This window comes from Oryx dammah, unplaced genomic scaffold (assembly GCF_014754425.2).
Source record: "Oryx dammah isolate SB20612 unplaced genomic scaffold, SCBI_Odam_1.1 HiC_scaffold_3, whole genome shotgun sequence".
Classification (NCBI taxonomy): Eukaryota; Metazoa; Chordata; class Mammalia; order Artiodactyla; family Bovidae; genus Oryx; species Oryx dammah.
The window spans coordinates 44,588,078-44,645,550 of NW_024070187.1; the positions used below are offsets into that span (position 1 = coordinate 44,588,078).

Consider the following 57,473-nt stretch of genomic DNA (forward strand, 5'->3'; position numbering starts at 1 on the left):
AAGTTTTGCCCAAGGCGGGACAGGCAAGTGGGAGGTTCTGGTGGTGAGCAGCGAAGCGTTTTTCTCAGCCTGTCGCAGATCCAGGGCTCCAGCTGGCCAAGTGTCTGACTGTCCAAGTTACCAGGACAGAAGGCATCTCCGAGCCTGATAAGACCAAACAATCCTGGCTTTGTTTTAGAAGGATTTGTCCCTGAGTTTCCAGTTGGCTTCTACTTAAGTCTCAACGTCACTGACCTTTTCGGTCTCAGAGGAGCTAAACTAGACGATTCAGGTTCTTGGGGAGGAGAAAGCTGGGAAGACGAGGAGCCCCGCTAGGCCGCCCTGGCTGGGATCTTGGGGCCGGTGATAAGGCGGGGCGGGCGCGCGGCAGCACGGCCGGGGCTCAGGGCGCAAGGGCCGCCTGCCTACCGGGCGCGGGGGCATTCGCCGCGGATCCGGCGCTGGGGGCGCCGTCTGAGATCTCGCCCCCAAGCCCGGCCGCTTCTTTCCTCGGTGTAGCCGGCTAGGTCACGATGGGCTCATTAAGCCGGCAGGTAGGCAGTGCCCCGGCGGCGGCAGCAGGCGGTCCTGGAATGTGCGAGGGGCGTGATGACTGCCGCCGGCCTTTTTGCGCAACACCTTCCCTATATATACCAGAGCGCCGGGCTCCACCTGGGTGCCTGCTCCGGTTCATTACCTGCGTAGAGAGCGCCAGTGAGTACCGCCGCTGGGGTCTGGGCGCTTCTTCCTCTCTCCTGCCTCTTGAAAGAAACTTAATTCACTTTTAATTTACTTAATTCTTTTAGATCTCCCTCGATCCTGATCTCAAGGAACTTGGCTGTCTTTGGGCTGCAGAAGAGGGGAAAAAGTCACTTTCTCCACACTTTCAGATTTTTCTTTTTCTTCTTAATGTCATTACTGTTGCTGTTATTTCAACTCCAGTGACTACGCTACTAGTGGTGGCATACTTGGGGATCCTGAAATTAAAGATGTGGGGGGATTCCTGCCACATAGGAATCAGGACAGCTAGGCTGTCTCTTTTTGGTCACTAACTAGGAATCAGGACAACTAGGCTGTCTCTTTTTGGTCACTAACTAGCTGTGTGATCTGAGGCAGGTCCCTGTGAGCCCCAAGGCCTCAGTTTCCCCCGCCCTCTTTCCAAGAAGGGAAACAAAAAAGTCTGTCTTTTCTGCGAAAATTCCAGGTTTGGGTGGCTGTCCAGTGATGCAGTGCCTCCCGCAGTGTGACTTCTACACGCTGCTGTTCTAGTTTGCAGAGTTATTTATCCAAAGTGGCTGCAAGACACAGTCCTGGGTCTGCTAGTCCCATCAGCGCAGGCAGCATCAGCAAAGGGCCCAGCCTTACACTTGTCTTGGGAGAACGGAGCCCCCAGTTTTCCAGTGTTTTTGGAGATAGAGGTACCAGGGTAGGGGGCTAGGGAGATGTGGGCAACGTGCAGTTGTGTTAGGGAGATCAAACATCTCCAGATCAGGAAGAGGGAGGCATGTGGAGTGGAGTTAATTCAGTCTTCAGCTTCTCTGGTAGCTGGCACTGAGGTTGAGTGTCTCTCCTATTCCCTTAAGAAGAGGCAGCTTTCTCAAACTTGACCTCATGGAGGCAGCTTGTGGATTTCATCATTTAGAATCCTTTCTTCCTCTCTATTTGGGTTCATCATGAGATCTGGGTTAACTCTGCTTGCTCCAGCCCTGTTGGACTTTTTCTTCTCCACACCACTCTCCTCCTGGGCTGGAACCCTCTAATCTGTTCTGCATTGGCTATTCTTAAAAAAAGGTGTGCCTCATGGCAGTGACCGTTGTTTCAGATTGTTGAGCATGTTTGAATCTCTAGCCCCTGCCAGCCAGTTAGCTGATAATGATCTCTATTTTTGTAACTTTGGGAACTGGCGGCTAGAAGTGCATGCTTTGTTTAGACTCAGTGTTAAACTGCCCCCACCAAAATCCACCCTAAGTCAACTCAACAATTTCATTGAAACAAGTTCCCGGTTTTGGGAGGATGGACGGTTTTGGGAGGATAGACGGTTTTGGGAGGATGGACGTCTGGTTTATTGCTGTTAGACACTAAGTGGGCATATGTACTGCTTGAATTCACTTTAATGAAGACAATAGCTTCTCAGGATCAGTGATTTGGAATAAACTTAATTCTTAGCCACCTTCCACCCTGCCTTTGTCCTGCCCTCCCCCCAGCTCCACCCTGGGAACAGAAAGGCAGTGTCAGCAGGGAGTAATCAGGACATCCCAGTGGAATTAATTCTAGTGAATTTAAAGATGCAAAAGTGTGTGGAAAGAAGGTGGCAAAAAAATGACAATGCATTTTAAGATGTTTATCTTTTATAAATTAGCTCTTTTAACGCCCCCCATACAATGCAAAAATAATATGGTTATAAGTTAATTATAGGATTTATTTTAAAATAAATTGGAAGTGCAGATGAAGGCAAGTGTGGTTTGGTTAAAAGGGTCTTAGTTTAAAGTGATAATGTAAATGTCTTTTAAAAATCCTGTTAGTTCATGCCTTCAAAAGTCTAAAAGCCATTCATCGAGATAAAACCGAGCTGCTTTGTCTCTCACACCTTCCTCCCCCATTCTGTCCTCCAGGGATTATCTTTGTGATGTTTAGAGGAAGTTGAAGGAAAGTAACCACCATCCTCGGGAATTTTTGAATTCTTGGTCATTCTTTCAAAGTATAGGAAAATGTATCTCAAGCATATTGAGACCACTGGAGTCAAAATACTCAAGTTTGAATTGTCTCTACAGGCTTGGTGTGACTTAAAGTGATTTAATTCTTTGTGTCTCAGTTTCCTTTCCTGTAGAATGGGGGATAGCATTAATACTAAGGTAAAAAGTGTTAGTCGCTCAGTTGTGTCCGACTTTTTGTGATCCCATGGACTATAGCCCACCAGGCTCCTCTGTCCATGAAATTCTCCAGGCAAGAATACTGGAGTGGGTTGCCATTTCCTTTCCAGGGGATCTTCCCGACCCAGGGATCGAGCCTAGGTCTCCTACATTGCAGGCAGATTCTTTACTGTCTGAGCCACCTCAAGCAAGTTGACAGGAATGCATCAAGTGCTTGTGAGACTAAATAGATTAATTTGTTAACAGGGTTTACTGCAGGGCCTGGCACAAAACCCTCTGGAAATATTTGGCTGGCAGACCCTGTCCGGCATGCTGGGGAATGGGGTCATCCCCCCTGTGCTTGCGGAGGTCACAACCCGGTGGGAAAACACCCGTGTGTCTCGGTCTCTGAGCAGGACGATGTCCCTTGCCCCCTTCCTCCTCTCCCCACTTCTTCAGATGGCCTTAAGCTACTGCTGTTCTGAGCGGAGGTGGCCCCAGAGCAGGTCCTGGTTGGAGAGGCTCAAACAATGCAAAGCGTAGGGGCTGGGTGACTGCCAGGTGCCTTACATTTCCACACTGCCCAGGTCTGAGAAGGGCTGAGCAATTTATGTTGTTGTTTTTTTTCCCCTTGGCCCTCAAGAGTTCCTCTTGGCATCGTATACACATGTGGATGCAGGAAGTTGAGCCAAAAGAGTTATCAATACAGCCGGCTCAATTGTAGAGAGGAGCCCAGGGTCGGGGAAAGGGAGCAGATGTGTAGTCAGGGTCACTAATCTTGTGCCTGGGCAATAAAAAACATTTTTCTGAGTATTAGCACCAAATTGCCAAAAGGGATGACTTAATCCTTCTCTGCTTCTGGCAGGTAGTAGGAGAGCACAGCCTTGGGCGAAGGCGGGAGAGGGAACAGCTGAATCAGAGGGAGGGGGATGGGAGAAAGCCTTTGGAGGGGACCACAAGCTCTAAGGGGCCCTCTGACTGCCTAAGCGCCTCCCAGGGGAATCGGGCACTAGTGTCTGCCACACCCCTGGGAGCAGTGGCCTCAGATTCAGTCTGCATCTTCCGTCAGGATCATTCAGTGCCTACTGTCCTGTTCAGCTGAGCCTCCTAAAGTTTGGACATAAACACCAGATCCAGGCCCTTAGTATGCCTGAGCCTTGTGGGGAGTCAGCAGCCTACCCTTAGAGTATGTTGACTGGCATTTCCAGCTGTCTGAATGACTAGGTAAGCCTGACCCCTGCAGGGGTGTCAGTCAGCTAGCTATCCCAGATGCCTTCAGAGCCCCACTGAGCCTGGACCCGAGGTAGGTGCCTTACTGCTCTGATGGGGCCTGGAGGATATCTAACTCCTTCCTCCATCTCAACACTTGGTGGGGTTCTGTGGAAATGCCATCTAGCTTTGGAACCAGCAGTCCTGGCTTCAAATTAGATTCTGTCCTTGGGCTTCCCAGGTGGCGTTAGTGGTAAAGTACCTGCCTGCCAATGCAGGAGACGCAGGTTTGATCCCTGGGTGAGGAAGATCCTCTGGAGGAGGGCACGGCAACCCACTCCAGTATTCGTGCCTGGAGGATCCCAAGGACAGAAGAGCCTGGCGTGCTACAGTCCACGGGGTCGCAAAGAGCTGGACACGACTGAAGCAACTTAGCATGATCCTTGGGTAGCCGTGAGACTTTCTCAATTTCTCTGTGCCTCAGTTTCTTTGTAAACTGGAAAGAAGACCTCCTTATCCTAAGATTTAATGAGGTCACAAATCATATAGAACACTCCTGCATCACAAAACAAGCATTAGATCCTTTTTTCTTACGTACTTCGAATTCAATGGCCACACAAATATTTACCGGGATTCACTCAGCTGTGCACCGAGATGAACTTATGGGCTGGGGCAAAGTGGAGTTGAGTCTATTTGTTGTTTGTGACGCAGTTCATTTCACAAAGTGCTGAGTGTTTACTCTGCCAGGCACTCTGTTCGGGGCCTCAACTACACTCATTAATCAGTTAGTCTAATAACAGCTATTTAGGGAGGGAGACACATTGTCCCTAATTTTTGAAAAGATGAAACTGAGGCTCAGAGTCTCACACAGTAAGTGGCAGGGCTCTGCAGAGCCAGCCCTCCCCTGCCGCATGAGTTCTCTTTCCGGGTGGTGTGCCAGGCACTGTGATAGCAGCAGGCTGAACAGCTCTCTAGTCTCAGGGCTAATCATGGTGTGTTTGCTCCAAGTCCCCCTTTACTCGGAATCTGCAGGGTCAGCCTGCTCAGGGCGCTGAGGCTTTGGTGACTGGGAAGGCCATGGGAGTAGGGACTCTGCAGCCACACTGCCAAATGCAATGGGTGGGTACCTGGTGGCCTGCATTTCCCCACTTTCTAGGTGCTGAGAAGAATATCTTGAGCTGTGGGGTGGGGAGGACAGGGAGGGGCTGTCCAGCTGCTTCAGCATGCTCTGGGCTGGGTCAGATGGCTCCTGGCTGCCTGCCCCTCCGGGGGCAGTGCTTCGATATGTGGACCTGCGCATTCTCTTCTTTCCTGCAAGTGACTAGCACCGTGAACACCCAGTGAGTGATGGTGGAGTAGATGAATGTACTGGACAGTGAAGTACAGTGGTCCCCAGGTGTCTGCTGGGTTAGGTTCCAGGACTTACCACAGATCCTGAGATCTGCAGAGTCCCGTGTATAAAATAGTGTAATTACATATAGCCAATGCGGTCCTCCCATATACTTTAAATCATCTCTAGATAGATTATTTATAATACCTAACAGTGTAAATGCTATGTAAATAATTGTAAATACAATGTAAATGCTATGGAAATAGTTGCCTGTGTGCTGCATATTCAGCTTTTGCTTTTGGGAACTAACTGGAATAATTTTTTCCTCTGAATGTTTGCCATCCATGGTTGGTTGAAACTGAAGATGCAGTAGCCAAGGACAAGGAGGACTACTGAACTGGATGTAGGAAAATGATTGTTTCATCAGGAATGTGTCTGGAAAGGGGATTTGGGCGTGGGACAGATGGCTGAACTTAGAGTAAGGGAAGCAAGATTTCTAGGAAAGAAGAGTAGAGACTTCCACTAGAATGTTGCCTTTGCTTCTGGGTGATGCTGATTAATAGGAAATGAGGGCCCAGAGAGGAATGAAGCCATTCCAGAAGAGGAATGAAGGCCTCACACAGAGGAGGTATTCAAGGCACTCTAGTTTGTTGAATCCCTTGCGGCCATATGCTAATCTCCCTTCTGTCCAGTTCAGTGGAAATGAGTGTCTGCCCATTCCATTGCTTTTATTATTGTGAATTACTTGTATTTCAGACCATGGAAGTGTCTGGTTCTGAATTTGCTACTTTGTATGCCCCTTAAAAGAAAATGATTCTGATTAGTCAGAAATCCAGTTACTGGGAATAGTTTAAATAATACCTACTGCTGATGAGAATTTCCCAAGCTGGGCTGCTATGACAATCCAGATTGTAGCTTCTTGAGACAGCTGCTCCATCCAGCAGATCTTGGCCAAACAGGCTTGCATATGGTGATGAGGAGCAAGCACTTATCATAAGATTCAGGCATGATTTGTTTCCTAGTCATGATCAGTGTGGATCTAAGGTGTTCCTTCAGTAAACCCTGGATGTTGACTTCTCCATTCACAGATGTACAGTACCTACTATGTGTGGTCTGCTGAGCTCTGGGAGAAAAACGTGTAACAAGGTTCCAGCTCTCCAAAGCTTTAATTCTAGTTGAGAAGGCAGTGTAAATGTGCACAAGAGAAGAACAGCTCTAGAGTGAATTCAGATTATAAGAGAAAGAGAGGCGATAGAATTACCAAATTTCCCTTCAAAATGCCTCTATATACATTGTGCATTCTATACTATAATATGGCCATGCTTGTTTTAGTATGATCATTGATAATCACACAAGTTTACAATATGTTGGCACCGTTCTGAGGGCTTGGTCACACACTTGATCATCACAATAATCCTTCATAGGGTTAATCAAATATACATCATTTAGCAGTAATAGTGTAAGTCACTTAGCATTCCCTTGCCCCTTTATGTGTGTAAAAGTAGTGCTCTGTGAAGATATGTCTATGTCCCAACCAAGGATATGTTTGATCAGAGCCCCAACCTCCCTGACAGGGAGAGCTGTGTTTAAAAACTGGCTCCATCACTCACCTATTGGGTGACTTTGAACAAGTTGCTTGGATGCCTTGGACTCACAGATTTTTCCCGTTTGCAAATGTCAATGTTCATGATGAAATGTGTACCTTGGCTCAGTGGTAAAGAATCCGCCTGCAAAGCAGGTGACCCAGACGATCCCTGGATCGGGAAGATCCCCTGGAGGAGGGCATGGCAACCCGTTCTGGTATTCTTGCCTGGAGAATCCCATGGACAGAGGAGACTGGTGGGTACAATCCATAGGATCGCAGAGTCGGACACGACTGAAGCAGCTGAGCACAGCACGTTCATGACTCCTTTTTTGCCTAAAGATTTTAGTGACATATGTGTCAAGCACCAGCATAGCACCTGGCACCTCTTTGTCACTCTTTGAAATGGGAGTTGTTATTATCAGAAATCAAGTAAAGATATCACAGCGGTGTGTGATAGTGGTGAGTGCCAGATGAGTCACATGGGTAGGACACACCCTTAGAGAAGGACAAGACTGGAGAGGCCTGGGGAACTCAGGCACAGGAGGGAGAGAGAGGGCTTGGGTTGAGCCTAAACAGGTGGAGAGAAAGATGGGGGGAAGGTCTTCCATTTGCCGGCGGGGGATGCCTGAGCAGAAGCAGAGAAGAGGGTTCAGGGTCCCAGTTTTAGGCTAGTGTGACCAAGGCCAGGGATCATTTGGGGAGCTGCTGCTGCTGCTAAGTCGCTTCAGTCGTGTCCAAGTCAGTGCGACCCCCATAGACAACAGCCCACCAGGCTCCCCCGTCCCTGGGATTCTCCAGGCAAGAACACTGGAGTGGGTTGCCAGTTCCTTCTCCAATGCATGAAAGTGAAAAGTGAAAGTGAAATTGCTCAGTTGTGTCCTACTCTTAGTGACCCCATGGACTGCAGCCCACCAGGTTCCTCCATCCATGGGATTTTCAAGGCAAGAGTACTGGAGTGGGGTGCCATTGCCTTCTCCAATTTGGGGAGCAGTAAGCCATAAAGAGATGAGTGCCCAGGATCACAGCTGTATGTTGGGAAAGTTAAGCTGTAGAGAGAGGCTGGGGCCCAAATCAGTTCAACAGGCTGCTGTGTCCCTCTAGGCAGGAGATACAGAGGCTCAGCATGGGGAGGTGGCCCCAAGGAACCAGACACCAGGAACCAAGTTGCTCCCAGGTAAAATGCACAGTCCTGGTGCTGGCTGGGTTTGGGAGCTGTCAGAGCTGACTTGGAGATTCTCGGCTGATGATGGCAGGAGTCATATAAACAGCAAAGTTCCACCAAGGGGAACTTTGAGAATAATGGGGAAATGAGTTGGACTTAAGTTAAGGTGATGTCTAAGTGCTGCTGCTAAGTCACTTCAGTCGTGTCTGACTCTGTGCAACCCCATGGAGTCAGCCCACCAGGCTCTGCCATCCCTGGGATTCTCCTGGCAAGAACACTGGAGTGGGTTGCCATTTCCTTCTCCAATGCATGAAAGTGAAAAGTGAAAGTGAAGTCACTCAGTCGTGTCCGACTCTTTGCGACCCCATGGAGCTCCTCCGTCCATGGTATTTTCCAGGCAAGAGTACTGGAGTGGAGTGCCATCGCCTTCTCCGGATGTCTAAGTGCTGACACACGTAAATGGCCCATGAACAGTGTAGATAGATGGTTTGGATGCAGGCTAAGTGCTTTTGTACAAATATCTGGGGTGGGAGATGCTTGGAGACTGTGGGAGACTCACTTCCTCCCTGGAATCTTTTTTAATTTATTTATTTTTGGCCGTGTTGGGTCTCTGTTGCTGCTTGGGCTTTTTTCCAGTTGTGGCGAGCTGGCGTTACTCTCTAGTTGTGGTGTGCAGGCTTCCCATTGCAGGGGCTTCTCTTGCTGTGGAGCATGGGTTCTAGGTGCCCAGACTTCAGCAGCTGTGGCTCCCAGGCTCTAGAGCACAGGCTCAGTAGTTGTGGCACACAGGCTTCGTTGCTCTGAGGCATGTGGGATCTTCCTGGACCAGGGATTGAACTCAGTCTCTCGCACTGGCAGGTGGATTCTTTACCCCTGAGCCACCAGAGAAGGCCCCCTCCCTGGATTCTACGTGCAGTAAGTGGGATGCCGACTTCCACTAGAGCATGGAAGCATCTTTTTTTTCCATTTGTCTAGATTTGGGCTTTTAATCAGATAGATATCACTTTTGATGCTATTAATGCATAACTCACTCCTTCCAGGAGAGTTCCAGGTCATACAGTCATTGAGATGCAAGCATGTGGACTCTGGAGTCAGAGAAACTCTCAATCATGCCTGTGACCTTGGGCCAAGTGACTTCATCTGTCTGGTGCTTTGGTTTTCTCATCTATAAAATGGGAAAAACATGAACCCCTTGCAGAGTTGATAAGAGGAGTTAAGAGGATCAATTTATTGGACAGATTACTGTACAGAAATTAACTCATTGAAGCTGCCTAGTAACCCAGTGGTTTATAAACATAAACCACATTCCAATGTATGGGAAACAGAGGCACAGAGCAGTCGAGTGACTTGCCCAAAGTCGCAGTGTATCTGGGGCAGAGCTGGGGTTTGGTTCTAAACCTCTGTGCTGTATAATACCTAGCCTAGAGCCAGCCCTGTATTTTCTTTTTAACCTCAGAGTCATTTCAAACCCACATTTCAGATGTAGCAGCCTTGAGCTGACGTTGAAGTTCTCCCAGATCAGCCTTGGTCTCTCCTCCCCAGCCACCCAGCTTCACTCACTTCCCCTGCCCAGGCCCAGCCTTGTAGCTGCCTCTCAGAACACCCCGGATGGTGCCCCATCAGCAGGCCTGGAGAGCAGTGGGCTTTGCCCCACCTAGCGTGGTCAGCTGTACTGCAGGAGACTGGATGGAAACTCACCTGGGTTCAAGGCTCTGCCATGTGGGACCTTAGGCAAGTCACAAGTCTCCGTGTACCTGAGTTTTTCTTTTTCTTTTTTTTAATTGGATATAATTGCTTTTGGGGCTTCCCTGATGGCTTAGTAGTAGAATCTGCCTGCCAGTGCAAGAGATTCAGGAGATATGAGTTCGATCCCTGGGTTGAGAAGATCCCTGGAGGAGGAAATGGCAACTGACTCCTGGAAAATTCCATCGACAGAGGAGCCTGGCAGGCTACAGTCCATGGGGCCACAAAGCAGCGGCCACGACTGAGCAGAAATGCACGTGCAATTCTTCTACCGTGTTGCGCTAGTTTCCGCTGTACAACAAGTGAATCAGCTATTTGTACACATATGTCCCCTCCGTCTTGGACCTCCTTCCCCACCCCATCCCAACCCTCTAGGTCACCACAGAGCACTGAGCTGAGCTCCCTGTGCTATAAAGCCGGTTCTTCATCTTGGGATGCCATATAATGGCAGAATAATAACAACACTTCTCCAAATGGGCGGTGATGAGGTTGAGCACAGCTATGGCTCTTGCTGGCTAGGCAGGTCCCAGCATCCTGTTCAGAAAGCACGTGAAGCCTAGGTGCCAGGCCCAGTGCTGGGTGCTTATGAAGCTGAAATGAAAGACCTGGTCTGTGCTTTCCTGGAAGCCAGTGACTGCAGGATGTTGGCTTTGATCACAGGAGTATGTGCCATGATCTACAGTCACACAGGGAAAGTTCCTTGGCCCAAACAAATGCATGAAATCCTCTCATGATGGGCATTCACAGAATCAGCTTCTTTTAACTCCTGGCTTTATTGGTATGAGTGACAGTAACCATACAAGTGCTCCTGAATCACCTAACTTCTGTGAGTTTGGGGATGGGATCTAAAACATTTTCCTGAGGTTGTATTTAGTTTGCTTTGCTGGTTCTTTATAATGGCCTGCTCTTTGCTGCATGGATGTACCATAGTTAATACAGTAGTTTTCCGGTTTTTATTTTTGGCCCTGTAAATAAGAGTGCATTTTGGTTTGCATCACGTTCATCCATCAGTCAATGTTTACTGGGCCTCGTCAGCATCCCAGGCAGAGCTCTAGACCTTGAGATGCAGTTCTGAGCAAGACAAAGGCCCCTTTTTTGGTAGAGCTTACCTTCTGACAAGCAGAAATGATTTCTGTTGAAGAAAAACGGTAAAGAAAACAGACCCAGGTTCTGGGAAACCCTCTCCAAAGAGGTAATCAGAGCAAGGCAGTACTTTTGATTTTCTGAGAAAAAAAAAAAAAAAACTGTCCCTAGATTTTTTATTTCTACAGGTGAAATTATTGGGTCAGAAATGTATGAAATATGTATAGGGTTTAGACATTTGCCAGCTTCTTTCCAGAACTTTGGCAGTGCTCATTTCACTGGGTTGTCTCCAGAATGGTACATTATACTTAAATTTTTATTTTTTGCTAATTTGATAGTTGAAACTTACCTCACTGGTTTGCATATCTTGGGTCATTAATGAGGCCAAACTCTTACTTTGTAATAAGTGTTTGAGCCACTTGTACTTCCTCTTCTGTGAACTGTTTATTCCAGTCCTTTGGGTTGCGTTGTCTGAAGTGTGTCACAGCGTGTAGGGAGCCAGGTTTCCTCTCCATGGAGCTGAGAAAGGCTTTATTAAGAAAATGGGTTGTGAGGAAGTCTCTATCAGAGGCTGCGAAGAATGTGATTCTGACAAAGGGTTGTTAATCCAGGCAGCATTGCCTAGTAATCATTGCTACTATTTACCAGGCACTTTCTGGACATAACCATTCATCTCATAACCCTACAAAGCAGGAAGCATTGTCCCCATTTTATAGATGGCTCAGAGGCCTAAAGGGACTCTCCTAGACATAAGCCCACTGATAAGGGGCACCTGTGGGCTTTGAACCAGGTCTAATATATCATGCTTCTCAGAGGACCCAGCGGCAGGTAAAGCAGGTAGAGTGTGTACAAGCATTGACACAGACCATAAGTCCACGAGGTGAGGTCTGTTACAGGTGAGCTTGTCCTTTCATGGGAAGCAGACGGGGAGCCCATTGGATGATCGTGAGGGCTTAGTGGTACCACGAGTTGATGAAGATCAATAGGTTCGTGTTCCCTTTCTGACTAAAGGAGAGAGTCGTGACAGACCAAGGCAGAGCAACCGAAGGAGGCTCGGCTGGTGTACAGAGTTGAGGCTAGGATGGAGACATAGAAAACAGTGGTTTGGTTTAGTGACAGCCTGGGTGAGCGAGGGAGGGAGGCCTCCAGAGGCATGAAATACGGTGCTTAAGGGTCCACACTTAGGACGTACAAGCATGAATCTTTGCAACCACTGTCTCTTCTTGTGGAAACTGAGTGGGCTTCCTTTCAGTGGCTACTTCTTTAAGCTGTTTTCCTATCACAGACCATGGCTCCTTGGCCTGAGTTGGAAAATGCCCAGCCTACCTCGGAGAAACACACTGTAAAGGCCGATGGTGAGCAGTCTGCCAAGCCTGAGAAAGGCAAGGAGACTGAAAAAGGTAAGTGCCCCTCTCCAGCCCTGGGCTGGCCCCCTTGGGAAGGCCCCAGGAGACCCAGGCTTGGTTCCTCGTTCCTCATGGCCTTCTCTGCTTGTTTGGGCAGATGACACGGGCACCCCTATCACCAAGATAGAACTTGTGCCGTCTCACTCCACTGCGGCACTGATCGAGGAGCCCACCGAGGTGGAAGACCCCTGGGACCTGCCCGAGCTTAAGGACACGGGGATCAAGTGGTCAGGTAAATGAGGGCAGATGAGGCAGGTGGGAGGGGACTGCCCGCTGGCAAGAGACTGAGATCACTATCTTTACAGTGTCACCTTGGTGTCATCGTTTCCCTTCCATTGTTCAAGCAAAGGTCCTGGCTTTAAGAGCCGAGCCTCCTGTGATGACTGGGAGATCTTTTATCCTTTCATTCATTCATTCAACAAATGAACCGAGGTTACAACCAGACCAGACCCTGTGCAGCTCCCTGTGTGCTGACCCAGGTCCCAGGCACTGCCCAGTGCCGTGGATGCAGCAGGAAATAGATGAGGCCCCGTCTCTGAGACCCCTGGGGGTTGGGGAAGAGGGGTCCCCAGACCTCAGTGTGGGCATCAGAGAGAGATTACAGAAAGTAGTCTACATAGACAAAACAGCGGGGATGCAAGCAGATGGCGCACTTCTGTTCCAGACAGTAAGGTCAGTCTGCAGGTCAGGTAGAAGGAGAGGAGAGCTGGGAGGGAGGATGTGAGAACCACTTTAAAAGTGAGTGGAGAAAGCGACAGCCCAGGATGTAGCCTTCCAGGACATACGAGGGCTCAGACCCTCCCTAGATGGAGGCTGTGATTGCTACCTTGCAGCCACTTTGTTGAAAATATTCTGTGTGGTTCTGAAGGTGCTTAGAAAAACCTTTATCTCTGATCTCTCACTTAGCAGGGAGCCAAGTCTCTTAAGTGGCTCATCAGTGACACTTGCTCTTGCCCGTGTGTGCCCCAGACCTCACCAACCCCCTCCTCCCAAGAGCCCAATCCTTTAGACATTTCACCACAGGTTTCAACTGAACAGACTCCAGTGGTAATTAATTTGAAAACTAGAGCCAGCCATGAATGCATCCCATTGCTAGGTCTTGCTAGATTTAAGACTATAGCTGCCTGGCTAGGAGGAGAGTTGGGGGAGTTCTGAGCTCATCGTCAAACTTCTCAGTGTTTCAGCCATGCCTTTTCCTCTCCTCCAGAGAGAGACACCAAAGGGAAGATTCTCTGCGTCTTCCAAGGGATTGGGAAATTTATTTTACTTCTGGTGTTTCTCTACTTCTTCGTGTGCTCCTTGGATGTCCTGAGCAGTGCCTTCCAGTTGGTTGGAGGTATGGATGGAAGAAATCAAAGTCCGGGGTGGTGGTGGTGATTTTGGTGAATTTATTTCAGAAAGCCATAGCTCAGCAAGCCCTATGCAGTTGCAGTCTACCCGAGTGTTCTAGAAATGGAAGTCGCCTGAGATGATCTGAAGTCATGCCCCCATTTTACAGAAGAGAAAACCAATGGCCACGAGAGGGTTATGAGAGGCTGGCTGAAGTGGCTTAGGCCAGGCCAGAGCCAATGCCAAGGGCAAGCCGTCAGCTCCTTGTGTTTGTCTGTGATCCCCGGACAGGAAGCTGTTTGACCTAAAGGCTTATGTGAGGGTTTCTGGCTGTCTTGGGGCCTCCCCACTGGAGGGGACTATTGACTAAGAGTGTTCTTAGGCTAAAGCAACTACTAAAAATCAAAGTTGGTCCTTTGCTGGAGAAGGACAGGGGTCCCTCAGGGGATCTGGTTTCACTGCTGTTGCCTAAACACCTCCCAGGACTGAGCATGGAAATGAGGGGTGAGGGGATCCAGAAGTGAAATCACTGTGTGCTTGGTCACCTGCCTATCCCTGATGAGCAACAGTAGTATGAGCCAGCCCTTTATGTGCCTACTGACATAGGGGCATCGTCTTAAACATTCCTTCCCAAAGTCCTTCCTACCTACGGAGGAATGGGCCAAGGCTCTAGAAGGTTTTCACCCAGCACTGAGTTTCACCGCCTGTAATTGGCATAGTGGGATTCAAACTGAGATCTGGTGACATGGAAGACCATAGGTTTCTGTGTCCCTTGATTCTGTTCTTGAGAACTCATCTTTGTGGTCTAGGAGAACTGCGGAAGTGTGAGGGACAGACTGACTTGTGAATGCCACTCTGGTCTGCCCCTATCCCACGCAGCATCAGCAAGGGGCCTTGCTGTCTCTCAGACAAGGCATCCCACTCCCCACCCTCAGTCTTTTAAGCATTAATTGGGGGGATGGATTGATGGTCTCAGAGCACACTCAAGTGGTGCTCTTAGTGTTCAGTTATGGACTGGGGCTAGGGGCTTGAATCGAAGGGGTTGGATAGAGAAGAATGAGAAGATCTACGTGGATAAATCTTGTGAGTTGGGAATACATCCCTGACCAGAACAAGGCCATCAGGAGAGGCACTGGCATTCATCAGATGAAGTACAGAGCTGAGGCCAGGTTCGCGATCAAAGACGACTAGAGGAGGGCTTGCTGGTGAAAGTGGTTGAAGTAGATAGGAGGGTGCAGGGTGAAGGGACAAGAGGAACAGGGGTGGGTGGGGTTAGAGCAGCACTGGGGAGAAGTCTGAAGAAGCAAGATGCCTGAGATACCACCAGCAAGTCTGCAGGCTGGTGGCTACAGCCACCGGCCAGTAACTTGAGGCTGGTCACTCAGCGCCCACCTAACGTCCATCACATGGTGATGGGTTTGTTTTTCAGGGAAGGTAGCTGGGAAATTCTTCAGCAACAACTCCATCATGTCCAACCCCTTGGCGGGGATGGTGATTGGGGTGCTGGTGACAGTCCTGGTGCAGAGTTCCAGCACCTCCACGTCCATCGTCGTTAGTATGGTGTCCTCCTCACGTGAGTCTAGGCACCTGTGAGCCCAGACACATTTCAGGCATTTCCCTGCTCAGCTGGGGAGGCTGGGATTTACTCTGAATGTGTCCAGGCTTGTTGCCATTACCTTCATAACTTGTCCAATTATGATATTCTCTGCTTAGACTGTGGGCAGCCTCCTATTTCCTTTCCCAGGCAGGGCTGAGCCTTATAATTGGCCCCAACACTTGAAGACTCAGTTCCGAATTCTCTAGAACTGTGTTGTCTAGTCTAGTAGCCACTAGCTACATGTGGCTGTTTCATTTAACCTTAAATTCAGCTGCTCAGCTGCAAGACCTGTATTTCAAAGGATCATATGTGGTTAATGGCTGCCATATTGAACCACATAAATTTAGAACATGTCCATCATTGCTCTCAGGGCTAAGAATAAAACCTCATGTAATCACATCACATGTTGGCCTTGAGGCATCTGAGCTTGGGAACCTGACTTACAAACTTGAACCTACTCAGCGTTTGCCCTGGCTATGTTGAGACAGAGCCTCTGAGGGGAGCCAGTTTGAATTGATTAATTTTCAACCCAAACCAGTATTTTTATCTAAAATTTAGTAGAACAACTTTTCTAGGACCAAATTAGAAAAATATTCTTTACTTCTGTAAAGTATTTTTATACTTTTATAATTTTTTTATACTTAATACTTTTATAACATACTTTTATATGTACTTTTATACTTTTATACATTAGAATGTATGGCAATGTATTAATTTTGTGAGAAAAAGATATTACCATAAATTTTCCATAATAAATACACAAGTCCTTATACATTGTTTCCTAGTCTCCTTTAAGCTACCCTGCCATCTGGAATGGGGGGACAGAGGGACTTAGAATGGAACTTTTAAACAGGAGGGCTTTGTGGAGTCTCTGAATTCCCTGCAATTAAGTGTTGAAATTTTTTATTTTAATCTTCTTTGGCATATGTGCCTATTTCTATAGTGAGATGCCCAAGTTTTTTTCAGATTCACAGTGAGGTACAGACCCTAAAGAGATTAAGACCTGGTGCTTTAGGGGATTACCAGCCTGAATGAGGTCAGTTTGCCTTAGGCCACATCAGGAACGCAGCCAATATGCCTTCCTCACCTTGGCTAACTTGCTGACTTACTCTTTTCCACCCTCCAGTGGTGCCCGTGAATGCTGCCATTCCCATTATCATGGGGGCCAACATTGGGACTTCAATTACCAACACCATCGTGGCGCTCATGCAGGCAGGGGACCGGAAAGAGTTCAGAAGGTAGGAAGCTTGGAGCCAGCCTTGGCCACCACCAGGCCCATATAGGGGTGGCCGAGGTTTCCTAACTGTCATTGACAAGAGAGCATGTTTGTTATCCCTGGACCTCTACAGTGGAGCAGGGCTGGAGGCTGGGATCACATACTTATCAGATGGCAACTCAGCTCCCTGATTTGCAGAGCTTGGATAACAGAATCTATCAACCTCCATGTTGCCTAAAGAAATTAACACAATCATATAGATAAATACTTAGCAAGGTGCCTGGCACCTAGTCAGGGCTGCCTGAATACAAGTTTTAGAAGCTTGACCTGTGGCATAGTTAAAACAAGGCCAGTTGGAATAGCATTTACTATCTCACTTGGAAATAATTATAACTTCCTAAAGCTTCCATTAAACACAATTTCCCAGCCTCTCTTCTGACTGGTTATGGGGTTTTTCCAGAGCTTGTTACAATAGTGAGACGGTCCCCATCCAACAAAGCCAAAAACACCTATTTAAAAAGGTACAGTGCACCCCCAATGATCAGAGCTATATTATTTAGAATTGCCAGGATATGGAAGCAACCTAAGTGTCCATCAACAGACGAATGAAAGACGTGATCCATCTACACACACACACACACACACACACACACACGCATATACATACAATGGAATACTACTCAGCCACAAAAAAGAACAGACTTTTGTCATTTGAAGCAATATGGATGAACTTGGAGGGCATTATGCTAAGTGAAATAAGTCATACAGGGAAAGACAAGAATTGCATAATATCACTGATATGTATAATCTAAAAAATACAACAAACTAATGAATAAAAGAAGCAAACTCACAGATATGAGAAGAAACTAGTGGTTACCATTCAGGAGACGAAATGGGGATGAGTAAGATAGGAGTAGGGAAATAAGAGGTACAAACTATTAGGTATAAAATACGCTACAGGACATACAGCCAATATTTTCTAATAACCATAAATGAATAAAACCTTTTAAAATTGTGAGTCACTGTATTGAACACCTGTGACTTATATAATATTGTACACCAACTATCCTGCAGCTGTCACATCAGACAGATGACATTAAACAGGCTGGTGGGGGTGGTCAGCAAACACCATCCCTCGTCCACGGGTACTCTGGCAGGCGCCGGATGCCCTCAGCCGTTCAGTTTCTGTCAACCATAGCTGAACTCCTGGTCCGTGATAAAATGTTCTGAGATCTAAATTATAATATGTATCACCCAGGGTGTTTGCTAATTTGATCTTAAGAAACTGAGTAGACGTTTCTATGTACTATTTTATTAATATAGAAGCACAAAGAGGTTAAGTAACTTCGCTGAGGAGCATAGCTGGGACCAATCCAGGTTTTCTTATTGGAAATTCTGGGTTCCTTTCACTCTTACACTAATTTTTACCTCTGGATATATAAAGATGAAAGTGCATACACATAGAATATAATTGATCTAGTTCATCCCCCTCTGAGATATTTAAATAGATTGCTTTCAATAACATTTTTGAAGATGTGTATTATTCTTTTCTGGTCATTTTTTCCTGGATAGATTCCTGAAACAACAACAACTATATCAAACACCTATAAGGCTTTTTTAACAGTTTTCCAAACTACAAAGAAATATTTGTAACACTTTGAGTCAGCAGTGTATGAAAATGTCTTAAATCACCCTCTCCAAGAAGCATAAGTAAAAATTTGTACTTGCAAACAAATTGCAAATTTCTAAAGGAAGACTGTGTTCAGTATGCATGATTCAGAAGTAGTTTTGATGAAGTTTTTTCAAACAGCCACTTGCTAAGTTAATAACTGCAGCCAAAATAACCTCTATTGATAGTTCCCTTTCCCCTACACAGAGCAAACTGTCTACTGTCTAATCTGGTGGGAAATGTTCTGCCAGGCAGTAGGAGACGAGATTCCTGGACCCAGCACTGCTGCAGTGATCTTCAGTTCCTCTGTTTGCTGGTCCTCAATTTCTTCATCTGATGAATGGCGGTGGGGCGGGGGGAGGGTAGTATTAATACCACTCACTTTGGGGATTGCTGTAAGAAGAAGAGTGAGATTGTATACCTATATGCATATAGGTAGGTGACACCTGGCAGATAATACGAGTGATGACCTGCCTAGATGGTACCCAGCCACTGATCTGTCTTGGGGTGGGGTTCTCCTCCTGCAGGGCCTTTGCAGGGGCCACCGTCCATGACTTCTTCAACTGGCTCTCCGTGCTGGTGCTCTTGCCTCTGGAGGCTGCCACCGGTTACCTGGAGCGCCTGACCAACTTAGTAGTGGAGAGCTTCCACTTCAAGAATGGAGAGGAAGCCCCAGAACTTCTGAAAGTTATCACAGATCCCTTCACAAAGCTCATTATCCAGGTAACCTGGCTTTCTGCAGAGAGATAAATGGGATGGAAGAGATGGATGAGGGTCTGTAATCACTGCCCTTTAGCTGCCTCTGAAAATAACCAAGGGAGGCAGAACTTCAGGAACACCAGATGGGATGGAGTTCTTGTTGTTCAGTTGCTCAGTCGTGTCAGACTTTTTGTGACCCCACGGACTGCAGTACACCAGGCTCCCCTGTCCTTCACCATCTCCTGGAGTTTTCTCAAATTCATGTTTGTTGAGTTGGTGATGTTATCTAACCATCTCATCCTCTGCCATCCCCTTCTCCTGGAGTAATTGGCATTTATTATCTCTGTGACTTCAGCACACGTGTATCATCTTTATTAGCGTGGGAGTGGTGGGTGGTAGTGAGTGCTTCTCGAGACTCAAGGACTGTCCACTGGACATTCCCACCTCTGACTTCGGCACCCCTGGCCTCACTGATTAAAGTCACATCCTACTTACAGCCAGAAAGGACGAGTTTACTGCCTTTCCTCCCATCTTATTCCTCTGCTCACTAGGGTGTGTCCACACTGTTGAAGTAAATGAAAGAAGGCTTTGTAGATGTTGCTTTGGGGAGAAGGGGCCAGCTTGGACCTTGCTCGTTTACTCTTACCTTCATTTTTTTCCTCTTATTTGATTATCCAATGAATATTTTACTGCATGCTTCCTAGATACAGGTCCATTGTTCATACCAGTCCTTCATTTATTGAGCACCCACTGACATCAAGGTGCTATGCTCTGCCCTGAGAGTGCAGATAGGGTGAGTCCCACCACTCCAGTGGTGAGTCTCACCGCTGCAATCTGGTTCATGTCCTCAGAGCCCCTCTTAACAGCTTAACATCTGTCCCACATCAGTTTTGACAATGGGCTGACTCTCTTCTGTCCATTGCTTTCCTCAGCTGGATAAAAGTATTCTCAACCAAATTGCAATGAATGATGAGTCGGTCCAAAACAAAAGTATGATCAAGATTTGGTGCAAAACTTTTACCAACGTGGTAAGTTTCTAAGAGTATTGCTGGCTGGGTTAGCTCTTTTGTTTGTACTGGATAAAGCAAGATCTTGCCTTCAGATTGGGCATATAAAAGGTCAGGAGAAAGAAAAATTGAGGATTCCTGAAAAGTCAAAACTAGCCAGTGAGAATCCTCAAGTCGCTGATTTCTAGATGGAAAAACATGCTGTAGGACAGACAGGACGAGCCCACATCATGGACATGTTATTCCTGGCTAATTATGTGCATGTCTCCTGGCTTATCTCTGGCTGCCACCTTGCTTCCATTTATAGAGGGACTTGTGAAAGCAGTACCCCACACTTAAGGTGTCTCCCCTGATGCCCCGAATTTCCCTCCGTTCCCCACCAGAAGTGAGGGTTGTAGACGATGCATAGTATTTCTCATGTTTGCCACCCAGACTGAGAGAAATGTCACCGTCCCCTCGCCTGAGAACTGCACCTCCCCTTCTCTCTGTTGGACGGATGGTTTGTACACCTGGACCATCAAGAACGTGACCTACAAGGAGAATATTGCCAAGTGTGAGTGGAACTCACAGAGCATCAGCCATTGGGACAGGCTGTCTGGGGTGATGATGGTTATTTCCTATCTGTCTGGAGCCCCAGTAAGTGAAGGAAAGAAGGGCAGTGAGATTCACTGAACACCAATCCTACACGGGACAATGAGCTGTGAGCTTTCATGGCAGAAAAAACTAAGGCTTGGGGACCGGGGGGCAGGCTCAAGGTCCCCCTGTAAAGGGAAGAGCTAGGACCTGAAACTAAGTTCTTCTGGCTGTTCCAGACCAATTCAGAACTCATCAACAGATTCCAGAGCACTCCCTCCATGGGCTTTGGTATCTGGCAGTAACTGTAGGGAGATGATAGCCTGACAGAACAGCTACCATCACCCTTGAGTCAGGAGTCCCTCTTGTACAGTAGGGCCCATTTGAGGCACTGGGGCTATAGCACTGAACAAAGCAGTGAGCTTGCTGCTCCGGTTTGAGCACTGATGCTCCAATTCCTTAAGAAGCTGTACTGTTGCCTCTGGACTCTTATGGCCCTGATGCTAGTTCTTCTAATTATTTACTCCTGATGTGCCCATTTGCATATCTCTGCCTCTCCTCCTCTCCATGCATCCCCACATTAACTCTGAGCCGTATACCTTACTACTCCAGTCGTGGTTTACCTCACAGAATTGTGTGAATGTATCACCTCTTGTATTGTCGCCGTTGTACATCCATTAAAATAACCATGTTTTTTCTGGAATCATCATGGGGACACACAGGGATTTTAAAAAGAAAAAAACACAAGCAGTTTTATCATTAACAATTGCTCCCACTCTGACTTGCCCTTCCTGCCCCAACTTGCTCCTTGAATACTTGTAGGTATCCTCGTTATCATGAGTAAAACACGGAATGGGATTTAGAGGCAGAAGAATGAAGTTGGAGGCCTGAGTCTGCCCCTGGATTTTACTACATCTTCACCCTCATGAGATCCCATGGGCCTAAACATAACCTCAGGGTTTTACTTAGCTGCAAGGGAGGCTTGAAAGAGTGGTCTTTATTCTGGGCTGCCCTGTGTCAAGCTGACAACCAAGATTCTGTTACTTTGAGACAGAAGGATGTTGGGGAATAAATAACAATCTGTGGCCGCCAGGGGCTCCATGCCCTCCTAACAAGGGCTGTCTGGTGGTCTCTCCAGGCCGGCACATCTTCGTGAATTTCAACCTCTCAGATGCTATTGTTGGCATCATCCTACTGGTAACCTCCCTGCTGATCCTCTGTACCTGCCTGATCCTAATCGTCAAGCTCCTGGGCTCTGTGCTCAGGGGGCAGGTGGCTGCTGTCATCAAGAAGACAATCAACACTGGTAAGCTTGCCGCCTCTCATTCCAGACCTTCTAGGGGTGGCGTCACTGTGCCCCTCCCCCATAGGGGAGCTCCTGTTGATTCTCTCCTAGCAACAGCCTCTACATGGAGTTTCTGTCTTGGCTCTGAGAAGCTGTGAAAGTTACAATGCCACTTGCCTTCGAAATCCTCCTTAGTGTTTCGAGTGGAGCCTGGGGAGTGCTTGTTTGCAAGGTCTTGAGAAAGAGCCAGCTTAAGTTCAAATTACTGTGAGTTAGGCCTTCCTTCCCACCAGGTTCCCTGTTTGCCCAGGACTTTACTGAGTCCGTCAGGATCCCTTAGGTAATAAAGGGTACCAGAAGTCCACTGTGACCCTTATTTCCCTTCAGCTCTTAGGAAGAAAATGTGGTTCTGGATAAATACATCAGCATTTTGAAACAGCCAGTGAGACTCTATTGCTGAGAATGGCATCCTGGCCCATGAAAGCATACCCCATGAACTCTGCCTGTGAAATGGGGCTGAGGATGTCTACCTCCCAAGGTTGTCATGAGGGTGAACTGAGTGACTCTTCTCTGGGTGCTTGTTGGCTATGCGGGGCATGGTCCTGGACTGGTGGTGCCAAGAACAGGGTCTGTGGGGCTTCCAAGCTGCTTCACATCCTCAGTGCTCCTTTAAGTGGAGGGTATGAAGCACTGGGAGACCAAGACAGGAGGAAAGCTAGAGTCTGAGTGCTCAGAGTGCTTTGTTGTTATTTGGCTGACATCTTAGTGTGGCTCAGAGGGTAAAGTGTCCGCCTGCAATTCGGAGACCTGAGTTTGATCCCTGGGTTGGGAAGATCCCCTGGAGAAGGAAATGGCAACCCACTCCAGTACTCTTGCCTGGAGAATCACACGGACAGAGGAGCCTGGTAGGCTACAGTCCGTGGGGTCGCAAAGAGTCGGACATGACTGAGCAACTTCACTTAGTCTAACCACTGTAACAAATTCTCATAGACTGGATGGTTTAAACAACAGCAATTTATTTCACATAGTCTTGGAGACTGGGAGGCTCAAGGTCAGGGCGCCAGCACAGTTGGGTTCTGGTGAGGACCCACTTCCTGTTTTATAGCTGGCTGCCTTTTCACCATGTCCTCACGTGGACAAGCTCTCCCTTCTATAAGGGCACTAATCCACTCTTGAGGACTCCAATCTCACGACCTAGTCATCTCTCAAAGGCCTCACTTCCTAATACAATCACATTAGGGGTTAGGGTTTCAACACATGGATTTGGGGTGGGGGAAATGACAAACATTGCATGCATAACAGATGGGTTCAGCATTCAGAACTCCAGTGAATATGTGTTTTTGTCTTGGCAACACATCCTTGCTTCCACTGTTCGAATATGCAAAAGGTGAAAGAATGCTAAAAAATCCAATTTGCAGCTTCAGACTTCTGTGTGGGTATGGAGAGGAGTTTACACAACTCAAACCTCTGGCCCAGTTTTGCTGCCTGGGTCCTAGGGAGACGCCAGCTGGGCCTCCCAACCCACGCCTCCTCCAGAAGGATTGTGATGCATCTCTTATCCTCTGTCTTCCAGATTTCCCTTACCCCTTTGGCTGGGTGACTGGCTACCTGGCCATCCTTGTGGGGGCAGGCATGACCTTCATCGTTCAGAGCAGCTCTGTGTTCACGTCTGCTATGACCCCACTGATCGGTGAGTTTCTCCCCTGGGTCTCCCTCTGTCTGCTGTTACCATCTCCTGCCATCCTCTGGGGCTGATGCCACGGGCTTTGTATTTTCATCCCCCCAGGTATCGGTGTGATATCTGTTCAAAGAGCATATCCGCTAACGCTAGGTGCCAACATTGGCACCACCACCACTGCCATCTTAGCCGCCTTAGCCAGCCCAGGCAATACTTTGAAAAGCTCACTCCAGGTAAGGAAATGCTCCATGGGACAGGGGTTCTGGGTGGGATCCAAACCCATCCATGGTCTTGTAAGCATATGGTTTCCAAACAAGAAACCAAGTCAAGCTTTTCTCTGTTGTGTTCAAAATTGTGTTGTGGAGATGCCTCAGGGAGACAGATTTGAGAACAACCAAAGGCACCTGCTCCCTAGAGTGGTAGTCAGACTCCCATCACCAGAGGTTGTTTAAACAAAGGTGAGGTGGCTGTTTTGCTGGAGGAGGAAAGGGTATTCCAGAAACATAGATACCACTTCCTGTCTCCTTGCCCTCCTCTTGGCAAACTCTGCCTGGACAATGGGAGGTCACTTGTGTCCTGAGCCTGGCATTGAGAAGAATCAGGGGGATCTGACTTGCCTGGATCAGCTAGGTGACCTTGGGCAAGATGACCTTTGATGTCTGAATCACTGTCCCCCATTTACACACCCAGTGTCCTTGGACAGGTGGCCTAACCTTTGAGCATCAATTCCCTCATCTGAAAAATGGGAACCATAATCTCTAGCTCAGTAGGATTATTTTAAAGATCTGATGAGGCTCTGTCTAAAGCCATGCTGTTGATAGAAGTATAGAATGAGTATGGAATATGTGAATCACTCATGAAATCTGAAACTTTTAGGACTGTAGTTTTAAAAGTCAAAAAGGAACAGGGAGATTAATGTTAATAATGTGTTTGATTGAACCATTATCATTTCAACATGTAATTAATATTAAACATGATGAGATTTTATATTCCTTTATTAAAAATTAATTTATTAATCCATTTATTAATTTGCTTTTGGCTGCACTGGGTCTTTGTTACTGCACATGGGCTTTGTCTAGTTGCAGTGAGTGGGAGCTATCTTTGTTGCCTTGAGTGGGCTTCTCATTGTGGTAGCTTCCCTTGTTGTGGAAGTGCAGCCTCAGTAATTGTTGTGCACAAGCTTGCTTAGTTGCTCCATAGCATGTGGAATCTTCCTGGACCAGGGATCGAACCCATGTCCTTGGCATTGGCTAGTGGATTCTTAACCACTGGACTACCAGAAAAGTCATTTACAATTGTTTTGGACTAAGTCTTGGAAATCCAGCGAGTATTTTACACTTATGCCACATCTCAGTGGATAATGACTAATGCATCGGATAAGGCTGGTTCAAAGCCCCTATCATCATGCACGGTTCCTGGTGGAACATATAGGAAAGGACAAAGTGTATGGCCTCTGGAGCCAGGCTACCTGGGTTTGAATCCCATCTCCCATCTGTGTGATTTGAGGAAAATAGCTTAACCTCATAGTGCCTCAATTTCTCAAAGTTCAGTTAGATTTTGCCTAATGGAAACTTCAGGCCCTGAAAACTAAACTGTGATTCAGGTGGTCACTTCCCTTGCCTTCCCTTCTCCCCACCTCACCCGCTTCCCCACCCCCCCAACCCCGCTATGAAGGTGAGGAAGACCCATGACTCCACTTCTAGATGTCGCCCTCTTCTCTCCGTGAGGCAGACCCATTCACCTCTCCAACCCCTTGCTTTTCAGATTGCCCTGTGCCACTTTTTCTTCAACATCTCAGGCATCATCCTGTGGTACCCAATCCCGTTCACTCGCCTGCCTATCCGCCTGGCCAAAGGGCTGGGCAACATCTCAGCTAAGTACCGCTGGTTCGCCATCGTCTACTTGGTCATTTTCTTCTTCCTGATCCCTCTGGCGGTGTTTGGCCTCTCCCTGCTTGGCTGGCCAGTGCTGGTGGGCGTGGCGTCGCCCATCGTCCTTGTGATCTTACTGGTGGTGGTCCTCAAGATCCTGCAGTCCTACTGCCCTGGCTCCTTGCCCCGGAAGCTCCGAAGCTGGGACTTCCTGCCCTTGTGGATGCGCTCCCTGGAGCCCTGGGACAAGCTCATCACCTCCCTCACCAGCTGCTTCCAGGGGCGCTGCTGCTGCTGCTGCCGCGTCTGCTGCCGCATCTGCTGTGGGCTGTGTGGCTGCTCCAAGTGCTGCCGTTGCAGCAAGTGCTGCGAAGACCTGGAGGAGGAGAAGGACGAGCCGGTCAAGTCCCCTGAGGCATTCGATAACTTGGCCATGGACAAAGAGGTCCAGGAGGGGGTCACTAAGTCTGAAGTGGATGCCTCAGGCACCAAAATCGTTTCCAGCATCACAGCCTTGTAGGTAGGGGCTGCCTGGAGACGGGAGGAGGGCCCCATAGTCCACACGCTCTCGCTCCCTCTTGGTTCTTCCTCCATTTCAGGGGAATTCCTTCCCCATTGAGAAATGACATCCATCCCAGCTCTCATTCCCTTGGCCCAGTGTATCAAGCCCACACAGTAGTTCCATCCCAGCCCCACGCTCCCTGGGCCTTCGAGGCTCGGGAAGGCACAAAGCAACACTGAAAGAGAATTAGTGAAACCTGGCCGGAGAGATGATCACAATTGCACCAGCACACAGCTGGGTTGGTCAATAGGGCTTTTTACCCCCTGACCATCCTCTTCCAAAGGAAAAGCCCCAAGGGAGGAATTTAAGGAAGGTTCTCAGAGGTGCATATTCATGTACACTTTTCTTTATTATGATCCAGCTCAGGCATCTCTCTCTTATCAAAGACCTGCTTCAACGAAGAGCAGCTGCTCCCATACAGTCCAAAGGCAGCCCAATTCACAGGAAATGGTGTAATTGTCTGGGTCTTGGAGAAGACCATCGGTGTGGCCTTTTCCCCTTCTTAGTGCTCCTCACATCCCCTGGCAGGGTTTTCTTAAAAGAGCAGTCCTGTCCCTGAGCTGGCAGGTGGAGGATGAGTGCTGGGAATTGGGGAACATTTGAGGGAGATGGTTCATCTCTGCCACAAGAGCCTTGGGTGCTTTTTAACCCAGCTAACCCAGCATATGTTCTGGCTAAAGCCTACTGCTGATAAAAATCACCCCTGCTGAGTCTTCTGGAGTAAGATATGCCGGCCGGTTCTGAGTCCCCTCCATTCTGCTCCCCTGAATCATAAAGCACCTGAGCATAGGACAGCTCTACAGCTCTCTCTCTGCCCCTTGGCTCCTTGTACAAAATGACTATCTGGGTCAGCTTCCGCCCATACTTGCACCCACCCCTCCTTCCCTCAAAGCCAGAACCTCTTTCCAGACATTGTCGCATAGTCCCATCCATAAATGAACTTTGCTCATCTGCCGTCTCTCCACGTCTGCAAAGCTTCAAATTTTTCAGTGAGGGTAGAAACCAGGGCATGGCTGGACTGCCCACAGAACCATGACCATCAAGCGGCAGTGGGGTGCGTGCATGTCTGTGGATCCAAGAAGTGTGCTCTTTCTTGGCCCAGATGCCTTCTTGTGCCTTTGAGAGCCCCCATTGTATTATTATTTACAGCTCTTGCCATTGCTTCTTACCCTCAACAAACCTAGTTCTCCCTGGAGAGTGAGTGAGCTTCAATCAAGCCTGGGAAAGGGGATCAATGCAGCTGTGCTCTCAGACCCTATCCTTCCCCATTCTAGCTTCTCAATCACTTTAGCAGGTTGGGATACCAAACTGAGCCTTCCCCTGACCTTCCCTGTGTAGATACAGATTCCCAAACAGAGCCATTTATACTCTATTTATACTCCTGCAACTGTACAGCATTTTTTGTAAGTTATATAGTAAGTAGTACTGTGATTTGTGTTATGTAGCGCTCTCATTTGGAAACCAGGCCAGGTTCTACTAAGAAAGACCACCTTTGTATATTTTGTAATACTGCCTTTTAAACGTGCTTCCACAGCCACACCCACACCACACACCTCTCCAAATATGTAAATATGTAAGTTAAATCTGGGCAGGGCTGTGGTCCTCTTTGTACTCTGATTTTAAAAAATTGGATCCTTGTACCTGCGTTGATTGTATCTTTTTTTTAAAACTGGTTGTGGGAAGTGAGAGAAATAAAAAGATAAAATCCCAAAGGAGCGAGTTGTTTTCAATCATAGGGAAATAAGGACCTCCTAGATCTATTTACAAAAAATTTGAGGTCTTTCCCTCATTTAATGTCACTACTCAACAACAGCACCAGCTACGTAATTTGTGGAAAAAATGCCATAAGAGGTACTAAAAATATCAAGTTTTCCTCTTGACCATGGTCCCTCTTTTTGACTTAAAAAAAACTACTGTTTAATGCTAAGTTGACATTTTAAAATTATTGGTGTGAATTTTATGGTTCCTCTTTATATTGTGATGCCAGCTTTAAACGCAAGCAGGGCTTCCCTGGTGGCTCATATGGTAAAGAATCCATCTGCAGTGCAGGAGACCCAGGTTCGATTCTTGGGTTGAGAAGATCCCCTGGAGAAAGGAATGGCAACCCACTCCAGCATTCTTGCCTGGAAAATTCCATGGACACACCATGGAGTCACAAAGAGTTGGACACAACTGAGCGACTTTCACTTCACTTCACTGCAAATACAAGCAAGAACTTTTTAACTCAAATGCAGTATTCCTAGAAGTACACAATTCGTGTTTATTAGCTCGGACGTGTATTTTACGTCCACCAGAACAGCAGGGACACCGCACAGAATTCACTCAATTGTTTTCATTTCTCTTTGTCACATTCTGCTGACGTTCCCTACCTTACTGATGACTAAGGAGGCAATGAGAGGGAGAACTCGAGGTTACCCTTTCCTTCTGTGTCAGCATTTTCAGCCTTGAGTGGATGGCTAACACAGGAAAGTAACAGTGGTGAGGAAAGAGATGATATGGCTTCTTAGTTATTTCTTGTGTTGTGTTTGGACAAAGCTCTGGTTTGAATGGGAAGCATGGCCTCTTGGGGGCCCTTGCTTGATCAGTTATAGATGTAGCACATCTATACTTTGAGTCTTGCTGTACTCCCACTTGTGATCTGCTGGAGTTTTGTACTCATGCTAAGTTGATTTAGTCGTGACCGATTCTTTGTGGGGCCCTATGGACTGAGGCCACCAGGCTTCTCTGTCCGTGGGATTCTCCATGGCATTGCAGGTGGATTCTTTACTATCTGACCCACCAGGGCATTGCACATGCTCTGTGTGAGTCGGGGTGGGAGAGAACCGCAGGCATGCACACTGCCCATCTGCTTCTGCTCCATTGCCCCATTGCACTTAACTTACAAAGTTAAGTTCAAAGAAAAAATTGTTAAGAATTTCAGGATCCTGACAACAGAGCATTTCAGCTAAAGAATGAGGCCCAAGAATGGGGGTTGGGATCATTTGAAGAGTTGGGTTCCATCCCTGACTCTGTCATTTACTAACAAACCTAGTAACCTTTCTCGGTGTCAATCTTCTCATCTGGAATATGGGACAGAAACACTTGGCTTCCTATGGTTATTAAAACGAAGTAATGTATGTAAGTTTCCCAGGTGGCTCAGTGGTAAAGAATCTGCCTGCCGAACAGGAGACAGATGCAGATTTGATCCCTGGGTCAGGAAGATCGCCTGGAGAAGGAAATGGCAATTTACTCCAGTATTCTTGCCTGGAAAATCCCATGGACAGAGGAGCCTGGCAGGCTACAATCTGTTGGGTCACAGAGTCGGACACGACTTAGCAACTAAACAACAACAATGTATGTAAACATTTAGCCTCAGAACTGGTTTACTCCAAGTGCTTGGCATACAGCTATGCCTCAGAATATATTGGACTAACATATGTGGTACATAATACACTTCCCACACTTCTTTGCATTTTTGTTTCCTTGAGTATTTCTGAAGTACCAAGTCAAGAGAGCTACTATCAAACCCAAGCCACAGAGGTCAGAACTAGCCTTGGACTCATTATTAGGATAAGCTGGACTAGTATCACGTGGTGTAGCTCCAAGAGGATCTGGGGTCAGCTGAGGGACAGGGCGAGGAGCAAGTGGGGAACAGGATGCAAAGAATCACTGGAAACAGACTGGCGTTGTCCTCTAACAAGTGACTTGCTTTCTAGCCCCAGTCTAGGATGTGGCATTGTCTTACAGGATTTTTACATGATTTGTGTCAAGGTTAAAAATCCAATAGTTGGAGAGAGTTTACAACTGTCAGCATCGTCATTTGCCTCACCAGTGGTTAGGACCTGGTGCTCTCACTGCCAGGGCCCACGTTGGACCCAGGTTGGACCCAGGTTCAATCCCTGGTGGAGAAACTAAGATCCCACAATTTTGGCAAAAATATAAATAGAATAAAATAGTGCTTCCTCACTTGGCCCAAGTTCATTACAAAGACTGCAGAGGGGTTCTAGGGTCTGCCTGTTAGTGCTGAGTATTTACATTTTCCACTGGAATCTTAGAAGTCCAAAAATAATGTCCCTTTTTTGCCTTATAGAATTTGGAATCAAGTGAAAAATAAGGCAGAATATAGACTTATGGAGATGAAAATATCCATTGTATTACTAAGGAAAGTGATTGTTAAGACATGGCTTTCTTTTAGCTCTGCAGAGAGGAGAAAAGCTTGCTAACATTCCACCTTGGAATGAAACCAGTTTACTAACCCAGCTACAGGCAGATGTGAATGCCACAGGTGTCCCCCATGGGGCATCATCAACCCCCAAGGCCAGCTCCCTTACCCTCACAGGTGCCCTGGTCCTTGAGTGAAGCACGTGAGGGACATGTCTTGAGCCAAGGCAGCAAGTCACTTCCCAAACACGCACGGTTGAGGTGAGAAAGGGGGCGTTTTTCGTCCCCCTGGAGTTTTAGTCCAAGTAAGACAACAGGCAAGCTTTGCTCAGGGAAGTGAACATTCCCTGACCTTATTCTACTCCTAGCTCTCCTCATTCTTTCTGAAAACAATCAAGAAGTCATATTCCTTCTTTGTTCCTCTTAAAGGAAGGAACGCATTAAGAATTTAAGTGTGGTGGTGAAAAGATATTATCAGGAGACTTATTTTAGATAGAGCAAGAAGTTAGGGTAGAAACAGGTCTGGTAGTTGGTAGGTGTGACCATTAACTCCTGCTCCCGACTACCTCACATGTTTCTGTATAAATGCCAGTCCAGACAGGCATGCTGCCTCGTGCTCAGGTCTGGTGAGATGACTTCAGTGGAACCCTCAGAGAGTGAGGTAGGAGTGTCCCACAACTGGGGACCCGTCTTATGTCAGAAAAAAGGGCTGTGTCTGAGAAATAGCTGCAGTCCTATCTGACAGACAGTTGAATGATGTCCAGTATGGCTCACTCACACCAATACACATAAAAGTTAGAGAATGTAATGAGACAAAAAATAATCTCTCTACACAGTGCCTACTTTTAGGGCTGTGGATATTCGAGGAATGAAGAAATGAATAGAGGCTGCCACATTTGGATAAACACTACAATGGAAATGTTTGCATAACTAGAAATAAAATATATAATAAATAAACAGTCTTAGGATCACTTAAGTCACAAATTCAAGCTGGCTGGGAGCCCAGCTGAGGCTGTCAACCAGAGTGCCGTGGGTCTCTTTCATGTGACCTCTCTTTGTGGCTTGGGCTTCACAAAGTGTGGTGACTGGCTCAAAATGGGATCGGACCAAGACTGGGGAAGAAGCAGCTCTGGACCTCTTACAGAAGGCCTTTCCTCAGAAGTTATATAGCATCACTCTTATCACATTTTATGTTCAAAGCAATGACAATCCCAGTTAAAGGGGAAGAGACTCCACCATTCCATAGGAAGAATGGCAAAGAATTTGCAGCCATTTCTAACCCACCCCCATTAGATTTGTGAGTTAAGTAATCCTAAGACTATTTATTTAGTATTTTATTTCTAGTTATGCAGATATCTTCATTGTATCATTTATCCAAATCTGGAAGCCTTTATTCATTTCTTCACTCTTTGAATAACTACAGCACTAAAAGTTGGCACTGCGTAGAGAGATTACTTTTTGTCCCACTACATTCTCTAATTTTTATGTGTATTTAGACTTTTCATCTTCATGATAAACATCTAGAGACCTTCTGGGACTCACAGAAATGCTCACTGGTGGATCAGTTACATATTGAAATTGCTCTGAAGGGGATCTTTTGTTTGGACTTTTTCTGTTTTCCTGCACTGTGTGACATATAGAATCTGAATTTCCTGACTAGGAATCAAACCCATGCTCTCTGCCCTCTTGGAAGTGCAGAGTCTTAACCACTGAGCCATTAGGGAAGTCCCTGATTTTTCTAATCTCAGTATTCAAACACTGCAAGCAATTTTTTGGATATAATTTAGGCAGCAGTGAAGTTCACCTTTGTTAGAAAGTCCCTCCTTCCTAATGCAGGTTAATCATTTCAACAGTATCGCAGGGGAGAACGTTCAGTACATGAGAACAATGCAAGTTTGCTCAAGGATGCCCCAAGTTCTCTTTTGTTTCATGGTTGACAAGTCAGCACAGCTCACTTAATAGGGAGAAAAAAATCAGGAGTTTTTACTTACAAAAATTTTTGGAACACTTTGAAATCTTCCTTTTTTGCATGCTTTTGATAAGAAATATCTTACTGAATTTTCTATTTATCTACAAAAACAGCATAGAGTCAGTACTCCCAAGAAAATAACAGAGGCATTAAAGGAAAACTGAAGACAAGAGCTCATGCTTGCCCCCTCCAAGATAACCGGTACCAATATTTTGAAGTATTCTTTCAGGTTTTTTTCTTTTCTGATGCTCAAACTTACCAAAAACATGTTTATTCACACATAGTTTTGCTTTCTGCTTTGTTTTCTTTTAACATTTAGTGGTTAATTTAAATTTCTTCTTCTTTTTTTAATTAATTTTTTCTTTTACACTAGGTCCTTGTTCTTTATCTATTTTAAATACAGCAGTGTGTACATATTAATCCCAAATTCCCGATCTATCCCTCCCTCTCTCTTGTCCCTCCTGATAACCATAAGTTCATTTTCAAAGCTAAGATTTTTTTTTAAATTGAAGTATTGTTGATTTATAATTCTGTGATAGTTTCTGGTATACAGCAAAGCAATTCAGTTATATGTATTCTTTTTCATATTATTTTCTGTTACCATTTATATCATAGAATGTTGAATATAGCTCTCTGTGCTATACAGTAGGACCTTGTTTATTCACTCTATGTATAATAGTTTGCATCTCCTAGTCCCAGATCCTCAGTCTATCCCTGCCCCAGAACCCTCCCTCCTTGACAACCATAAGTCTGCTTTCTTTATCTGTGAGTCTGTTTCTGTTTCATAGATAAGTTCATTTGTGTCATATTTCATTTTATTACTTTTTGGTCACACCCATGGCATGTGGGATCTTAGTTCCCCAACCAGGGATTGAACTCATGCCCCCTGCACTGGAAGTGCAGAGTCTCAGCCAGGGAAGTCCTTCATTTGTGTTATATTTTAGATTACAAACTAAGTGATATCATACAGCATTTGTCTTTTCTTTCTGACTTACTTCACTTAGTATGATAATCTCCAGATCCATCCATGTTGCTGCAAATGGCATTATTTCATCCTTTTTTATGGCTAATATTCATTGTGTGTATATATATACATACATATAAATATATATATATATATATATATATAACATCTTCTTTATCCATTCCTCTATCAATGAACATCAGGTTGTTTCCAAGTTAAGACTTTCTCTTAACCTAACAAGGACTAGAAAAATAGTGATTTATGAGGAAGCAAAGAAAGAACTTTCTATTAAACAACTTTTAAAGATCAAAAATACAGCACTGAAATACATAAACAAAATGCAGGGAACATTTAATAGAAAAAGATTCATAAAGGGAAAATGTTTGGTTTACTCCAAAATGTTTTTTTAAAGCTTTCTTTTTTCAGTCACATAAAAAACTAAACAGAAAAGTATAATGAATTCCTACACGCCTTTCACTAAGCTTCAGTAATTATCAACTCAGAGCCAGTACTTTGTCACCTATACCCCAACCCATTTTCTCCCTTCCCACGTTATTTCAAAACCAAGCTCAAAGATCATATAATTTCATTCATAAATATTTCACCATGCATTTCTAAAAGATAAGAATGCTTTAAATAAAATTGTCACACAATGATGGATGTTAACTAGACATTGTGGTGATTGCTTTATAATATATAAATACAATGAATCATTGTGTTGTGTACTTGAAACTAATAGAATGTTATATGTCAATTATAGCTCAATAAAAATCTTAAAAAGTACAATACCATTAGCATATCTTAAAAATTAACAATAATTTCTTTAAAGTAGTTGGACATTTTAATATACAACTATTTAGTGGATCTTGCAGTAAAAAATAAGTAAAATAAAGGATATAGTTCTTCACTGTCCAGTACAATATGTTGTAGTCACAAGTGTTGAGTACTTGTGCTTACTGTAACTGGGAAATTAAAATTTTATTTTAATTAATTTTAATATAATTTTTTAAATGATACTTGATTCAGTATTGATGATTTTTAAAGAATGTTTAGAACAATTTGGATATGTGAATCTACTTTTGAAACTGTAAATTTTATAGAATCTAAATACTGAGCAATAACTGATGACAATTTAGCATCAGAATTGAGATACACTATAAAGATAAAACACATCTTGAAATTTATGAAAGAACTTTGAGGAATAAATGATTCCCATATTAAAGAAATTATTGCAGGACAAGGTATAGAAGAAACTATGGGTTGTATCACAACTCAGTTTTAAAGCTAACACAGACACAAAGTTTAAAAAAAAAAGATAAATGATGTACATGTTGTTTACTTATATAGAGACAAGAATTTTAAACAAAACTCCAGTAAATAAGTCAAGCAGCACATAAAATAACAAATTATATTATGGCAGAAATTTAAGAAAGGTTTATTATAAACTTCTACTCATAAAAATCACATCAATTCTCTGCCAAATAGTTTTGAAAAAAATTAATAAACTCCAATATCCACTTCCAATTTATCTAAAAAGTAAACTTTGATTAAAAAAAAACATGCTTTCTCTTCATGATATAGAACATCCATCTCAACATCCAATCTCTAACATGTATAAATAAGAATTAATATCAGGTCTTCCCTAGTGGTCCAATGGTTAAGAATCTGCCTTGCAATGCAAGAGACACCATTCGATCCCTAGCCTGGGAAGATCCTACGTGCCATGGAGCAACTAAGCCCGGGCACCACAACTACTGAAGCTGGGGGACCTAGAACCCGTGCTCTGCAACAAGAGAAGCTACTGCAGTGAGAAGCCCGAGCACTACAATAGAGAGTAGCTCCTACTTGCCACAACTAGAGAAAGGTCTCGTGCAGCTACAGACCCGCCATAGCCAATAAAATAAATCTTAAAAAAAAAAAAATAGTAGTATCACGCTTAAAAGTTAAACACCAAAAGGATTCTCATTGAAATTAGGAACAAGACAAAGATTCGTATTACCATCACAACTAAATACCATGATTCCCAAAGTCTTAACCATTTCTAAAATAAAGTGCAAAGAAATGTCACTCACAATAGTAATAATGCCATTAGCTACTCAGACATAAGCCTAGAAAGAAATGTGGAAAAAGGAGGAATCAAAATTACATATGCAAGGTAATATTTATTAAAGAAAAAAAGTACATAATTAATAGGCAATTTTTTTATTATACCTTCCTAAACTTTCCATTAACATAAGCATAAATTGTATGATCATTAAAAGATAAACAGCAACAACAAAATAAAAAAAATCCAGAGAGAGAGAGAGTTGTAGTTGACAAAGTGATGAGTTTGAAGCATCAGGAGAGGGAAGGTGGGAAGGGATCATCTGGGAAGCCAGGTGCTTGCCCTCCTTTCCCTGGGACACCTTAGGAGATACCACTTCCTGGAATATGTCTCTATTCTTCCAAAGCTGAGTGTGACATTCAGGGATGAACCACTGGGGTTCAAATTCCTCAGTGAGTCAAAGCTGAAACTTGCCAATAATTAGATGGCTGTAAAAGTCACGAGAAGGCAAGCAGGCCGTGTGATAAAATTTTTCCATCTGGCTAAAGTCCTCTAATCCCAGATAGTGTGCAGATTGGGCCCCTGGGGCAGTTGGCCTCCTAAGGGCCCACCTCTTCCCAATGAGTGAAAGGCCCCAGCCTAGGGCAGGATTGAGTCTTTGGAAGCCAACTTTATCTTTCACTTCCATGCTCCAAGGACCCACCTGGAGAGAGGCAGAAGTAAGGGGGTCTGTGTGTGTGGATGTCACCCTCAGTCTAGCCACTCTAGTCTCGACATTTCCTTTAAATTCACCCTCAGTCTAGGATAACAGGAATTCTGGTTCATTGCTGGTAACTTCTGAGGCTGGCGAGGAGTGCTCACGCCCTTGGTTGTGACTGTCACCTTTGGTTCCAAGCTGCACTATGTCTTCTGCTCAGAGCTGGACTCATTGCTTGCTACTTACTCACTTGGTATTTCTTCGCCCTTTCCATTCCACTCCCAAAGCACCAAAACTGCGCTAAAGTCACAGGCTTTCCTAAAACCTTGAAAATGTCATGGGTCAGACAAGGCAAGAAGCAAAATTTCCATCTCAACTCCATCTGTTAGCTTCCTGTGCCCACCTGGCCGGTTTGTTCCCTGGCCTAGCTCCCTGTGCTCGGCAAGTGCCTTCCTCTCAGATCACAGCCTCCTTTCAATTTCCCTTGGCCCATGCCCAGGGACTTCCAAACTCCCTCCCTGTTTCCCAGGTGTCCACAGAGGAATCCCCAAGTCAGTGAGCATTCTGGTAAGCCAGGCGGGCACCCTGATCCTGGGCTCTGTGGAATGGTGGGGCTCTTCCTTCTAAACCGCAGGTGTCCTGGTTAGGCCCTGGTATGAGCACTGGAGTGGTTTTCCTCCACCTAAAGCAGTTCCTCCATTGCCTGTCTCCAGGATGACTTCTGTGGGCCCCTTGTTACTGGAGTGTTGCAACTTCACAGAACCTGTTAAAATGCAGAACCCCAAGCCCCATCTCAGACTCAGTAGGTGGAGGGCCAGGAATGTTCATTTCTCAAGGAATCCTGATGCTGCTCCTGAATCTTCAGATCATACCCGGAGAGACTCTGTCCTCAGCAGAGGGCAAAAATGATAATGCTTTTTCATATAGTTTGCCAAGCCTTTTCTTTTTCTCTCCTTTTCTCCCTCTGTCTCTCCATTCTTCCTTCCTTCCTCCTCCTCCATTTTTCCTATACTTTCAAAAATGTTCACAGTTATTCCTGGGTAGTAATAAACACTTATAAAGAAAATTATATATAAATATATCTCCATATCCATTGGACTTCTCTGGTGGTTCAGTGATGAAGAATCCACCTGTCAATGAAGGAGACTTGGGTTCAGTCCCTGGGTTAGGAAGATCCCCTGGAGAAGGAAATGGCAACCCACTCCAGTGTTCTTACCTGGAGAATTCCACGAACAGAGGAGACTGATGGGTTACAGTCCCCAGAGTCGCAAAATAGTCAGACACGACTTAGTGACTAAACACCAGAAACAATATATTCATTATATATGGATATATAAAAAGATAGAAATGCTTGTATTTATGTCTTTTGGCCCTCTTTCCAATTTTTTGAATTTATTTTGTCACTAGGAAAAAAATAAAATAAAGAAAATAAAATCTTGAACAACTTTTAGCAAGTATGTCAATTGTGAAACCGGATTTGACCGGAATGTCTCCTTGCTCAAGAACAAGTCTTCATCTCCTAATATCAGTGAGAGACTATTTTTTTGGACTCCAAAATCACTGCAGTTGGTGACTGCAGCCATAAAATTAAAAGATGCTTGCTCCTTGGAAGAAAAGCTTTGACCAACCTAGACAGCATATTAGAAAGCAGAGACATTACTTTGCCAACAAAGGTCTGTCTAGTCAAAACTGGTTTTCCAGTAGTCATGTATGTATGTGAGAGGTGAACTATAAAGAAAGCTGAGTGCAGAAGAATTGATGCTTTTGAACTGTGGTGTTGGAGAAGATTCTTGAGAGTGAGTCCCTTGAACTGCAAGAAGATCCAACCAGTCCATCCTAAAGGAAATCAGTCCTGAATATTCATTGGAAGGACTGATGCTGAAGCTGAAACTCCAATATCTGATGCGATGCGAAGAACTGACTCACTGAAAAAGACCCTGATGCTGGGAAAGATTGAAGGTGGGAGGAGATGGGGACGACAGGATGAGATAGTTGGATGGCATCACTGACTCGATGGACATGAGTTTGAGTAAGCTCCGGGAGTTGGTAATGGACAAGGAAGTATGGCATGCTGCAGTCCATGGGGTCACAAAGAGTCGGACACTACTGAGCAACTGAACTGAGCTGAACTGAACTGAACTGAGGGAACCAAGGGGTTGTTCCTGTGACTGCAAAGAAAGCTCCCAAGTGACCGTGTGTGGTGCCCCAGCAGGAAGTTCCTTTGGCCTGGGCCTGCTGAGCTCCATAGGGTGCCTCTCCTCTCCCCACCCCATCCTCTCCTCTGCCTCACACCACAAGAGGCTTGGGAGAATCAAATGCAGATGATTGTGAAAATGCTTTGCAAACTGTGTCCAGCAGTCACTCGTGCAGCCTTCAGCGCTTTCCACAAAACCTTAGGAAGTTCTACTGTGCTTCAGGGTGCAGTGGGCATGGGCTATACCCTAAGTGAAGGCACTTTCCTGCTTTCAAGGTACTTCAGCTGTCCAGAGAAAGAAACTGACACTTGGACAAAGCCAGTGTTGTTTTGCTAGGGCAGGAGGAATCAAGCCAATCTGGAGCAAATTCTAGTCCTTCAGTGACCTGAGGCAAGTTACCTTTGGGGGCTGTTATCTCAGAAATGTGAAGATAGCTATTTCACAGGTGGTGGTAAGGATCAAAAAGAGATTGTCCCAAACCTCAGTAATTATTATCATCTCTCCTTTAAAATGTTTTCTCCACCTCCCTGTAACCTCTACGATTATTTCATTAATACCATCCCCCAGTTTTGCTTCCTGAGTAAGAAGGCTAAGCTGCTTCAGTTTGCAACCCCATGGTCTGTAGCCTGCCAGGCTTCTCTGTCCATAGAATTCTCCAGGCAAGAAAATGAGTGGGTTGTCATTTACTTCTCCAGGAAGTCTTCCCAGGGGCCTTTGCTTCCTAAGCAGCAATATTCGTGAAATCCTGGTTTTGATGCGTGAATCCTATCTTTTTTTCTAATGAACATTAAAACAAATGCATAGCTGTAAAAATTCAAGTTCCCCTAAAAACGCTTCATGTACCCACCCCACCCAGGGCATAAATACCATACTTAAGTAGGGAAATATGGATTTTTTTTGGATATTCTTAATTATATTGTTTCAGACGAGACTTAAATACACACAATTTTGTTGATTCTGAGAAATAAGCACAGAGTAAGAGGACCTGATGCCTTAGGGCTGGGGTGGGGGGTGGCGGAAGTTACCCAGAGGGGGTGACATATGAACACAACACTGAAGCTTGACCCCTGGTGGGTCACCCCCCCCCCCCCCCCCCCCCCGGGGGGGGGGGGCGCGCGGTGTGGCGTGGCTAAGAGAGGCACTTTCCAAGAGAAGAGGGACAAAGGCTAGGAGCAGAACGGGACATTTGAACATTTTCGAGGAATTGCCTACAGGGTAGGCAGGTTGGGCTGTAAATGGAGGCCTGTAAGAGATGAGCTTGGAAGGGTGGATAAGCCAACTCAGATACAAATAAAGAAGGGAGTGCATGCTCTTTGAGGAATTTGGACTTGATCCTGGCAGTCAGAGCGAAGCCCTGAGGAGTCGTATGTTTCCATTTACAGCCTAAGAAGATGTCAGAATTATTTACAGTAGTTCAAGATGGGAGGTGTACAAGGCTACCTGACAAATCTGTAAAAGCAGCTCCCATACTTCCTGGTTCTCATCCCTTCATTCACTAACTGGGGCTTCCACATAAATCACATAGAACTATTTATTTCAGCAGAAATGAGCCTTTTTTGTGAGGTCAGCTTCTACTGTCCCAGAAAGCCATGCATGTTGGAACTGTCAGAGCTATCTTTGTTTCCTTCCTCTGCTTTGCCCGCCACACAGGCTGAGCAACTTGTCAATTTCCACTTTCTGATAACTGTTCAAATCCTGTGCCCTGTCTGGCTCCCACTGCCGCTGCAGTTTACACTCTCTTCATCTCTTACTTCTGTGTTTTGTCATGGTCTCCAAACCATCTCAATGCTGGTTGTATCTGTATGCCTCCACATAGGTAGTGATAAGATCCTAAGCAAATCCCTTCATCTTCAGGGTCCCAGTTTCTTCATCTACCAAACGGGGATGATGTTTTTTTATATCTATCTGTCTCATAGGATTGCTTTGGGGATTATGTGAGCTACTGAGTATCAAGCATTTCCTATATTGCTTGGTACATAGTAGAAGTTCAGTGAGGATTTGGCATTAATATTATATCCCCTTCCATTTTGTAGGGTTTCCCTGGTGGCTCAGATGGTAAAGTGAAACATGAAAGTGTTAGTCGCTCAGTCATCTCTGACTCTTTGCAACCCCATGGACTATAGCCAACCAAGCTCTTCTGTCTGTGGAATTCTCCAGGCAAGAATACTGGAGTGGATTGCCATTCCCTTCTCCAGGGGATCTTCCCAACCCAGGAATTGAAGACAGGTCTCCTGCACTGTAGGCAAATTCTTTACCAACTGAGCTACCAAGGAATACCTCAGATGGTAAAGTATTTGCCTGCAACGTGGGAGACCTGGGTTCAATCCCTGGGATGAGGGATCAACTGGGACGAGGCTGGGATGTAGTGAGAGAGGCACCAGGGGCACAAAATCGTAGGAGGTGCTGCCTCTCAGGGTCACGCAAGTGCTCCCTCAAGTCCTGTGCCCTAGTTCCAAATGTGAGTTTCAGTTCAGTTCAGTCGCTCAGTCGTGTCCGACTCTTTACGACCCCATGAATTGCACGCCAGGCCTCCTTGTCCATCACCAACTCCCGGAGTTCACTCAAACTCATGTCCATTAAGTCGGTGATGCCATCCAGCCATCTCATCCTTGGTCGTTCCCTTCTCCTCCTGCCCCCAATTCCTCCCAGCATCAGAGTCTTTTCCAATGAGTCAACTCTTTGCATGAGGTGGCCAAAGTACTAGAGTTTCAGCTTCAGCATCATTCCTTCCAAAGAAATCCCAGGGCTGATCTCCTTCAGAATGGACTGGTTGGATCTCCTTGCAGTCCAAGGGACTCTCAAGAGTCTTCTCCAACACCACAGTTCCAAAGCATCAATTCTTCGGCGCTCAGCCTTCTTCACAGTCCAACTCTCACATCCATACGTGACCACAGGAAAAACCATAGCCTCCACTATACCCTACTTTGTTTTCCTGCAGTTGAGTGATCCTCTATGCAGAGGTCCAAACTCCAGCTGTGGGTAAAATGCAAGCAGAGCTCCAGTGCAGCCTTCCAGGTACCCTGCAATGGAAGGGAGTAAAAGGAAGAGGGGGAGCCCAGGGGAGCTCTAGGGTTACCGTGACCCAGGGGACGGGAGTGCCAAGGATTAGATGAGTGTCAGTGTCCCAGGCATCCAGACCGCCCACGGTAGGGGTCTGCCACCATCAGCCTTGAGTCATCACAGGCTGCCTAGTATGTTTCAATATCAAAATGTGGATCTGTAGTTTCTCCCACCCCCAGCTCAGTCTTCCATCAAGGGAGCAATGCCCCTGCCTCCCTTTTGGCTGACACTGGTCCCAAGCAACTAAAGTGTGTGCTGATCAGCTGAGGTCATTCTTCCATGCCCTGACCAGGTTTATATTGCTGATTGATCACCTGGGCAGCTCTGGATCCATTGGGATTTTGGGGGGTGGCTGAGGTTAGGGATCAGGTATCATCCTATGAAGAGGTAACCCGGGCAGACATGTCAGTCTTGACCTCTCACACCCTGGGTGAGGTGATGGGCATGGGGCAGGGATGAGGTGGAAGGAGAGGACAGGGAGAGGTCTCAAATTTTCTGTGCATCTGTCCTGCCCAGTATTTTAGAATTCCTTTCAAATCAGCAAGTTAATGTAGAGAGGTGAGACCACATCAGGCTGATCCCAGTCTGGGGCTTGTGATTAATGTATCATGAAAGAAATTGAGGATGTTGCGGAGGCCAATTAGAAAGTCAGTGGTGTTGGGAACACCAGTCAGCAGGGTGTGTACCCCCGACCCCAGGAAGGCTTTCCCTTGGCTCCAAGGTTCATTCTTCCTCATCTTCCTTCACCTCTCATCCTGGTCCCCTCCAATGGGCTTGACCCAGAAGAAGACTGTACATTTAGGTCAATGCCGGGTGGCTGTGGACTCTGCACCTCCAACTGACCATCCTTGAGGTCAAGTTTCCCAATCTCTTTGAGTCCTAGTTTCCCCGGCTGCTGGATGGAAACTGTATATCTGCCCAGAAGATGGAAGAACAAATGTGGTAGTGTTTGCCGAGCCCTTGCTCATGGTTTCCACTGATGCTAGTTACCCAGGTTACTCAGGTTAGTTCTGTCCCACCTTTTTTTCAAATGCAGAACAGTTGATTTTTTTTTACAAATTTAACATAAGTAAAGGAAGGAATGGTTGAGTTAAGACTTTTGAGGAAGCTTTCTAGTGGATCCCTTGGGCAAGAATTATTAATAATAGTGATTAAAAAAATGCGTGGAGTATTTTCCGTGAGCCCGACTCTGTTCTCAGTACTTTACAAGGACTAGCTCATTTATTCCCCCACCAGATCTGTGAAGCAGGAACTACTGTCATCCTTATTTTACAAATGAAGAGAAATACTCTCATCCCCTAGAGAGCAGGCTCATTTATCTACTCCTGCTGCATTGTTGGTTAAAGAATGGATTTGGACCTCTCATGATTTAAAATAATAATTTGTTGAGGACAAATTCCTATAACACAAAATTAAGCACTTTAAAATGAAAAATTCAGTTACACTTGGTACATTCCAAAATATTTTCATTCTCCCCTAGCCCCTGGCTACTGCCGAGCTGTGTTCTATCTCTATGGATTTATCTATTCTGAATATTTATATAAATAGATCCTATAATATGTGACTTTATTTCTGGCTTTTTTCATAAAGCATCATATTTTCAGTGGACATCGTAGCATGGATCAGTGCCTTTTTATGGCTTAACAATTCTTCATTTTGGGTACCATGATTTGCTTATTCACTCAATCCTTGATGGACATTTGGACTGGTTCCACCTCTTGGTTATTGTAAGTCCTGTTGCTATGAACATGTTTTTACATTTATTCATTAGAATCCCTGCTTTTAATTTTTTAGTTATATGCTAAGGGGTGGAATTGTGGGATCATGGGGTGATTCTACGTTTAAATTTGGAGGAACTATCAAACTGTTCTCTACAGCACTGTGCTATCTGACATTCCCACCAACAGTGTATGAGGGTTCCAATTCTTCCACATACTTGCTGTCTCTCTTTGTTACTGTCCGTTTTTAAAAAAGCTTCCAGTGAGTGTAAGTAAAGTGGTAACTCATTGTGGCTTTGACTTGCATTTCCCTTATGAAGAAGGATGTTGATGCCTTTTCAAGTGCGTTGTAGGCTCTTTGCATATCTTCCTTGGGGAAAAGAAAGTCTGTTCAAGTACTTTGCACATCTTTTAAATTGAGTTGTTTGTCTTTTTATTGAGTTATTATTTATATAAAATGAATACCAAACCCTTATTAGATGTATGAGTTGCAAATATTTTCTCCCATTCATAAGTTGTCTTTTCACTTCCTTGATGATGTTAGACACACAGAAGTTTCTAATTTTGATGAAGTCCAATTTACCTACTTTTGTTGTTGTTGTTCTTGGCTTGTCGTCACATCTAAAAATCAATTGCCAAATTTATATTTATGAAAACTGACTCCAGATTTCTACTCAGAGTTTTACAGTTTTAGCTGTTACGTTTATATCATTATCCATTTTGAGTTAGTTTTTCCATATAATGTGAGGTAGGTGTTGAAATTAATTCTTTTGCATGTGGAAATTCAGTTGTCCCAGTACCAACTGTTGAAGAGATGCTTCTTTCCCCCATTGACTTATTTTTTTCGCTTTGTGATTTGAATCTCTGTGGAACAGGCATGAAGACAGTTAAGAAGAGCAAGCATCATTTATTTCCTCTATTTGCTTCTCTACTATTCCCAACATTATTCAAACTGGTAATTATAATACAATATTTTACAGTTTTCAAGAAGTATTCACATTCTATTGTAGTAAATTATTAACTGAAATAAGATCTCATGCTAATCTGAGAGAGTCAGTGAGCTTGAAATTGTAAATAAAACACTTAGGAAGGATTCCACATTTATAGTATAGAACTACAACTGACTTGCTTTGAACTAAGAGAACAAGAAAAGAGGATTACTGTTTTCTAAGTATTTACCATACATTAAACACACAGACAATGCGCAACCTTTATTTTCTCACTTAATGCTTGCCATAGCCTGAGAAGCAGATATTCTGAGTCTCATTTTACAGATGTGAAAACTGAGGCACAAAGAAGTTAAGTCTCTTGACCCAGCCAGATCTCTAAGAAGGGTTAAAGCCAAGATTTTAGCTCAGATCACATGATCTCAAAGTCCACATGCTCTCTTTTAAAGATTGAAATATTGAAAACAAAGGTCAATCGTAATTTTATAAAGTGAAAAAATAAAAAGCAAAAAAAAAAAAAAAAAAAAAAACCACCCAATTAATCTAATCTAATCTAGCTTCTCTTATCTATGTACATTTAAACTGCTCAAGGGCTTCTCTGATGGTGCAGTGGTAAAGAATCCACCTTGCCAGTCAATACTGGCAACCCACTCCAGTATCGTGTGTGTTAGTCATTCAGTTGTGTCCAACTCTTTGTGACCCTTAGGACTGTAGCCTGCCAGGCTCCTGTGTCTGTGGGATTCTCCAGGCAAGAATACTGGAGTGGTTAGCCATTCCCTTCTCCACAGGATCTTCCTGACACAGGGATTGAACCTGAGTGTCTTGCGTTGCAGGCAGAATCTTTACCATCTGAGCCACCAAGGAAGCCTCCAGTATTTTCGCCTGGAAAATTCTATGGACAGAGGGGCTTGGTGGGCTATATAGTCCATGGAGTCAGAAAGAGTTGGACATGACTGAGCACAATAAAGCTGATCAAACAAAGCACCTGTTTGAGAATCATTTGATTCCTTTATCTAAAGTTGACAACTTCAAGAGACAGTTTCATCTTCCTTTTTCCCTCACAGAGCTCCCCATCTTCAGAGCTGGTGCTAAACTGAACATATCAGTTCTTCCTGAAGGTTAGCCAGGTTCTAGATTCTAGCTAGTTCTAGGTTCTGAATCTCTAGAATTTACAGGGCAAGAGCAACATGTGCAGGAGAGTCTGGTTACCAAGGGTTGCAGAGCTGCAGGCCAGCTTGGCAAGCCAGCAGCTGAGCCCTCAAATATACTTTCACCCCCAGAGGCCAACTAATTTTTTGACATAGAAAGTTGTTAAGTGAAAACAAGAGCTAAAAGATTACAAGATTACAAGCTATAAGTCAAAAAGATTATAAAGCAGTACTGTCAATCTATTATATCTAGGTCCAAAACCTGGAAATGTAAACCCTACTAGCAACAGGAGACCTTGGCTATAGGAATTATGGAGATATGGGGGCTTTTCCATATTCTCCAGATTTTTCTATAATTTACTTGTAACTTTTGTAATTGGTAAAAAAATATTATTTAGACAAAAATTAAAATAGAACCAGAATCTCAGCTGTGTTTGGAGAAGAATATAAAATGTGAGTGCTTCAATAGAATTTGCTTTCCAGAAAATGAGATTTGCAATTTTAAACTTATATTTAGTCCCTGAGTAGTTGAGAGCAGAGTGTGTCATGGTTGTGATCTTTTGGGGAATCTCTTTCCTCTTTATCTCGGACCCCTGGCTCCTCTGTGATCAGGCAGGCCCCTGAGTAGCTACAGAGCAGGTACTGACCAGCCTAAGAAGGGTGGGAAGGACTTACTGCCTTGCACACAATTCCAATTCATTACATGTTTGTTAGTTAATTAACAGAGCTCCTTGACTCCTTCAGAGGTCTTCCCAAGAGTCAGGAGGGAAGTCTAACTATAACCTCCCCACTTCTCATTCATTTATTCAAACAATGCATTGCAATAGATGAAGGATAAGCATTTGACAAAATTCAACATCTATTTATGAAAAAAAAAATGACAAAGTTGGTATAGTGGGAACATAGCTCAGTGTAATAAAAGTGATATATGACAAGCCCAGAGCTAGCATTCATACTGAATGGTGAAAAGCTGAAACCTTTTCCTCTAAGGTCAGAAACAAGAAAAGGATGCCCACTGTCACCAATTTTATTCAACATAGTATTGAAAGACCTAGCCACAACAGTCAGACAAGAATAAGGGGTGGGGGGGGGGGGGGGAAAGCACGCACATTGGAAAGAAAGACGTAAAACTGTCACTATTTGCAGGTGACATGGTATTATATATAGAAAACTCTAATAACTTCATCAAAAAACACTTAGAACTAACAAACGTTCAGTAACATTGTAGAAAAAAATCCATTTTGTTTCTATACACTAATAATAAACTATTAGAAGAAAAATTAAGGAAATATGTTTTACAATTGTTTCAAAAAGAATAAAATACCAAAGAATACATTTAACCAAGGAGGTGAAAGATCTGTACTCCTCAAAAACCATAAGACATCGGTGAAAGGAATTGAAGACAGCTCAAATAAATGGAAAGATATTCCACACTGATATTAAAATGTTTATATTACCCAAAGCAATCTACAGATTAAGTATAATCCCTATCAAAATATCCAGGACATTTACACAGAAATAAACAGTCTCTTCAATAAATGGTTCTAGGAAAACTAGACAGCCATATGAAAAATAATGAAACTAGACCAATTTCTTATACCATCTATAATACAAAAACAAGCTTAAAATGGACTAAAGACTTAAATTAAGGCCTGAAACCATAAAACAGTTAGTAGGAAACACAAGCAATGAGATCTTTGACATCAATGTTAGCAATGTTTTTTGGATCTGTCTCCTCAGGTAAATGTTTCTTTTCGTGAAAACTATAACTCATTGATGAAAGAAACTGAAGAAGACACAAGGAAATGGAAAGATATTCCATGCTCAGCAATTGGAAGAATTAATATGTTAAAATATCCATACTATTCAAAGCAATCTGCAGAGTTGATGCAATTACTATCAAGATTCCCATGGCATTTTTCACAGGGCTAGAGCTAATAGTCCTAAAATGTGTACAGAACTATAATTGACCCTGAATAGTCAAAGCCATCTTGAGAATAAAGAACAAAGCTGGAGACACCACAAACCTTGATTTTAATGGATGAAGAGAAGAAATTGTGGTATATATATGGAATGTTATTCACCCATAAAAAAGAATGAAATCTGGTCATTTATAACAACATGGATTGACCTTAAGGGCCCTATGCTGAAATAAGTGAAATTAGCCAGACAGAGAAAGACAAAATACCATGTAATCTCAATCTGTGGAACTTCAGAAACAAAAACCAAGTTCATAGATAAAGAGAACAGACTGATGGTTTCAGAATCAGGAAATGGGAGTACTGTGAAATGCATTAAGGAGGTCAAAAGGTACAAAATAACAATGATAAATAAGTCAAAGGAATATACTGTATAGCGGTGATGATAGTAATATTGTATTGTATTTTTGAAAACTGCTGAGTAAATCTTAAAAGTCCTTGTCACAAGGAAAAACGTTTTTGTAATTATGTATGGAGATGATTGTTGATTATACTCATTATGGTGATCATTTTGCCATACACACTAATACCAAATCATGAAAAAAAATTGGAAGACAAGTACAACAGCAATAACAAAATAAAGATGAGACATTTTCTCATTTATGCTCTTTGTACTCATACTTGGCAGTATAGGACTGGAGTTGGTTGGGGGTTACTAAGCCTGGTACTCCTGAAAAGTCGTGCAGGAGAGTGACTCTGCTGGCTCTGGATACGAGAGGACAGCAACCACACAACAGGGGTCTAGAGGTGGGCAGGCACACACTGACGTCACAGGGTGCATCCAGCCTGCAAGGTCATCCTGGGCAAATCTCTCATCTATCGAGTCTTGGATTCTGCATTTTGAAAACCAAAATAATAATTCCCGCTCTGCAGGATTGCTGTGAGCCCTGAGTAAGACTGAAAACGTGACGCAATCTGTGTCACGGAGCATGTGTTCTGCAGGTGGCTCCTTCCCTCCTGGCCTTTCTTAGAGGTTTCAGGGTATCTAAAATAAACTACCATTGACTATCATGTGATTGGAAAATATTAAAAATTTTGACCATTCCAAATGTTGGTAAGGATACAAGATATGCAGAACTCTCAGGTCTGCTGGTGGGAGTATAAATAGGTATTAACACATTAGCCAGCTACATAGCTATAAAGTAGAAAATATGCATATCTTTTGACACAGTAATTGAACTTTTTGTTATGTATTATCAAAAACTTCTAGCACCTGTGCATGAAAAATATGTTCAGAAAACAGCCATTGACATATTCTTAGTACTAAAAAAAACAAACCAGGAAAATGGATAACTAATAGTATAGTTGCAAAATGAAATATTACATACAAGTATTCCTGTTTTAATGTTCCTGTATATATATCAACACATATATCAAACGCACAGGGTGGAATGAAAAGCAAATTTTAGAAGGATACTATTCAAATACAATTTTAAAACATTCAAAACGATTCTATATAATGTTTGTCTTTATTTACATACACAGCAAAAGTCTTCAAAGTACACTGAAACTAGAAATTCTAAATTCAAATAGTGGATCCCCCTGGGCATAGAGGGCTTCCCAGGAGGCACTGCTGCTGCTGCTGCTAAGTCGCTTCAGTCGTGTCCGACTCTGTGCTACCCCATAGACTGTAGCCCACCAGGCTCCCCCGTCCCTGGGATTCTCCAAGGAGGCACTAGTGGTAAAGAATTTGCCTGCCAGTACAGAAGATGCAGATTCCATCCCTGGGTCAGGAAGATCCCCTGGAGGAGGGCATGGCAACCCACCCCAGCATTTTTGCCTGGAGAATCCCATGGACAGAGGAGCCTGGCGGGCTACAGTCTATGGGGTAGCAAAGAGTCGGACAGGACTGAAGCAACCTAACACTAGGCATACAGGGAGGGCACAGGTGGAAGGAGGGGTACCTGTGGGAAGATTTCTGCATCTTCATATTGTTTTATTTATTCAAAAAAACTTTATCCCCACATGCAGGACCTTTGGTTGGGCCTTAGCTCCCCAACCAGGGATGGAAACTGGGCCCTCTGCAGTAGGAGTACAGAGTCTTCACCAAGCATTTTATAAAACTGGTTGGTGACTACCTGAACATTATTTCCTATAATGTTTGAAATAGTTCATTAAAATAAAATATATAAAAGAACACAGTAGAGATTTAGAGCACTAAAGAGCACAGATTTTTCTTTGGTTAGGGTTGATGTCTAGTCTCTATCATTCCTAAACACGATGACCCCGGGAAAGTCTCATAATCTCTTTAAATCTCATTTTCCCCAGCTGCAAAATGGGAATAATTTTAACAGTTACAAGATGGGGTAAGATAAAGATTGAATAGGGTTATGAATGCATAATCCTGGTACATAATCCTGCTTAGTAAATGTTAACCAGTATTATCATCATCTCTGATTGACTAGGGGAAGGGCATTCTTGAATCACTCTGAATCTTCAATTCTTAACTCTAGAAAGTGAGATTTTGTGCACTATATCTCCAGAACTTATTCCTCTTCTAACTACCAGTTTGTACCCTTTGACTCATTCCCCCCAGTTCCCCCATGTGCATCCTGGGTAACCACCACTCTTCTTTCTGTTTGGTTCTTTTAGATTCCACATAGAAGTGAGATCATACAGTATTGGTTTCTGTCTGTCTGACTTGTTTAGCATAATGCCCTCAAGTTCCATCCAAATTGGCATGGACAGATTTCCTTCTTTGTCATGGCTGAATAATATTCCATTATGTATTTATCCTATGTCTTCTTTATTCATCCATCAATGGACACAGGTTGTTTCCATATCTTGGCTATTGTGAATAATGCAACAATAAATATAAGAGTTGCAGACATCTTTTCAAGCCCCTGTTTTCATTTCCTTTTGCTGTATAAGCAGAAGTGGGATTTCTGGATCACGTGGTAGTTCTATTTTTAATTTTTAACAATATTTTATTTGAAAGTTAGTAAGAAAGTAGAGCTTTGATGTTCTCACCAGAAAAAAAAGGAGACGAAAATTACGTGGTGTGATAGAAGCGTTAGCTAACACTATGCTAGTAATAATATAGCAATACATAATTGTATCAAATCAACATATTGTACAGCTTAGACTTCACAATGTTATATGTCAATTATAGCTCAACTTTAAAAAAGAAAGTGAGATTTTGGTGTCTTGTCTGGATGAAATGTAACTGAAAATAAGGAGATAAGCTTGGAATCATTTTTTTAAGTCTGCTTTTAACAGGAAGCTAAGTTTTGACAAGAGCTGCTAATTAAGTCTGCAAGGAGGACACTGTGCTGATTAAATCAGCTGTACTTGCTGTGGAAGATCCTCCAAAATAATGAAGAGCTGTCGAATTCTTTCAGCACTGTGCAGCCGCAGTTTATATGTTCAGTTCAGGGTTTGTTCTCATGTAATCTGGCAGGATACCCACAGTGGCACTTATTTCAGGCTTCTTGGTAGAAAAATAGGAAAAACAAACCTGACTAGTCCTTCAACAATTCTTTACCAATCTTCTCTATACCATCATTGTACAGGTTCCTAGAGTGACCTGAAGCCCCTGCTTTAATAACTAAATGATCCCACAGGGGAAACAGAGCAAATACCAAAGAACAAAGGCCTGAACAATGTGACAAAAGTGTGTAATTGAGTGGTAAAAACCACAAGCTTCACTGAGTGGTAAAGACAACAAGCCTGGGGGAATTCATAGCAGGGAGCAGTCAATGAAGGCTGCAAAAAAGAACCTCCAGTTTTGGTATCAGACAAATGGAAGTTGAAAGCACGCCCCCTCCGTCTATAGGAGGGATACTCTTCCTGATCCACGTGTTACACATATGACTTGCTTTAGCCAACAGGACCTTACTGGAGCTGATATGAATGAAGGCTTTAAGATGCTTGCCTGATTGGGTTTTGAAACTTTTGTCATGAAATTTTTGGTGAAGATAAACTTCACCTATACCCTCTTCAGTTCTTTCAACGGGGACCTGCAGATTAAAGCAATAAATAACAACTTTTAAAATTAATGTTTTACACACATGAGAATTTACAGAAAAAGAGAAACACAAAGAAATGGCTAGACCCAGGAGCTTATATACCATTTTAACAAAGGAAAAGGGGTTTGGGATTTGAGGGATGATGTATTGTGGGAAGTAACTAGGAAATATATGGGGAAACTAATGGAACATAAGGGTTATTTTAAAAGATTCTTTAATGCAGACTCATCTCAGTGCTGACTCTCCATCTCTAGGGATAAGAGTTGCTCTCTTCTTCTTGGTATGGGAGAGGAGGGGACGTCATTACAAAGGGAAATTTGTGCCCTGCTTTTGGCAGAAAACAGAAGGGCAGGGGACTTTTCCTGCGTCTGCAGATTCTCAATAACCCTTATGCCAAAGCAGCATATTTTGGGGTTGCATATTCTAATTCCATTCAACATGCCCCAGCTGCCTGCTGACCCCAGAAGACGAAAAGATACACAAGGCATGCTTGGACCCCCTACAGTCTGGAACAAAGCCCAGCCTAGATGAGCTGAACTACAGCCAACCCACAGGTGCCTGAGTGAGAAATAAGTGCTTATGGCCATGTGCCACTGAGAAAATCTAATGGATAGATGAGATATGTAATACAATCATATTATAATCCCGATATGACTGTAATAATAGTCTATTAATCAGTGAAATGGGGGAAATATGTATGTTATTTGCAGTGGTGTGTGCTAAATTGCTTTAGTGGTGTCCAGCTCTGTGTGACACTGTGTACAATACCCCACCAGGTTCCTCTGCCAATAGGACTCTCCAGGCAGGAATACTGGAGTAGGTTGCCATGCCCTCCTCCAACCACAGTGGTATCATGAGAATTAAGTGAAATATGAACTTAAGGTCTCATCCTGAGGATACAACTGAGGTCATGTTAATATTGATATCTGACCCACTCATGATGACATTTACTTCCTGAAAACAGGTCCGTAAGTAGTCCTGGTGTTCCTTAGTTTTGGGGTGTGACCCTTTATTCACCAGCCTCTGACCCCCACAATTCTACAAGGGTACCACTCAAAACTCACGTTCCTCATTATTTACTGGCTCAGACTGGCCATTTGGTGAAACTTTCATGAAGACTCACCAAAAAACAGCAGAGGATCTGAGCTTCATGGTGCAGGATGGCTTGGTTCATTTACTTAACAAACGTCTATAGAGTACAGAGTGATGTGTATCAGCAGCTCTTTAAGCTGGATTCATGACTTAGGGTCATGGCTCTGATAGGGAGAATGAGGATCAAAAACACTCTCTCCCTTACTTACACTCCATTAGTGAACTCCACAGCCTGCAAGGACCCCAGAGAGTCAGAATTTGGTGAGACAGCTCTTTCAAATGTGAAATATTCCTAGAATGTCAGGGCTGAGCAGAGATTATCTGTTAACCCAGTCTAATTTTCCCCAGCAGCCCTGAGGGCCTGTCGCCCAGTCTGGGTTATAAGAGTCAATTTCCCTTCTGGCTTCTGTAAGAGCTTCCCCACCCATAGCGCTCAAGTCTGTTAGGCATGTCCAAGTCACAGCCATCAACAGCATATCAAGATTTGTTCCCAGAAGATATTCCAGGTTCCATGCAAACACTAGTCTACAAATGGCTTCTTGAGAGAGGGAGTATCTTTTGACTATGGGATCTTATTTATAGAAATAATACATGGAAAACACCAGGTGAGTGGTAGGTAGCCAAGAAGTGTTGATTCTTTTCTACTTCCTGGAAGAGAAGAAACCTGAGCTGGATTATGGAGCAGCTGGAATGAAAAAGAGAGAAGTCAGAAGTCTCTGGGCCCAATGTTTAGTTCAGTTCAGTTGCTCAGTCATGTCCCACTCTTTGCGACCCCATGAATCGCAGCACGCCAGGCCTCCCTGTCCATCACCAACTCCCGGAGTTCACTCAGACTCATGTCCATCGAGTCAGTGATGCCATCCAGCCATCTCATCCTCTGTTGTCCCCTTCTCCTCCTGCCCCCAATCCCTCCCAGCATCAGAGTCTTTTCCAATGAGTCAACTCTTTGCATGAGGAGGCGAAGTACTGGAGTTTCATCTTTAGCATCATTCCTTCCAAAGAAATCCCAGGGGTGATCTCCTTCAGAATGGACTGGTTGGATCTCCTTGCAGTCCAGTGGACTCTCAAGAGTCTTCTCCAACAATGTTTAGTTCAGTTCAGTTCAATTCAGTCACTCAGTTGTGTCCGACTCTTTGCAACCCCATAGACTGCAGCATTCTAGGCTTCCCTGTCCATCACCAACTCCCAGAGCTTGCTCAAACTCATGTCCATTGAATCAGTGATGCCATCCAACCATCAGTGTGTGTGGGGGTGGGGAGCCCAATCATTTTACATCAGACCCTGAAGACAGCTCAGAGATGAGATGACACTTAGACAAATAAAGTGGGCCCAAATGGCCTGCTGGTTGCTCAGGGCTACATAGCAAATAGTTCAGGCCAGGTGTCTTTGCTCTGGGCATTTGCACACCTGTGAGCACTAGGGGACATCATTTTGGGGATGAAATTATTATAAGGACTCTTGGAATTACCGTAATTTCTAAAGTCTTGTTCATGTTTGTGCTAAGTCACTTCAGTTGTGTCCAACTCTTTGTGAGCCTATGGACTGTAGCCTGCCAGGCTCCTCTCCAGGGAAGAATACTGGAGAGGGTTGCCATTTCTTCTTCCAGGGCATCTTCCTGACCCAGGGTTTGAACCTGAGTCTCTTACGTCTCCTGTAGGCAGACAGGTTCTTTACCACTATTGTCACCTAGGAAGGCCCTGAAGTCCTAATGAGTACTGTTTTTCTTACATTTGTGTCTCTTCTTCAAATGTTAACATTATTCATTTAAAATAGTTACTGATCTCTGTTAGCTTTAAAATAAAATATTAAGACTTTATTCTTTTTAGATCAGTTTCAGGTTCATGGCAGAATTTTAGGGAAGATACAGAAATTGCCCATATACTTCCAGAGTCCCACACATTCATAGCCTCTCCTGTTATCAACATCTCCCACCAGAGGCGTACATTTGTTATAACTAACCAACCTACACTGGCACACCACAATCACTAAATGTCTATAGTTTTCATTATGGTTTAATCCTTGTGTTGTACGTTTGATGAGTTCTGGCAAATACATAATGACATGTACCCGTCATTATGTTATTAGCACCATTCAGAGGGTTTTCACTACCCTAAAATCGTCTGTGCTTCCCCTATTCATCTCTCACTACCCCTCTCTGATCTTTTTACTGTCTCCCTAGTTTTGCCTTTTCCAGAATGCCATGAGTTGGAATCATACAGTATGCAGCCTTTCCAGATAGACTTCTTTCACTTAGTAATATGCATTCAAGTTTCTTCCATATCTGCTCATGGCTTTCTAACTTCTTTCTTTTTAGCTCTGAATAATATTCCATTATCTGGATGGACCATAGTTTATCCATTTACCTACTGAAGGGCATCTTTGTTGTTTCCAAGTTTGAGCAATTATGAAAAAAGTTGTATTAAATATTTGTATGCAAGTTTTTGTGTGGACAGAAGTTTTCAGTTCATTTGGCTAAATACAAAGGAGTGCCATGGCTGGATTACATGTTAAGACTATGTTCAATTTTGTAAGAAACTGCCACACTGTCTTCCTAAGTGGTGAACCATTGTGCATTCCTGCCAGCAATGGATGAGAGTGGGACCAACACCCTTTTCTGTTCTGTGACCTCTCAGCAAGGAGTCCTGTCAAGCTAAGTGACTCGGCCACAGGAGATGGCACGACATGTGAGATAGGCTGGTTCCCAAAGATCAGCCCAGTACATTTTCTTTGTGGAGAGAACAGAAACTAAAAAACAAGAGCTCTCAGTGTGCCAACTAGCCAGGGCCCAGCTATGCTTTGGTTTCCTTGTCTCTAGTGCCTCTAAGAATCATTTTGGCCTAAGTGATGTGTTGAAGCCCTTTGCTGCTCTGCAAACACCAAGAGCCATCAGGTAGCCACTTTGAGTTTCTTTGCCTATTGAGGAGCCAACTAGCATTCTCCACATTTTGGTTTTTTTTTTTTTTTTTTGGAGGGGCCACACCAAGCAGCATGTGGGATCTTAGCTTCCCGACCAGATAGAACTGCTGTGCCCCAGACATTAATCACTGGACCACGAGGGAAGTCTCTGGTTTTCTCTTTGCGAAGCCTCCAGAAGGCAAGTCCAGGCCTGGACTTGCAAGTTCAGGGCCTGCCTCATCTGAGCTTACTCACTGCTGAGTTCCCAGGTGGTGCTGACCCACAAGGACACCACCGGCCCGGCAGAAGCTCTCTGTTCCATTACCCACCCTCACCTCCGGGCCCTTGTTCATGATATCCCTCTCATCTGATGTGTCCCATCCTATCTGCTTGACCCCAATTCTGCCCATCCTGCATGAGTCAGCCCCACCTCTGAATCTATCTTTCATTTATGGGCTACCACTCTTGCCCTTGAGCACTGAATGCCTTGAAACATCTCTTGTCTTATCTTGGTAATGGTTTACAAATTTATTACATTCATGTGCTTTGGATATAAATTTTTCATTTTGTCTGTAACCTAGATTTCCTTTTGAGTGTAGGTCCTTTGGGTATTGGAAGGGGTGGTTAGAGAAGTAGGGTCAGAAAACTATTTATTCCAGTGAAATAAACTAACATTGTGCCATTGGGTAGTTTAGTTTATTTAGGCAAATTGCCTACTCTCTCAGAGTCTCCCTTCCCCCACCTACACACACATTATTCGTCTGGAAGATGGTATCAGTGTTGGAGTTTGTGGTGTCAAAAAAATGTCAGGAGACTGCAAATAAGAAGAGCTTATTTAGGGTCTTAAGAAGTAAAATTTAGGAGACCCAGATTTGGGGAACCTGAAGGAGTCTTCTGAGGATGAGAAAGAGGGACTTTGAAAAGCCACAAAGTTTTTTAAAGTTGCCTAGTATGAATTGTGACTGACTCTGTACCTGGGTCTGAAAATATTTGCCTTAGGGAATCACAAATTGTTTTAGGGTAGGGGTCTGAAACATGGTGACTGTCATGAGTTATCTTAGAGTAAAGATGTGATAAGCATCTTGAGTTTCTGGCAGTTTTTCTGGGTTACTTCATTAGGTCAAAATGTTAGATTTCATCCAGGCTGATGTGCCTAAGTCACACTTCCTTAATAACATCCCAGCACCATTTTAGAGAGCTTTCTTAGCAATACTAACTCTATTTTGATTTTCTTTTCATGGTGAGATGCTTGTGGTAATATGTAAGAGGTCTTCACACCGTCTAGTCATTGGGCCAAGCTCTGAAGTTAACACCTACTTCAGTAAACTTGTGGTCTCCTCCCTTGTCTTAAGCATTGCTTCCAGACATCCCCTCAAACATCTTCTTATTAATGGGCTTCACTTCTGGCTCTCACTGGTGTTTAAAGATTTCCGTAGCTGCAGCGCTTGCTAGAGTCTTGACAGCCAGCACCCTCAGTGACTTTCCACATGTCCCCCTTGAGGCACGTAAAAGTTTCTGGACACCTAACCACACAGAAAGCTGGCAAGACTCAGAGAAGCCAGACTCAGGCTCCTCCCCATTGGCTGCGGCAAAAAGGCACTGGCTGTGCCCCAGCTATGGGCAGGGGTCATGGTGCTTTCCAACAGAAGCAGAACAGATCTTTCTATGCCCTGGGACTCTCCTGTGTTTCAGTTTGACGGTCAGTCCTCCTGGGAACTTAAGTCGTGTCTCCTTTGTGACCCCATGGACTGTAACCCACCATGCTCCTCTGTCCATGGGATTTCCCAGGCTAGAATACTGGAGTGGGCTTCCATTTCTTTCTCCAGGGAATCTCCCTGACCCAGGGATTGAAACTGTATCTCCTGCATTGCAGGCAGATTGTTTACAATTTAGCCACATAGGAATCCCCCTTGAGACTCGAGAGGATATAAAAAAGGAGAACTGTGGCATCCGTCTTCCTCCTTTAGACCCTATTTTTCTGTTTCCCCACCACTCTTTGGGCTAGAAAGAGTGGATTTTTCTCTTACTTACTTTATTATATTCTTTCAACCATAGCATATATTTGTCACAAATGGAAGAAACACTGTCTCTACACTACTGATAGAAAGATCTATGAACTAGTCTTCCAAACCTATCCCTTGATATACTAAAAACTGTAGGAAACTCATCCCTTACCAGGTTTAATTTGCTAGTCCATTATTCTGTTAATCGGAAGCCAAATACTTTGGCTTTCTTCTACTTTCTGGTTATAAGCTTCAGGGCTCTCTATGAGAGAGAAGACTGCAAAGGAAGATGGATTATAGGGAAAGTTAAAATACACTGGCTTAATATTTGTGAATATTAACTCAAATTTCACCTTAACACTTGTGGTTTTATTTTAGTTCTTTTATTTGTGGATTTTGTCTCTATAAGTAAGTAGAATGCTTGTTTTAACTACTAGAGTTTCACACACTATTTTATCAGAATAAAAGAAAATTAGAAATAAAATTCTACAGCTTTACTGAGGTATAATTGACCTACAATATACAGCACGCATTTAAAGAATATGACTTGATGAGTTTTGAAATAGGTAAAGTGAAACTATCATCATAATCAAGATAAGGAATTATCTATCACTCTGAGAAGTTCAAAACCATCTTTCCCCCTAATATCATCCCAATCCTTACATGCCCTAGGCAGTCAATGATAATTTTTCTGTCACTATAGATTAGTTGGCATTGTCTAGAAATTTATGTGAAGAATAATTTGATATGTACTCTTTTGAGGGGGAGGGTCTAGCTTCTCTAACTAAGCATAATTACTTTAATATTTATCCATGTTTTTTT

At 44.2% G+C, this 57,473-nt stretch overlaps 1 protein-coding gene across 3 annotated transcripts; it reads left to right on the forward strand.

The window, feature by feature from the left end:
- Positions 1-618: 618 nt before the first annotated feature.
- On the forward strand, positions 619-27,509 carry SLC34A2 (solute carrier family 34 member 2). 3 transcript variants are annotated; one of them, XM_040237968.1, is made up of 13 exons: positions 619-693; positions 12,226-12,340; positions 12,444-12,578; positions 13,554-13,682; positions 15,105-15,248; positions 16,399-16,510; positions 18,685-18,880; positions 19,789-19,884; positions 20,296-20,416; positions 21,575-21,742; positions 23,295-23,411; positions 23,508-23,632; positions 25,164-27,509. In XM_040237968.1, the coding sequence occupies exons 2-13, from the start codon at positions 12,229-12,231 to the stop codon at positions 25,788-25,790; spliced, it is 2,082 nt and encodes a 693-aa protein (XP_040093902.1). In that variant the 5' UTR covers positions 619-693; positions 12,226-12,228; the 3' UTR covers positions 25,791-27,509. The 3 variants fall into 3 exon arrangements, with proteins under 3 accessions (XP_040093902.1, XP_040093904.1, XP_040093903.1); XM_040237970.1 differs by having other exon boundaries at positions 12,226-12,322; XM_040237969.1 differs by lacking the exon at positions 619-693 and adding an exon at positions 729-847.
- The last annotated feature ends 29,964 nt before the right edge of the window (positions 27,510-57,473 follow it).

Bases quoted from the DNA above. Each gene is read 5' to 3' on its own strand.
- SLC34A2 (XM_040237968.1), top strand. From the start codon at position 12,229: ATGGCTCCTTGGCCTGAGTTGGAAAATGCCCAGCCTACCTCGGAGAAA. The intron at 16,511-18,684 runs GTAGGAAGCTTG...CTCCTCCTGCAG, and splicing joins GACCGGAAAGAGTTCAGAAG to GGCCTTTGCAGGGGCCACCG. The intron at 20,417-21,574 runs GTGAGTGGAACT...TGGTCTCTCCAG, and splicing joins CAAGGAGAATATTGCCAAGT to GCCGGCACATCTTCGTGAAT.